At 37.7% G+C, this 63,598-nt stretch overlaps 2 protein-coding genes and 1 long non-coding RNA gene across 3 annotated transcripts; 2 read left to right on the forward strand and 1 right to left on the reverse strand.

Moving 5' to 3' along the window:
- Positions 1-6,131: 6,131 nt before the first annotated feature.
- LOC311295299 (SLAM family member 5-like) lies at positions 6,132-12,063 on the forward strand. The gene is made up of 7 exons (XM_084416610.1): positions 6,132-6,238; positions 8,761-9,081; positions 9,214-9,240; positions 9,334-9,501; positions 9,572-9,682; positions 9,797-9,858; positions 11,777-12,063. Exons 1-7 carry the CDS (start codon positions 6,181-6,183, stop codon positions 11,819-11,821), a joined length of 792 nt encoding a protein of 263 aa, XP_084272736.1. The 5' UTR covers positions 6,132-6,180; the 3' UTR covers positions 11,822-12,063.
- Positions 12,064-33,571: 21,508 nt separating this feature from the next.
- Positions 33,572-36,539, reverse strand: LOC311295827. The gene is made up of 6 exons (XR_014628397.1): positions 36,474-36,539; positions 35,626-35,678; positions 35,128-35,206; positions 34,837-34,992; positions 34,186-34,278; positions 33,572-34,070 (listed from the first exon to the last, which is right to left on the reverse strand). It is a non-coding gene; the product is annotated as an uncharacterized lncRNA (long non-coding RNA).
- Positions 36,540-50,185: 13,646 nt separating this feature from the next.
- On the forward strand, positions 50,186-58,485 carry LOC311295298 (SLAM family member 9-like). The gene is made up of 6 exons (XM_084416609.1): positions 50,186-50,256; positions 52,014-52,331; positions 52,532-52,816; positions 52,894-53,004; positions 53,522-53,619; positions 57,424-58,485. Exons 1-6 carry the CDS (start codon positions 50,208-50,210, stop codon positions 57,475-57,477), a joined length of 915 nt encoding a protein of 304 aa, XP_084272735.1. The 5' UTR covers positions 50,186-50,207; the 3' UTR covers positions 57,478-58,485.
- The last annotated feature ends 5,113 nt before the right edge of the window (positions 58,486-63,598 follow it).

The raw sequence follows: 63,598 nt of genomic DNA on the forward strand, positions 1-63,598 counted from the left end.
ATCTAGTGTTCAAAATAAGACTTTACATCTGGAACAATAATACTAGGGTTCTTTCTGCGTTTGTTTATCAGTCAAACGAGCCGACCTCGAGTCTCTGGGATCTTCTGTCTCTATATAGCTCAGGTCCCTCCTTTAATGCAAGTCTGGGGGATTTTTTTCCCCACCTATGATCCAGTAAGTGAAAATGGTGAGAAGTACACACAATGGATGATAAATAATATATAGCAAGCATACTACAAGCCATATGCATACAGCATGATTTAGATAGCAGAACCAGGAATCAGCTCCACCAAAAAAAAAAAAAAAAAAAAAAAAAAGAAAGAAGCTTTTAAAGTGACAGTTATAATACAAGCTGCTGCTCTCAGACTGGCAACTGTCAGAAAGTGGACATCGACTGAGGCCATACAGCAACCAAAATCTGTTGGGGGTATTTTGTAGGACAGGTGCAGCAGGGAAAAGGGTTTTTTGGACTCAGGACAAGCCGACCCATATGGTACAAGGCAACATCAGCCCAGAGAAGAAAGCTGGTAGTAGCCGAGGTCCGGCAGCAAGAGGAGGCAGAGATGCACAAAGGCATTCTCACAGCCCAAACAGGGACAGAGGACTAACTGGGAAAACCTGGAGAAACATAAGCTCACCTGGAAGGATCTTTGGTAGATGGAAGGGAACAGACTGAGCTTCATCATCACAGCCACGATGTTCTTCCCACACCCAAGAACATAAACCAGTGGACTGAAGAAGATCCATTATCCTCTCTGTTAAACCCCTGCAACGCTAAGGCAGATCCTCGTCAGCTGAGACGAGCTGAGACAGATCTTTCCCAAGGCCGGCCCGTTACACCTGGAGGCACAATCAGGTCCTGGGACAACTGGCGATTATCCTGGAAGGAAGGAGAACCACCACCAATGCCCTTCCTCCTCCAAAGCATGGATTCTCAAAATCCACTGCCTTCATAAGAGCAGGACAACTTCCAGTGAAGCCAACAAGCGTGTCGCGCAAGTCCTAAAAAGTGAAGCCAAAGTGTCTCGAACGCCCCCAGGTGGCTGGCACAAGTATAACTCATAAACCCTGCCCTCCCCATGAAGTCTAATGGACGCGATGGAAACTAAACAATCAAATTACACTTCAAATAAATGTTTATTCAATAAAATAAAATGGTTTCTGTCATTTTAGGTAGTTTTAATCATGCTGATTTAAGTTTAAGTGATAGTTTTTTTAAATAAGTTTGGTCTTATTTATTTTTTTGATGCTATAAAAACGGGAATGTGACGTCATGATTGACAGGTTCTCTAAATGAAGTAGTCCAACAAACTTTTTGGGGGATTTTTTAGGAGATTGGAGCTTCTACTTTAATTTCTACATCTCCATAACTGTTTATTTCACACTGACACAACGAGTTGCTCTGCAATAAACTTTGTACTAACAGTTTCTGCGGGAGTGAGGGTTGGACCTTGATATCACGGCAAAACTTCACGCTCACTACTGAGCAGAATCAGGTCCCAAATCAGTGCAAGATGTCAGCGCTATATTAGGACTTTGGCAGCTTCACTTTTCACCAATGGAAGAGAGTGAAGGAGTGTCATCCATATTTTTTTTACAGTCTATGGAAGCCAACTGCAAAAAATGTAATCAACCCTGCTGGAAGCTGCCCGGGACTGGAAAATGCAAGTTGATCTAGACCGGAAGCTCAGTTTTCCGCCTGAGATAACCACAACTAACTTGAGGCCGGACCTGATCCTGTGGTCAACAAAAGTCCATGTTCATTGTGGAATAAACTGTGCCATGGGAGGCTACAATTGATGAGAAACCATGAACATGTCGGGAAACAGTAACCCAACAGTTTAATCCAGATGAGTGAACATTAGTCAGGTGAGCTGCTTTACTTCCTCATTAACTTCAAGGTTCAAGGTATTTGAGAACGAAATATGTACTCAGGACCAGCAGCGTAATAAAAAAGATAAATAATATACAATATAACACATAGTAAGACATAGTTTAATAGACTAAATTTAGAAAAACTTTTCAAAAGCAGGAAGTTTTTAAAAGCAGTGTGTCAAATTCACATATAAACCAGAGCATACTTATGACACACTGAATAAGAGGTATAAATGATAAGGAGAGATCAACCCCTAAGGCAGGGAATTCATGAGTCTCACAGCCTCTGGAAAGAAGCTGCATTTGAGTCTTTTAGTTCTGGCTTTAACGCTTCCTGAGGGGAGGGAATCGAAGAGTTCATTTGCCGGGTGAGTGGGATCCTTCATAATACACCCTCTGCAATTTCTTCTTGTCAGCAGCAGAACAGTTTCCATACCAGAAAATAAAGGCGTTGTTGGGCCTTTTTTATAATGCTGGCTGTGTTGATGACCCATGGTAAATCATTGGAAATGTGTATTCCAAGATACTTGAAGCTCAATACCATTTCCACAGCCGCTCCTCCGATGAAGAGGGGAGAGGAGGTGTAACCTCTCCTCCTAAAGTCCATGACCATTTCCTTGGTCTTCCCACATTAATGCAGAGGTTGTTTGCTCTGCACCAGTCCACAAGTTCTTCCACCTCCTGTCTGTAAAAGGACTCGTCATCGTGGGATATCAATCCCACCACAGCCGTGTCATCAGCAAACTTCACAATATGACTGCCCGGATATTTAGCCGAGCAGGACACATCCCTGGGGGGAGCCGGTGTTAAGGATGATAGACAAAGATGAAATGCCATGGACTTTGACAGTCTGTGGCCTGTTCATTAAAAAGTCATGGACCCAGTTACAAAGTGATGGTTTAAATCCAAGTAGCAGCAGTTTATTAACTATAGTCTGTGGAATAATTGTATTAAAGGCCGAACTGAAGTCCAGGAAGAGCAGCCTAACATAGGTGTCCCTGCTTTCCAGATGAGTGAGAGAAGAGTGGATGACCGATGAAACTGCATCCGATGCAGACCGGTTCTCCCTGTAAGCAAACTGATGGGGGTCCACATTAATGTTGATGGTATCCTTCATGTGGGCCATAACCAGCCTTTCAAAGCATTTCATAATTATCGGAGTGAAAGCCACTGGATGTTAGTTATTCATGCACGTCACGGCCGAGCTTTTGGGTACGGGATGATAGTAGATGTCTTGAGACACACTGGCGCCACAGCCTGGGAGAGAGAGGTGTTAAAGATGCCAGTCAGCACCCCATCCAGTTCATGAGCACAGTCTTTCAGAGCCCTGCCTGGGATATTATCCGGACCTGCTGCTTTGCGTGTGTTAATTCTCAGCAATGTCCTCCTCACATCCTCAGCGGACACACTGAAAGGCAGTTCACCTGGATGGAGTGTGAGTCCAGAGAAGATAGAGGGATTGGATGTCTCAAAGCAGGCCTAAAATGTATTCAGGGCATTGAGAAGTGATGGATCCTGAGGGCAAACAGCATCTCTTTTGCTGTACTCACGGATGCTCTTGATGCCCTTCCACATGCTCTGGGGGTCATTGGTGGAAAAGTGACCCTGTATTTTGTGTGCATTAGCCTTTGCCCTCTTGATCCCGACCTCTAATTCCCTCCTCGCCGTTCTCAGTGTAAGTGTGTCTCCTGTCCTAAAGGCTAAGTCCCGTGCCTTCAGAAGACACTGCACCTCTCCATTGAGCCAGGGTTTCTGATTTGGACAGATGGTGATCTTCCTGGTAGTAGTGACATCATCAATACATTTACTGATGTAGCCACAAACAGATGATGCATATTCCTCCAGGTCCACCTCACCAACGCTGGTTGCGGCTTCTCTGAAGATCTGACAGTTGGTGCGCTCAAAGCAGTCCTGGAGCATGAAGTCAGCTCCACTTGGCAACACCGTGATGGCTTGGTGTCTTTCAGCAAAGGACGATGAGCAGGATTCAGCAGGATGGAAATGTGGTCAGAGAAGCCCAGGTGGGGGCGGGGCACCGCTCTGTATGCTTCCCGTCTTTTAGTATACACACGGTCCAGCATGTTGTTTCCCTGGGTTGCTATGGAGTTGTGATGGAAGAACCAGGGCAGAATATCCATCAAATTAACATGGTTAAAATCACCTGCTACCACAAAGAAAGCCTCTGGATGTTTGTTCTGTAACGCATAGATATGGTCATGAAGTTCCCCGAGAGCCATGCTAGCGTTAGCACTCGGGGAGATGTAAACAGCCACAATAAACAACTGTGAACTCCCGAGGCAAGTAGTATGGTCGGCATTTCAATGTCAAGTATTCCACCGCTTCAGAACAGTGGCTGCCTACCGGAGGGCAGTCTGTACACCAGTCTTTGCTTCCTCCTTCCCTTTAGCCGGTGTGTATAACTCCTCCACCTCGCTGTGCTCAGAAGCCTTAACCTTCCCAACATTGCTTCAATCTCTGGTTTAATCACTATATTGCGATTATTAAGTGTAAGAAGTCCAGATAAACTGTACTTTAACTGTACTTGTTGCCACAGCAACAACCGGGGTACTGAAGGGGTTGGGGGTCAGAGGACAGCTTTCCGACAAGCTGTTGGGTCACTGTCAGAGACTGATGAGCAAAGCAGAAACTGGCAGTGGCTAAATCGGAAGAATCCCAAATGGGCCACAAAATGACCAAGAGGGGTAAAAGTAGAGGGGAGCGCATGGGACACCAGTTGTTGCTTTTGAGCCCTTTGAAGGAGTCGTGGGACTATAAACGAAAAGAAAACGTGAAAATTGACGTCAACTTGACGGTACATGCAAGTCGATGAGATGAATCAATGTAACTCCACAACAACTACATAAATGTATCCACTAACCTTTCAGAAATGTCCAGGTGTGTCTAAAAGTTAAACCTCTTCCTGAGTCTTTCTGTAAGGCTGCACTCGCTACTGGTTATCTCTGAGATATTGGATAAGTGAGATTATTTGTGTGTTTTGTCATTGCTGGAGTATCCGAAGCTTGTGTAAAGGATCAACACTCTTCTGAATGGAGGCGAGGAGCAGCAGCTCATTTACATTTAAAGGGACACACGCGAAAATGGCGCGTTTTGCTCACACCCAAAAAAGGGAAAATTTAATCAGCTGCAATACCTGATCTGTGGGGTATTTTGAACTGAAATGTCAAAGACACATTCTGGGAACACAGTAGATTTATATTAAATCTTGTGAAAAGGGGCAAAAAATGTCACCTTTAAAGAAAATGCAGTGAAAGACTAAATTACACTTACTAATGACAGAAACACTGAAGCTCTTTATAATTCTGATGATCTGTAGTTTATAGAGTCTGTGTTTCTGGTGTTTGTGATGGTCAGAGATCCAGTCTGATGATCCAGCTTCAGTCTGTAAATGTAACATATGCAAACAAACAGCAGAAGATCATCATTGATTCATACTTTCACTCTCAGACAAACATGTCTCATGATCTTGAACAACTTAATGCACATTCAACTCACATCCTGATTTCTAAGCATCACAGTACAGTCGCTAGAATGTGAATGTTTTATTCTTTACCAAATTGAAATAAAATTATATTTTTTTAAAACAAAAGAATAAATAACTTTTACAGACTAAACTTGTGAATGGCAGTGTTAAATATCATTGCGTTTCAATTGTTTTCCTGTCTCTGTGTGAAACAGTCTTTCATCAAGTTTCTGTAGATTAAAGTTTAAAGCTGTTCGTATAAGCAGGACAGGAAGAAACTCTTCACCTACAAACTACCCCACACACACACACACACACACACACACACACACACACACACACACACACACACACACACACTGAATGCCCAGTCTCACATATAAGATGTCCGTCCAACCAAATGATCAAACCACAAAAGAAGACAGAAATAACCCACAGCAGGTTTCAGTTTGAGTCAGAAGCTGAACGTCAGTAAAACTATGAGATCAGATACGCTTTTAACTTTGTACTTTATTTTTATTCATACACTAAATTTAAGATCTGAAAAAATATATACACAACCATTTTAAATCAGTTATGTTCTTAGCCATTTAACACAGTTACAACTACTTTTCAAAAAGTATGTTAAATGATAAACATAAAGAATATCTCACCCATTAAGAACAGTTTAATTCTTGATAAGGCCAGATAAACTATAACATTATGTCATGTGCAAATGCAGCGAGTGAAACTAGGAGGGTCAAACTGTGTCGTGGGAGGATTCACACATATAGACTGAGTGTTTCCAGTGGATAGTTTCATCAGACACTGAACTACTGAATAAAATGTTTCACACGTTTTTCACATGCGTTTTGTTCTGTCTGTGCTGGTGCCGTTTGATTGGTAAGTTATAAAAACATTTTTATGTTTTGATGGTGATACAGTGGCTGCTACACACTCAGAAAAAAAGGTACAAAAGCTGTCACTGAGGTGACACACTTTCAAAAGTAATATAATAATTTAAGTACTAAACCCTTAAGATACTAATAGGCATCCTTTAGGGATTAATAAGTGAAAGGGTCTCGCTCCAGTCACAGCTTTTGTAGCTTTTTTCCTGACAGTATCTGTTCAAATGAGATTATTTTCATCTACTGTTATGTGTGAAATTAATCATGAATATTGTGAAATGTACTAACTTTGTATTCAGTCTCTGTTCAGAATTTTAAACTGAAATTTTCTGCCATAAAGTTGGACATTTTAACATGGGGGGTTTGTGGGTTGGCTCTCTTTTGGAGCCTGTCCCTAGTGGCCAGACAAATGAATTGCAGTTCAAGTCACTTCTGTGTTGGATTCAGGAGAGAGACAGGAAGGTCGCCAAGATCACTTGGTGCAAACACACAGGCTTGCATCCGAAATTTGAAAAATTACAGACAGGATAGGGAGGTAGGAAGGTAACAAGGCACGAATCCAATGATCGATCCACATCCATCAGGAGACCTTCATCTGATTGATTTTTGAAGGCAGCATAGATGTATCCTTCACTGCCTTTGATATCCCACAATCCTGTGCATTCCATTCTGTGACAGTTAAATAAAGAAGGCGTTTGGAATTTGAGGTTGGAGGTCAGTTTGTGTGTAAAGTGTATATTTTGACCAACATTTCCCTCTTTTGATGACATTTCTTGTGAGAAGTTAGTATTGTAGTAATCAAATATTCAATTTGTTGTCACCAAAGCTCTCTCTATTTTGTCATCAATCATTAAATCGTTACGCTGCCTCAGAAGCCTGTCTGAAATCAGTTGGTGAGGTTTCTTTATATGTAAACGCTGTCTGCTAAGTCATAGTCTGACAGGGCAGGGACTGTCTAGGTTTTCAGATGCAGCCACAGTTTGTTGCCTATATATTTACAACACTAACTAACTCTATGAACATGGAAAACAGTGATAAATCGACCTCTCAACCTTATAACTAAGGAGGAAATCCAACGCAACGTTGAGGGGACCAAACGAAACATGATCAGTTAGCGACACTGTATATCAACCACACAGCAAATGCTAAGACTTTTTCATATACTGTCTACTTTCTTTGTATAACAGTTCTATCTAATAATAACGTATTAGTCATGGCTGTTAAACAGATTGTAAACTAAAGACGGAGAATAAGAGTGCTGTGTTATCAGGCTCTGGTGTTCTCAGCGCTGTCAAAATAAAAGTCACAACAACAAGCGCAGGGAACCACCCTTTTGGATTGGGTGCCAATTGCCCTATAGCTTTGGGAACATTTAGTTCTCGGGGAACTAGTTTCTAGAACTACCTGGTGTGAGAGCGCCTAATACGTACTAATATGCACCCCCTAAATAAGGTACCATTTGAAAGCTTTTGTACCTTACAAAAAGCAAGTTAAATGACAAAAATAAGGAATATATTGACTATTAAGAACAGTTCAAGTTGAGATGAACTATAATAGTACATCATGAAAATGCGGGGTTGTGAAACTAGGAGGGTCAAACTGTGTCGTGGGAGGATTCACACCACATCAACACTTCTGCTGTGTTTAGCAGGTATTTTTATAAGATCAGACTGAACAACGTCTAATCTGTAGGTTATAAAAACATTTTACTACTGTTCAAATGAAATTATTTTCATCCGCTGTTATGTACCAGACGAATCACGAATATTGGGAAATGTCTCTGCATCTCTACAGTGAATGTACATATATTTCTGTAAATCTCTGTTTTCTTAATCTTCAAATACATTTTTAATGGATTCACATCCACATCATGTATCCACAAATAAACTTGCACATTCAATCTGCAATAATTATCAGGTAACTTTATACATTGATCCTGAATTGCGTTCCTTCACATTAAAGAACAGGGTCAAAGTTAATCTTAAAAGTAAACTCCTTTATGAAGGCGTATATGATATGTTGTTTTTGGAAACCTGTCCGCTTTGAGTTCATATCTGTAATTAATGCATTTATGTTTTTTTACTATATTAAATAGCCTGTAATATTTAGAATGACAATCCAATGTATTACGGCTTGTTGGATCATTTGCTTGTTTAATATTTATGGTACATCTGTACAAGTATGAATACAAGTATGTACAAGTATGAATAATAATGATAATAATAATAATAATAATAATAATAATAAGTCTTGCATAAGAATAGTAGCATTAAGCCATTATCTCTAGACTGGCTCCGCTCTCCTATGTACTTCCACTAAATTAATTTTATGAGTATGAGAGTCTGATAAAATCAGGCTAATTATCTCTCCTTTTTTTCCATAAATGATGCTGCTGTATTAGTACATTAATTGATACTGTCAATATTTTTATTTTTTAACATATTTATATTAATTTATAAGCAATTCATAAGCACTACTGCAATGACATTAATCTGTGTAAATCTGTTTGTTCTCCAGGTGTGTTTGGTGATTCAGTGTCAGTGATGGAGGGAGATTCTGTTACTCTAAACACTGATCTTACTGAAATACGTGAAGATGATGATATAATGTGGACATTTGGAGCTGAAAACTACATTTTAGCTAAAATAAAAAAAAAGAAGCAAATCTTCTCCACATTTGATGGTCCTGATGGGAGATTCAGAGACAGACTGAAGCTGGACAATCAAACTGGATCTCTGACCATCACAAACACCAGAACTGAACATGCTGGAGTTTATAAACTAGAGATAATCAGAGTGGAAAAATCATCAAAAACAATCATCAACGTTTCTGTCTATGGTGAGCAGAGATAATTTGTCCAAACGTTCACATGTTAATTTTATAGTGTGAAATAAAAGACACATTCAGTGACCGTTAACACACTAAACACCAACTCGACACAAAATTCACAATAACTATCATGTTTTCCAGCTCGTCTGCCTGTTCCTGTCATCATCAGTAACTCTTCACAATGTTCTTCATCATCAAATTGTTCATTGGTGTGTTCATCAGTGTTGAATGTGTGTGATGCGACTCTCTCCTGGTACGCAGGAATCAGTGTATTGTCCAGCATCAGTGTGTGTGATCTCAGCATCAGTCTCTCTCTACCTCTGGAGGTGGAATATCAGGATAAAAACACCTACAGCTGTGTGCTGAACAATCCCATCAGCAACCAGACCACACATCTGGACATCAACACACTCTGTCACACATGTGCAGGTACCACAGCACTGATGATATATGTGATTATATACAGATTCACTCACACTAATGACTCTCTCTCCTTCAGTTCCTCCAGTCTCAGTGTCTCTGATAGTGTTGATCTCTGCTGCTGCTGCTGGATCTCTGATGATTGTTGCTGCAGTCATTGGGATCTTCTGTATCTGCAGGAAAAAATTAGGTAACGAGATCAAACAATTAATGCATATGTTGAAATATTGATTTTTTATAAGTCCAATTTCAATAGATTGAATGTTGTTTTTAACTTGTATGCATTATGTTATTGTTTATGCAGTTCAGACCCAGAAGAAAGACATGAATGATTCTGCATGGTATAAACCAAAAAGACGAAAAAAGGTAAGACTATTCATAACTTTGTTGCAAGAACGTGTTGTCTGTTTGAATTTTTGTAATCAATATGCATCAGACGGTCAGTAAACAGATGTATTGTATTTTTCCACAATAACAATAACATATGATTAGATTCAATGATTAGTTCATCCAACAAAACAGTCTTAAAGGTGCCATTGCATTGATTATTCTAAACCTGTATATATATATATATATATATATATATATATATAGTGCAATGCATAAGTGAATACACCCATGCTAAAGTTGACTAAAAAGAGGAATAAAAAATCATATTTTGGAAATTGAACTTAATGCCTTAATTTAAAAAATTAGGAAAAATCCAACCTTTAAGGACACCAATTTTCTTTGTGAATGAATAATGTATCGTAAATAAATAAATGTTCTTCCTTAAAACACATGGTGCATAAGTGAGTACACCCCTATGTTAAATTCCCATAGAGGCAGGCAGATTTTTATTTTTAAGTATTTAAAAAAAAAAAATTTAGGATACTATGCATCCTGATAAAGTTCCCTTGGCCTTTGGAATTAAAATAGCCCCACATCATCACATAGCCTTCACCATACCTAGAGATTGGCATGATTTTATTTCAGTTAGCCTAAAAGCTAGTTTGATTTGTATTGAGAGATGATCTTATGGAAAGTACCCCATGCCAATCTCTAGGTATGGTGAAGGCTATGTGATGATGTGGGGCTATTTTAATTCCAAAGGCCAAGGGAACTTTATCAGGATGCATAGTATCCTAAATTTTTTTTTTTTAAATACTTAAAAATAAAAATCTGCCTGCCTCTATGGGAATTTAACATAGGGGTGTACTCACTTATGCACCATGTGTTTTAAGGAAGAACATTTATTTATTTACGATACATTATTCATTCACAAAGAAAATTGGTGTCCTTGAAGGTTGGATTTTTCCAAATTTTTTAAATTAAGGCATTAAGTTCAATTTCCAAAATAGGATTTTTTATTCCTCTTTTTAGTCAACTTTAGCATGGGTGTATTCACTTATGCATTGCACTGTATATATATATATATATATATATATATATATATATATATATATATATATATATATATATATATATATATATATATATATATTATAATTATTATTATTTATTATTATAAAAAAGAACTCTCATGCTATAATGGTATTCTATAATGGGGTCCATCAACTGTCTGGTTACCAACATATTTTAAAATATCTTCTTTTGTATTCAACAGAAGACAGTAGCTCATACAGGTTTAGAACAATTTGAAGGTGTTCAGTTAAATGACATAATTTTCATTTGTGGGGTGATCTAACTCTTTAAAGCTAGTGTGCTCCAAAACAATGACAAGATTCACATTTAGATGATATAAGTACAAAACTTACCATCTCTCACTTCTGCCAATATTAATCGATGATTTTTGAAGACATCATTCTGCACTTCAGCTTCACATCAGATTTACTGTCCTATCAAATGCTCTCTAGAATCTGAAGTCCCGCCCCCAACATTAGTAACTGAAATCAGTCACTTATTCACACAAGTATTATTATCTACATGGTGAATGGCACACGGTGCAATTGGGTCAAATTAAGTCTGGTTTCACTTTTTTATTTATTTAGCACAAAATCGCAAAGTATCCTTTCACCACACATAAGTGTTTCAGATTTATTAGTAAATAAGATTCTCATACGCAAAGCTCTGAATAAGCCCACTAGTTACAAGTGTGTGATTATCAGTGACAAAGCGATCGGACATCATTCATTTGGATAGGGTGATGACTTCTGCCGATACGGGACAGTGACCGTGATCAACAAGAGATCAAACTTATGCAAATGATGGGCGATACTCAGGTTAGGTCACGCAATCAATTACAATGACTATATTGATTGACTGCATTTTTTTTTTCTTGCAGAAATCAAAGGAGGTCGTGTATGGAAATATCATATACCTACAGTGATCAAATACAGCATCTCTGCCAGGATGTTTTTCTTCTGACTCATCAAAATTTCTTTTTTTTTTTCTTTTTTTTTACACATGCAATATCATTAGCACTATTGTTAGGTCTGCAATTTTGTTGCTGTGTATTAGTTTAATTTAATGTTGCACAAATAACACAGCATCCAGAAGCTTAACTAAATGTTTTATATTTAGCTTGACATTAACACATGGAAACTTTATAAAAGTTTGATATCACCCTTCACTATTCTCGATCACTTGGTCTTCACCTGTTTTATAATTCTCTCTAATAATAGTGCTACTTTTACCCGAGACAATGCGCTATAAATACAGCTGCTGGTCTCACAGAGGATGAGCTGAAGAACAAATATGAAATAATGATGGGCACTTTCGAAAAAAATTTTAATAATTTGTTTCGAAACAATCAGAAAGCCAAAGTCACATGATTTCAGTAGAAGAGGATCCGTTATGTCATAACTGTTCGAAAATGTCGATGGTTTGCCGCTAGGGGGCGATGATATCTGTGAACCCATGAACCAGTGGTTGTCAATATGATTTTTACCATCTTGGATCAATTTTATAAATTTCTAGACATTTAATGACACATTTGTAAAATAAAAATGAAGAGTAGTTAAAAGTCACTTATTGGTCTGATTAACCAAAAGTCCTACAATTTAATAAAATAAAACATATTAAATACACTTTTTAATTTAATGCTATTACATAAAAAATAAAACATATTAAAGACAATTTTTATTTAATGCTATTATATAATTTGTTAATTGCCTTTAATAGATTACACATTCAATAAAAACGTTTACAATGGGTTTGTAAAAGGTGTTTTAAAAGTTTTTGCTGCATTTCCACAGTTCTGACCAGCAGGGGTCGCCAGCGTGTGGAGATTCGAGCGATTCAAAATAGTGAATCATTTTTTCGAAGCAATTGGTTCAATTGATTCAAAGTTTCGAAAAGCTTCGTTTCTCCGGGAGAAAATTAACCACTCTGGCCCAGCCCACAAATACACTCCTTCCAAAACAGTCTTAAAGAATGCAAAGTCTGCAACAAATTTGTACAACAACTCACTAAAAGAGTAAAGAAAAGCAATATGAAATGAAAAGAATGTGTGTAATGAAAATAAAATGTAAATGTAAAGACAACTAAACGAACAGAAAATATGCAAATAAGCCTTTAAATAAATGCTCTTCATATATACCCTTTTGTGTTTTCATTAAGAATATAGTGAATGTTCACAGCATGTCAATGTCAACAAAGGTAGGCCTATCATTGGCTTTATGCACATCTGCACTACTTCCTGAACTTCAGCCAGCTCCTTTGTTTCCTGTCTGCCATTACTGGATCAAACTGATTAATCCAGGTGTGCCTGACCTCAGTAGTCACAACAACATTAATCAAACACACTGGATTAATTAGTTTGTCCAATAATGGCAATAAAGCCAATTGTAGTTTATAAGTGGTTGACAAGTGGTGATTTTAGCTTTCTTGTACACCTGTCTTAAAATGTAAGAGATACTGGAGCTTGGTTGGGGTGGTGGGACTGCTCGCGGTGGGCGCCGGAAAATTTCCCTTATTTTCAAATCCAAAACTTGACAGGTCTACTAATAAACGAAATAAATAATACACGTAACTGATCACTGCGCTGCCTCATGATGCCTGTTCACAATAATAATAATAATAATAATAATAATAACAATAACAAACTCAAATTACTTTGGTCTATTAGAATAAAAATACATATTTTCACACAGAGTTACTACTTTTATAAATCACACCAGCAGTCAGCAAAACAACAACATATATTCCTGCTATAGGAACTGAAAAGAGACCTGAAGCTGTAATGATAAATGGATACAACTTGTTGACTGTATTTACTGTCACGTCATCTATTGTCATCAAATTTATTCTCGATTTTGAGTGGCGCCATCTGGTGGGTTTTGAATTACAGCAGCTAAAACAGTATTACAGCACAATGCAACAGGTTATTTTAAGACTGAGAGTCATGTGACATAATGTGAAAACTGTGTCACTTGACGTGCATGTGAAGGTGATAGAGATCATGTCAGTTATGTTTTAATAAAACTGATTAAAGCTTAAATGAAAAATTAAAGCTTAAAGATTGAAGATTAAAGCTAATTAAAGCTGATGTTTTCATTTATTGGGTCGATTTAACTAAATATTCAACTGTATTTTAACATCCTCAAAGAAAAATGTTGTGAATTACTAAATTATACTTAATGACAGAAACATTGAAGCACTTAAAACTGTGAAATTTCTACATAAATATTGTGGGTAAGGGGTAAGAAAAATGACTGGAATCATAATGTATCAACTTTCTCCTTCCAACCAACCAATTTGAAAAAAAGAAAAGAAAGAAACACATTCTAAACTTTTGAACAGTTAAATATGTTCTAAAACCAGTTGGGGATATTTTTGGGGATATTTAATTTGATTTTATCAATCAATAAATTCCACTAGAAACAAACCTTGTTGTATAATTTTAATTTAATACTGTGAAGCTGCTTTGATACAATCTGTATTGTGAAAAGCGCTATACAAATATACTTTACTTGACTTGACTTAAATATGATAATTGTGTTACCGTTTCTCTCCCTCTGTGTCAAACAGTTGCTCATCTTGTTTGTTTTGATTAAAGAGTTTTAACAAATCTGACAGTATCAGGACAGGAAGAAGCTCTTCACCTACAAGCTAAACACTCATGCACTGAAAACACACTCTCACCTGCAAGATGTTTGTCCACCAACAGACAAAACCACATTTCTGTAGAAAACCGACCGCAGGAGTTTCAGTCTGACTCTGAAGATGAACTTCAGTAAAACTAGCACTGTGAAGTAGCAGACGATTTTATCTATGTACTTTGGGTTTTTCCATTCACTAAAATTTAGACAAAATACACATCATTTTAGGCTTTCTAGCTATCTTCTATGAGACAGCCACTCAACAGTCTGTGGTCATCATTGTCTGATTCTCCTTTTCATGATAGGCCATATATTCAAATTCAAGTTCAAGTTCAAAATGTATTTAGCCATTTCAACATTACAGTTGATAGGAATTTGTCTTGGTATGCTCACATATACAACTTAATTAACAACAATACACTGACACAACAACACATTCCACACATATACCTCACATATACCCCCCAATAACATCAAATACACAGACATGAACACATATTGCACATTAAGTGTGTCAGCGGGTTATGAACCAGTCCATAACTGCTTGGTGCAAAAGGCACAAGGCAAATACTCAAAGCATAAGAAGTTAAGACTGGGGTAAGTAAGGGTGAGTGGCGGGGTGGAAAACATCTAACTAGTTCATGAACTTAATTTAATATAAGCCTTCAATGTTCTAGCTTCAGACAATGTTTAAATAACGCATGGCTTGGGGATAGGTACTATCTCTGAAGCGTGATGTTCTGCTGATGATGCTTCTGTACCTCTTCCCTGAGGGCAGTAGAGTGAACAAGTAATGTGCTGGGTGATAGGGGTCAGTGGTGATGTTTCTCGATGATTCTTAAAGGGATACTTCACCTCTGGGAAGATGAATGTGTATTTAAAATAGGTCATTTAAGTAGAAGAAATGTGAAGAAATTTTTTAATTTGGAGCTTTCTAGACTGAGAAAAGCCAGAAAATGTATTTTTGGCTTATGTGGATGAAAGACAACAACTCCCAGAATGCACTTGCTTCGCTGTCTTAGGAGGCCACGCCTACCGGTAAGAGTGCGTAGATGAAAACAACAAAGCTAGCCTACGTGATGAGTTTGCGAGGGATTTAGAGATAGCCCAAAATGTCCGGGATTCGGCTTTTGCGTTCTACAGTCGCCATTCATTCATCATGTTTTACTGTGGCGAGCAGGACGAGGCTGACGGCCGCGGGAGAACAGCGCGAGGCCGGTGGCATGATTACTGAGACGCGCCGGTCTCGCATCTCTCACGGAGGAGCGGGAATTTTTCTTAGCAATGGTAAAACGCACATCAACCGATCACTTGTTTAGCGTTCATGTTAACACTACATTCAAATTCACCAATCGGAATGAATTCAGTTAGATTGAAACAAAAGGTGTGCATGTAAACAATGAATGGCGACCGCAGAGAGCAAAAGCTGAATCCCGGACATTTTGAACGATCTCGCCCGCCGGACAAGTCCGGGAAAAGGAGGATGGTTACTTACTCAGCTTTCTCCTACTATTCAGCTTTCTCCACATAACAAGAGCCTGCTAGCTTAGCTTCCAAAGAAAGATGGCTGACACTGTGTACATTCTGAGTGAGATCCCACCCTCTATGGGCGGGCTGAAAACATGCGGAACAACGCCATCTACTGGCTGTAGTCTTTAGCCTCTGTCCAGAAAATCCTCCGATGACGCAAAATGACGATTTTTGCGTCATCTGAGGATTTTTTCCAGACCAAAAATACATAAATCTCTTGTCTCAGGGGGATATGAGGGTGGAAAGCACGGTAATTCTAAAATACTACAGGTTTTCTACTAATACAAAGCTTAATGCTAAATCCTGAAGTAACCCTTTAATAATTCTGGAGTCATAGTGTGAGGCTATGGTAGGCAGACTACAGCCAATGATCTTGGAGGCTCTGCTCACTACTTTCTCTAGCTGTTGCTTACCCTGACTGGTCGCATTACAGTACCAGGACAGGATAGAGAAGGTCAGCACGCCTTCTATGACGGCTCGGTAGAAATGAGTCATGCCTTTCTGGCTAACCCCAAATTTCCTCAACTGACGGAGACCAACCAGACCCAGATGGGGGTAACTGAGAGAGTCTATCTGAGCTTCACTGGACTCAAATCAGCATTAGACAGATTATATTATCAGATTATATTATCAGCAACAGACAGATCTGGACTGCAGGTGTAGAGTGTCTAAGAAACCACTCTGTTGTAACACGTGCAGAATGATTGTCTGACCATAGACTTCCCAGGAACAATGTCATCTTGATGGCTGTATGTGTCTCTGTGCAATACCAACACCTCTCCTCCACGTCACCTTCACGAATATGCTGTTTGCACTGATGCACCACCGTACCATTACAGATGTTTGCTTTTGCATCTGTCTCTGATGAAAGTCTGGATGGTCCTTTTCGTCGTTTTGGGACTGAGAACTCAATGTCGTTTTTTTTCCGAAACATCTTTGCAATTTAGCCATGACAGTAATCTTTTCACTTTTATTTTGCCTCTGTCCCAACTTTTTTGGAATGTGTTACAGGCATCAAAATCAAAATGTGTTTATATTTACAAAATACAGTTAAGTTGGTCAGTCGAAACATAGGAAATCCTTTCTTTTTGGCAGTTAAATAGAATTAATAAAATCACATATTTTGTTTTTACTGCATTTTACAAAATGTCCCATCTTTTCTGGAAATGGGGTCACTGAGGTGGTACCTTTTCAAAAGGTACTAATAGGGGCTTTTGCACCAGAGAAACCTTTTCATAGCTCCTAGAACTATTGGCGGAAGAACCCAGTTTTTGGTGTGTTCACACCCCAAGAACTGGTAAAGACTTTAGTTCTAGGAACCCCTTTTGGAGGAACTAATTTAGCTCCTACTTCAGATTAGGGTCTAAATCAGCGCTACAGAGTGGTGAAGGTATGATGTCCTTGTAGGCCAACCGGCAGTTAGCATCACACTGGTTCCCTCGACAAATCCCACAATCCTGTGCGTTCCAATCCCAAATGCAAATGCTAAGACTTTTTCATATACTGTCTACTTTCTTTGTATAACAGTTCTATCTAATAACGTATTAGTCATGGCTGTTAAACAGATAGTAAACTAAAGACGGAGAATAAGAGTGCTGTGTTATCAGGCTCTGGTGTTCTCAGCGCTGTCAAAATAAAAGTCACAACAACAAGCGCGGCTTACGTCACTTCAGAGTTCCTAATGGCACTGCAACCAGGAAAATGGCCCTAGCTTTGGAAACATTTAGTTCTCGGGGAACCACCGTGGTGACTAGTTTCTAGATTTACCCGGTGCGAAAGCCCCTAATATGTGCCATTTCGGCAGTAACATACACTTTATGTACGTACATTTACGATACTAATATGCCCCCCCTAAATAAGGTACCATTTAAAAGCTTTTGTACCTTACAAAAAGCAAGTTACATAACAAAACTAATTAATATGTTGCACATTAAGAACAGTTGAAGTTGAGATCAACTAGTACATCATGCAAATGCGGTGTTGTGAAACTAAGAGGGTCAAACTGTGTCGTGGGAGGATTCACACACCACATCAACACTTCTGTGTGTTTAGCAAGTATTTTTAATAGATCAGACACTGAACAACTGAAGGAAATGTTTTACATGTTTGTTTTGTTCTGTTTGTGCTGCTTGAGTCTAATCGGTAAGTTATAAAAACTCTGCTCTACTGTTTAAATGAAGTTATTTTCATCTGCTGTTATGTACCAGACGAATCACGAATATTGGGAAATCTACTAACTTTGAATTCAGACTCTTTTCAGAATTTTAAACTAAAATATAATGTTGAAAGGCATGGAAATTAATGGAAATCTCTACAGAAAATATAAATTTCTGATATTTTTCTGTAACTCTGTTTTCTTAATCTTCTAATACATTTTTTTAATGGATTCACAACAGAAGTGTATATATGCACAACTAACTTGTATGTTCAATCTGTAATAATTATCATGTATTTGTTTTTAATAAATATGTAACTTTATACATTGATTTTCCTCAATAGCAGATCATTTTAAAACAATTTAAAGTTTGAGGATTGAACTTTGAAATTTATTTGAAGGATAACCCCTTGAGATGTACCATCTCGTTTTCAAAGGGGGTCCTTAGAACAAGCCCGAATACAGACAACAGGTTACATTGTATAACACATAATACTTCACATTCATACCAACCTTTAGCTCTTCATAACTATCTCCTCACATACCCGTCCTCTAAGTACATTGATACAATAAGTATACAGTTATCACACATAACATGCAGGTTCGGTGCCGTTCAGTATAATGAAGTTCACGTGATAATTCAAAGTGCGTATAATCAAAAGCACTTATATAAAAATAATTGATCGGTGTGCCTTAAATTATATGAAGAGCGAAATGGAATTAAATATTGTTTTAGATACAGAGGATAATTAAAGTGATAACATTTAAAAAATAAACTGGAGCCAGTGAAAATGCCTCCTTGATTTTAATGATAGCCAATTTAATAATTCATATATTTGGCAGTGATGCGTTTTGTATGGACACCTCAGTACAAATCTGCAAAGATTATCATAAACAACATTGAGAGGACGAAGATTTGTATCAGAGGTGTTCTGGTAGATTATATCAGCATAGTCAAGGATTGGAAGTATTAACTGAGTAATAATTATTTTTCTAACCTGAAGGGTAAAACAATTAATAGAGGAATAAAGTATTCTAAGTCGATATGATATTTTCTTAATAACTAAGTCAATATGTAATCTAAATGACAATTGGGAATCAAGCAGAAGACCTAAATATTTAAACTCATAAACTTTTAACACTGGAGTTCCATCTATAAAATTAATTGAGTAGTCAGTTGGTAGTGAGATTTGTTTTTGTATTAAACAACATAAGACTTCTTTTTGTTTAGCAAAAGTTTTTTATAAGTAAACCAGTTTTGAACTACGTCAAAGTCAGACTGTAGTGATCGCTGAATATAAGAAATATCAGAGCTAGAAAAATAAATAACAGTATCATCCGCATATAACTGAATTTGACAATTAGAACAAACCTGTGGAAGATTATTTATAAAAATAGAAAACAATAACGGTCCAAGAGATGAGCCCTGAGGTACTCCTCTATCAATAGTTTTAAAATCCGAGCAACTTCCCTGATATAAAACACATTGTTGTCTATGGTGTAAGTATGAATTAAACCAAAGTAAAGAAGATCTTGAAAGGCCAATATCATACAGTTTATCTAAAAGAAGATAATGGTCAACTAAATCAAAAGCTTTGGTTAAATCAATAAATATGGCACCAGGTAATTTATTAGAATCAAAAGAAGATGTAATATCATTGGTAATTTTTATAAGAGCACTTGTTGTAGAAAAATTTGGTCGGAAGCCGGACTGAAAAGGAAATATAATATTGGAATCATTCAAATATTTTGATAATTGATTGAAAATGATTTTTTCAAATATTTTCACCACGCTATTAATTATTGAGATTGGTCTATAATTATTAATGCCATGTTGATCACCGTTTTTATACAATGGAGTAACTAGTACGTTTCCAAGATAATGGGGTAGTGCATGTTGTCAATGATAAATTAAATAAATCATACAAAGGGTAAGCCAGGACATATGAGGCCATTTTCAGGAACTTGATTTCCAACCCATCTGGGCCTGCACTGCTATCTGAATCTAAACTGTCGATAACTTGCCGAACTTCTATAGGACTGATGAGTCTAAAGGAGAAGGAGTTTTCACAAATATGATTAGGAGTATTAAAATTAAAATTGAGATCAGAAAAATCATAGGGTATAGGACTACCTTTGGTAAAGTATTGATTAAATGCATCGGCAATTTCAAAGGAATCATTAACAATTTCATTATTTATTCGTATGAAAATAGATGAAAAATTTGTTAAATTATTAATTCTGTCCCAGAATACTTTGGGATTGTTATAATCTGTTGCTAGGCAGTCCTTAAAATAATTTGCTTTTGCATTTCGAGTTTTTGTTGTACATCCTCAACTTCTTATAAGTATCCCATTCTGTAGAATCCCTTGTTGATCGGTATTTTCTCCAAGCTCTCTCTATCTTTGAAAAGATTGATTAAATCACCATTTATCCAAGGCAAGTGTCTTCCCTTAACTTTGATTATTTTCCAAGGTGCATGTTTATCAATAATTTTGGTAACTTCTAAATAAAAATAGTTCCATGCATCTTCAACAAATGGGATTAACTGAAATCTATCCCAGTTAATATTAGTTATGTCTTGGATAAAGTGTTCAGAATTCATATTTTTTGATTGTCTGACCCTAATTCATTTTGGAGGTAGTCGAGGTATGTTTATTTTCCAGACACAGTAGATCATAGAATGATCACTAAATGAGTCTGACAAAACTCCAGATGAAATAATCCTATCTGGATGTGTGACTAGGATCCAGTCTAGCAAGGATGATGATTTGGAATCCGTTCTGGTGGATGTGGATGTGTTGCACCATACGGTTTCATCTTAAATCAAGGTTTAACTAATACATCTGTTGTGCCAAACTTTAAACTGTGAAATAATCAGATTTACATTTAAACCATCATTTTGATCCTGAAGTGCACTTCTTTACATTAAATTAACAGGGTCAAAGCTAATCTTATAAACTCCTTAAGGAAGTCGTGGGCTATATGATTTAAAATGTTTTTTTTTATTTGTTTTTTTTTAGTTCATATCTGGAATTAATGCTTTTACGTTTTTTTATTATATTAAATAGCCTGTAATATTTAGTATGAAAATCCAATGTATTACTGCTCGTTGGAACATTTGCTTGTTAAAAATGTACATTTTAAAAAGTATTATTATAGCCCCACTAGGTAGGAATTCCGTTTTGGTCAAACAACGACCCCTAGAGTCGCTGTGGACTACTGGTATTTAACGTTACTGTCGTAAATACCACTCACGCAGAGCAGTCTCTTCACTCACGGCCTGATCCCCTCCCCCCTGTATACCAGTCCCTGTTCAGTGGGATCAGAGAATGTCTAATATGGCGAGAAGTTTCACTCTCAGTACACTTCCGGCTTCTGAACTGGTTGCAGTTCCTCTCTGATTCCATATGAGGGCGCTCACAGGACGAGTGCAGAATGAATGGAGGTCTATGGCGCAATACCAATAAAAATCCACTTTTCTCAGGATATAATTTTTTGTCTAGTAATTTGAATGTTGTACTCGAAAGGAGATGCAAATAAATTACACATTGCTGGGTGTTAGATTTTTTTGAGTCACTTATTTGCTTTAAAAAGTCTTTTAAAGTGTCAATGACGTCATACACATGTACGACCAGAGATACTGCTTAACGGCAATCCTTCACTCACTCTGGTGCTTTCGCGCTCTGCACTTTCTTTTCTCTCGAGGCATCGACAACACAGCTGACACAGGTAAACACACGTGCTAGAAGAGATTTTGTTTTGTTTGTTTCTGGTCCCGCTGCGGATGACACAATGCCATCAAGCGGTATCTGTGGTCGTAATCAGTCCTTCACTGACCAATCAGCGTTCATTAGCAGAATGCTAGCGTGTTATGGGCAACAACAACTCAACCTGTAAGAAATCGAAAGGACATAAGTACTCGTTCATTCAACTTTAGACCTATAACCCATGTTGAACTTGCAAAATCTACAATCAGATCTGAGATTTCTCAATGGCAGTCGGGTGAAAGAGACAAATTTAGCTGTCTAGCCCCATTGACTCCAATTCATTTTGCACTCATGGCGATCGCCCCCAGTGGAACTCTGGTGGTACTACAACCAAAATTCGGTACAATAGAGCTTAAAGGCAGGGTAGGTAGGATTTTTCTAAAAAAAAAAAACTTTCCAAATTTGTTTAAACTGTCTTTATATACCAATACATAATTAAAATGTAAGTACTCTGAAAAAGAGAATATAAAAATCGAGTGACTGTAGACATTTTAATCTGCAATAAACACAGCTCATTATTTCCATTCACTCCCACCCCCTCCCTTCTGAGCTCCTTCCAAAGCCACGCCCCCAAAACACATGAGCGCGCGACGCCAAACGCTCAGGCTCAGCTGGAACAAGACGCATTTATTACCTGAGACGAGTGGAGAGGAAGGAGCGCAGTACATACAGTGACATCATGTCAGAATCACATGTAATAAAATACCTAACTTTATCACTATGAATATAAACAAATAAGATTTCTTTTAGTACTCACTATCAAGCAAGCATATCGATACTGGTAAAGTTTGATTCGGTAACGAGCTATATTTATAGGTAACGAGCTATATTTATAAGGCAAAACTAAAAACAGGTTGCATTGATACACGTTTTTCCATTACCATCAGTTACACTGTGATGGTGAATTTCGTGTAAGATTCATAACATATACAGTGTTTTGCATGTAAGAGTTTCCATGATGAAAACATTGTTCACTCTAATGAAGACTAACGTACACTCCGAGTCCGGAGACAAGTACCGCATCGTCGGTTCGAGGACAGGTCCGGGGTTGAGGGCGAAGCAGAGGAGGTCGTTCAAGAGTGCGGGCAGGGTCCGAGGAAGTAGTTTTTGCCTTGTTTGCCTTCGCTGACTGAATATGCAGGTGCTTTGAGCTGAATATTTCTGGGAATGGTGACATGTGATGAGTGCACACAGTGGGGCGCGGGCACGAGACATGAAGGCATCTGATTGGTTCTACTCGGACCGAGTGGCAGTGATTGGTCAGAGTTTTTACTGTCCTGCAGCTGCTACAGAGGTCTGATTGTTTTCATTCCTTTTTCTGAACACATAATGTATTGACTACTCTCAGGATGGAAGGACCATTTCACCCAGTATAAAAAAAGTGTTTCTGAACAGGATTACCTCTACCCTAGCTTTAATAGGGAGTGGGCAGGCTCTCCGTAGACGGGCGCTGGTGGGATGGAAGCTGTAACGAGTGGAAATAAGGTGTAGCCCCTTTAAGAGCTGCGCGCGCCCTGTTTAACCCCCAATTTCCACCGGCTGCGTTACGGCTCCGGCACGGCGGCGGAGTCAATAGGTTTCCATTAAAGTCAATGAGTGTATTTCCACTGAATGCGGTACAGCTGCGTTCCGACTCCGGCGATCCGCAGCCCTCCGGAGCAGATACGCAGAGCTTCTATTTTTGCCGGATGCCGGAGAGCTCCGCAGCAATCAGCACTTATATCGCGCGATCATACGTGAATTTGCGAGATCTCGTGGGTCCTTGTGACTTCAGCTGTCAGTCATGACCGCAGCCGTTCCGCAACAAATACGGACCTGGTGGGACCTGGTGGGTATTGACGGACGACGGAACACGGAGCTGTCACGCAGCGGAAACTTTTTTTTAGTAGCATTACAGTGCTCCTGTCTAGATAAAACAAATTTTACACATGAATTGAGTAATCTGGTGAATTTTACTCATGTTTTTGGGTTTGCTAAATATGCTGTTGAATATGTTTGTTTAATATATGTTACAAATTATGTGTTTTGAATTGGAGGAGAATCACTGGTGAAACATCTGCTATAATACTATAAACAAATAGTTTTAAATGTAGAAATAGGCCTTTTCCTATACATAATGGTGTAGTTAAATCTAACAGCCTCTGTATAGAGCGCCATCTAGTGTTCAAAATAAGACTTCACATCTGGAACAATAATACTAGGGCTCTTTTGGTGTTTGTTTTTCGGTCAAACAGGCCGACCTCGAGTCTCTGGGATCTTCTGTCTCTATATAGCTCAGGTTCCCTCCTTTAATGCAAGTCTGTGGGGTTTTTTTTCCCACCTGTTTATCGTCCAGTATGAGAAAATGGTGAGAAGTACACACAATGGATGATAAAGAATAAATAATATATAATGCTAATAATATGCACTATCTAATATAAGTATGTTAAAAAGCTTTTAAAGTGACAGTTATAATACAAGCTGCTGCTCTCAGACTGGCAACTGGGAGAAAGTGGACATCGACTGAGGCCATACAGCAAGCAAAATCTGTTGGGGGTATTTTTGAGGACAGGTGCAGCAGGGAAAAGGGTTTTTTGGACTCGGGACAAGCCGACCCATATGGTACAAGACAACATCAGCCCAGAGAAGAAAGCTGGTAGTAGCCGAGGTCCGGCAGCAAGAGGAGGAAGAGATGCACAAAGGCAGTCTCACAGTCCAAAAAGGGACAGAGGACTAACTGGGAAAACCTGGAGAAACGTAAGCTCATCTGGAAGGATCTTTGGGAGATGGAAAGGAACAGACTGAGCTTCATCATCAGAGCCACCTACGATGTTCTTCCCACACCCAAGAACATAAACCAGTGGACTGAAGAAGATCCATTATATCCTCTCTGTTAAACCCCAGCAACGCTAAGGCAGATCCTCATCAGCTGAGACGAGCTGAGACAGATCTTTTCCAGCCTTACACCTGGAGGCACAATCAGGTCTTGGGACAACTGGCGATTATCCTGGAAGGAAGGAGAACCACCACCAATGCCCTTCCTCCTCCAAAGCATGGATTCTCAAAATCCACTGCCTTCATCGTCCCCAGGTGGCTGGTCAAATTACACTTCAAATAAATGTTTATTTAATAAAATAAACATTTTAGGTTTACACTGTCATTTTAGGTCGTTTTTATCATGCAGATTTAAGTTTAAGTGATTGTTTTTTTAAATAAGTTTTGTCTTATTTAGTTATTTGATGCTATAAAAACTGGAATGTGACGTCATGATTGACAGCTTCTCTAAAGGAATTAGTCCAACAAACTTTTTGAGGGATTTTCAGGAGGAGATTGGAGCTTCAACATCTCCTTCTTTCTACATCTCCATAACTGCACTGTAAAAAAAAAGTGTAATTTTACAGGTAATTGTCTGTATTTTTTTACAGAATTTTACCGTTTTGCCATTATACAGCAAATATCTGTAAAATAAAAGGCATTTGCTGTAATTTAAAGGTCCATTGTTAAATTTACAGGTAATTGCTTGTATTTTAGTTTTACAGCAATTTTACGTTTTTTTAAAAGGAACTTGTCTGTATTTTTACAGAGTTATGTGTAATTTTACAGAAATTAAGTAATATTTTACAGATTTTTTCTGTGAAATTAGAAAACAAAGAAAAGAAGGTAAAACTGCGGAAATCAGCATCTATTCAATATGTTTTCCTTACAGACAGATTATTAAGCATGTGGGGGTTAAAGTGAGGGTTTTTTTAAGGTTAAATAAAAGTATTTGTACCATAGACTGTGATTTGTACAAACAGTACCCTACATAGACTACAGTAGGCCTGAATTATTTTTTATTTCACATTTTATTTTATACTCATTTTGATCATTATTATTCTCAGTATAATAATCTAGTATAGTAAAGTATAATAATAAACAGTCTTATTCTCCCATAATTTCATGTATATTTTATAAATATTTTTCCAAATCTATGTTGCTTCACATTCAGGGCTTTGTGTGTGTGTGTGTGTGTGTGTGTGTGTGTGTGTGTTTGAGTGCGCGCGCGCGATGACGCAGATTCAAATTCATTTCCGCTGTTTACTCCCGCCCACAACGGTTAACGTTAGCTGATCAGTCGAGTTTGGGCAAGCGGGAGATTTGAATTCAGTCTACTCTCGTGAAGTGGATTGTGAGATCAACAGTGGTTCAAAGCAATCAAATTCGTCAAGAGCAGTTGTGAGCAGGAGCTGTTTTCAGTCAGTCCGTTTGGATTCTTCGGAAATAACGCCCTTTTCAGTGAGCCTTGTTCGTCACAGCGAGCGGACATCATGCCAACCGATCACCGGCTGAGGTAAGAGTCTCATTATACTAAGTTACATGTGAACGATATTTTATATTACATTTGTGTTAAGTTTACAGTTTTCAAGCTAACGTTAGCATTTTTAAATGATGTTCAGTTAACTGGCGAGAGCTGGAGGCCAAAACACTGAAAATGTAGCATCATGCGTCTTTACATTTTCCATCTGTTTTAAGAAAGATCAGTTGAACCCACACCTCAAAAGACCTAAAACGAGCTTTCGTAGACATGTTATACATATCAAAGTCCGTTTAATTGTCTATAAAATCTTCGTTAATACGCGATAGTAGGCCTATCTGTCAGTAAATCAATCTCTTAAATGGCGGGACATTTTGAAACACTGTCTGGAAGCTGAAAACTCTTCTCTTAAAAATATCCTTGGTTTTAATTATAGTAAAATTATAGTAACCACGTTTTTGGTGGATTTTTATTACCATTTTTAATAACCACAGTTATACTACAAATAGGCCTACCATGTTTGTTTGTTTTTTAGTTTTTTCTTTGTGGTTAAACCATAGTTAATTTTCGTAAGGGTTAACGTGGCTATCAAGACTGTTAAGAAAACGAATTCAGTAGCCTAAATACTGTGCTTGTTACAGGAAAGCACATGAGACTAGAATATGAACCCAACATGATAAATTGCATATTCTGGCTCGGCTGCATCTGCTTGCCAACACGTAACGTTAGCTATAGAATGCTTAGGCTTATAAAATAAAAGTTGATAGAATGTTTGTGTTCTGATGAAGAAATGAACTTATCTACATTTTGGATAACCTGGGGTCATCATAGTAGCCTTTTTCATAGGATACTTTTGATCATTGGTTATGAAAATTGCATTGATCCAGATGAACAGAAAGTTACACCCCTAGGTGTCTCAGCTCAAAACATCACTGTTAGCCTTTCCTGCTCAGCTTCCAGATCATAGTCAGTTGAGGTTTTGCATTGTCCCAGTGGAACATATTCTGACATGTGTAAATGTAATTCTGAGTTGTAAAAAATTGTTTTTGTTTTTTTGTGATTTCAGGTCAAGTGGAAAGCAGAATGATCATGGCAAACAAGGTATGGGAAGTCTACAATGGCCGAGTCTTCTGATTCCATATGATTGCACTAAAAGTGGCAGAACATTTAATTTGTTTTATACTGTATTTTCCCATGTGAATATTCATTTGATCCTTGTGAGGCCACTGGAGCTGCACAAGGTTTGGTTTTACTACAGTAAGACCACGATTGTGTTAGATTCCACCCATCTATTTATTTATTATAAATTTTTTATTTATTTTTTGTAGTGTAACTAGGCTCTGTCATTTAGAAACATGACTTTTCCTATCACTTAATGACACATATCTCTACCTTTCATTCCAGCCAGAGGATCTGACGGTTGCTGCTCGCATCTCAGCCTACCTGATGGAAAATTCTTCCTTCACCTTCAACTCAACCTTGCCAAGGCAGAACTGCTTATGGTTTCAGCCAAACCATGCGACCCTGCTGATTTGCCTTATACAACATCAGAAAGATCTGGCCCTTCCTATCGGAGCCACACAACTCCTTGTCTAAGCTCTTGTTCTATCCAGACTGGACTATTGTAATGCTCTCCTGGCAGCTCTTCCAGCATCAGTCAAACCTCTGCAACTGATCCAGATGCTGCAGCAAGACCTAAACTCACTGCTTCAGATCTATGTGTCTCCAGAAGCTTGTGTTCTGCAAGTGAACGGCGCCTTGTGGTGCCATCATCCCAGAGACACAAAATCATTTTCACTGACCTTTCCCTGGACTGTTCCCTGCTGGTGGGATGACCTGCCCAACTCAACACATTTTCAAGAAACTGCTAAAGATCCATCTTTTCATAAACACTTGACCCAATAATACTAAATCTTTGTTTTAATAATAAATAAATGAACTTGTGTACTGTGCTACACTAACTGGGACTTGTCGCTGCACTTGTTGCTTCTATTGTTCTCTTAATTTTAAGTCACTTTGGATAAAATGTAATTGTAAATATTTGAAATAAGTTTTATTAGAGTATAAAGGCATACAGCAATTGTCTTTTAATGTGGATATTTTTACATGTTCTAAATGATATACTAAGCCTGTATTTCCTATCATTCACGTATCTTGATGTTCAGTGTTTGTTTAATGAGTAATACTGTAAATGTGCAGGTATTCCGTACTTGTACGTTTAGTTAATTTAACAGACATTGACTGTACATTTGCTATTATTAAGTACTTAATTAGAGATTGGTCAAAGTTGTGAAACTGGATCTGCAAAAAAATAAAACTGTAAATATACAAACTTTGTACTTGAATTTATGTACTTATTACATTTTTATACATAACTTCATAGTTATTTTACACAGAAAAACTATATATTAAAAGATAATTACTGTAGATAGACAGCATTATTATAAAATACATTTATAAACCCCTAAATTTACAGTTTAACCTTAAAGTTAAATGTTCTTTTTATGTAATTTGACATAATTTATCTGTTTTTCCACGGTTTAATAAGCCATTATTAACAGTAATGTACTGTAATTTAATTAATTTTGACCGTAAAGTCAATTCTGTATTTTTACGGTTTTTGCCTGTAATTTTGTGAAATGGTTATTTGCTGTAATTTAACGGAACCCGTCTGGAAACTTTGCTGCCAGAGATTTACCGTTTTTTTACGGGATTTTTTTTTACAGTGTGTAATTTCACACTGACACAACGAGTTGCTCTGCAATAAACTTTGTACTAACCGTTTTTGTGGGAGTGAGAGTGGGCTAAACTTCACGCTCACTACTGAGCAGAATCAGGTCCCAAATCAGTGCAAGATGTCAGCGCTATATTAGGACTTTGGCAGCTTCACTTTTCACCAATGGAAAAGAGTGAAGGGGCGTCATACATATTTTTTTTTACAGTCTATGGAAGCCAACTACAAAAATGTAATCGACCCTGCTGGAAGCTGCCCGGGACTGGAAAATGCAAGTTGATCTAGACTGGAAGCTCAGTTTTCCGCCTGAGATCACCACAACTAACTTCAGGATCCTGTGGTCGACCTTGTAAAAGTCCATGTTCATTGTGAAATAAACTGTGCCATGGGCTACAACTGATGAGAAACCATGAACATGTCGGGAAACAGTAACCCAACAGTTTAATCCAGATGAGTGAACATTAGTCAGGTGAGCTGCTTTACTTCCTCATTAACTTCAAGGTTCAAGGTATTTTATTGTCATTCTGTACGTTGACACATGAGAACGAAATATGTACTCAGGGACCAGCAGCGTAATAAAAAAGATAAATAATATACAATATACATTCAATAAGTAAAACATAGTTTAATAGCCCACGTCACGACGCTTCCATCTCCATGAACGCGTGCCGACCGCCACCGGAAGCCAGTTATTTTCGTTTATAAAGTTTTAAATATGTATATTTTTACGACAAAACCGCACGGATTACCCTCAGAAGGCCTTCGTTTATCCCCCTGGAGCCGGATGGATTACTTTTGTGAAGGATGCATGCACATTTTCGGTCTTGAAGCAGCTGGACCCCATTGCTTCACATTATAACCACTGAAAGATCTAAGACATTTTCTAAAATAACTGAAAATATGTTCGTCTGAAAAAAGATTGACATATGCATCTCGAACGGCTTGAGGGTGAGTAAATCATGGATTAAATATCATTTTTGGGCGAACTATCCCTTTAAGAGGTATAAATTATAAGGAGAGATCAACCCCTTAGGCAGGGAATTCATGAGTCTCAGAGCCTCTGGATATAAGCTGCATTTGAGTCTTTTAGTTCTGGCTTTAACGCTTCCTGAGGGGAGGGGATCGAAGAGTTCGTTTGCCGGGTGAGTGGGATCCTTCATAATACAGGATGCTCTGCTTCTGCACCTGCTGGTGTAAATGTCCTCAACAGAGGGAAGGCTGTTGAGGCCTAAAATGTATTCAGGGCATCGAGAAGAGATGGATCCTGAGGGCAAACAGCATCTCTTTTGCTGTACTCACAGATGCTCTTGATGCCCTTCCACATGCTCCGGGGGTCATTGGTGCAAAAGTGACCCTGTATTTTGTGTGCAAACTTAACCTTTGCCCTCTTGATCCTGACCTCTAATTCCCTCCTCGCCGTTCTCAGTGAAAGTGCGTCTCCTGTCCTAAAGTCTAAGTCCCGTGCCTTCAGAAGACACTGCACCTCTCCATTCAGCCAGGGTTTCTGATTTGGACAGATGGTGATCTTCCTGGTAGTAGTTACATTATCAATACATTTACTGATGTAGCCACAAACAGATGATGCATATTCCTCCAGGTCCACCCCACCAACGCTGGTTGCCGTTTCTCTGAAGATCTGACAGTTGGTGCGCTCAAAGCAGTCCTGGAGCATGAAGTCAGCTCCACTTGGCAACACCGTGATGGCTTGGTGTCTTTCAGCAAAGGACGATGAGCAGGATTCAGCAGGATGGAAATGTGGTCAGAGAAGCCCAGGTGGGGGCAGGGCACCGCTCTGTATGCTTCCCGTCTGTTAGTATACACACGGTCCAGCATGTTGTTTCCCCGGGTTGCTATGGAGACATGCTGGTGGAACCGGGGCAGAATATCCGTCTGTTGGCCACTCTGAGCCATATTCCCGAGCTCCTCACGAGACTCAGAACAACACCTCGGTGTTGAACCGTCTGCTCTAGTAGTCAATGGACGGGAATGAGGATGCCCTGAAGACTCCATGGAGCTAGGACAGTGACCATGCATTCCGAGGAGGTGCGGGGATACAATACGCCGAATGGAAGAATCCAGAACTGATGTGCTTTTCCCCCAAAAGCGGATCTCGGAAACTTCCTGTGATGGGGTTAGAAGGGCATGAGGAGTTAAGGAGCTTGTGGATCTATCACGACAGACCAGTCCTCGGAGCTGGTCTGACTGACAGTCGGTATCTTGAATCTGAACCCCCTCGGAGGTTGATCCAGTACCATGAGATCCGAAACAAGGCTTAACTCCCCTCCCCTCACAGGAACTATGAAGTACCGGCTGTAGAACCCGGGCTCCCGTAACCAAGGAAGAGCCCACTTTGAGGTTTCCTGTGTTAAGAGGGACTAGACTTCCTGTTCCAAGAACCGACCCTGCTCGGGGCTGGCCGACATGTGAACCACCCTTAGTAGAGAATATTTGTATATTAGCTCCACTGTAAGCAGGACCCCCTAGGCTATATTTTGAAGACCCCTCGGGGTGTCTAAATATGCCATTATGGGGACCAGTCCCTCGAGACTGGCCTCGGCTATAAATTTCCGAATGGCTTCGGTGACCTGAAGCAGCTAACTGGCAGGAACTAACCGAAATATGCTCTCTACAGACCTCCTGAGAGGCGGCGAACTCGACAGGGCCGCAACGTTTTCGGGCAGATACTGCGATTTGTGTTCGCTGGAACCCGATGTGTCCCGAAGAGCCATCGGCGGCGGGTAGCAAACATCGATTTCCTAAGGGCTGCATAAGGGGTCGAGACTCCTGTACTCGCTCTCCTGGGGGAACGCCCATAAGGGTCCGTGTGTTACGACAAGACCTCTTAGTTGAAGCCATCTTAGCCCGAGAGACAGTCCTCAGACCTGTCTTCGGTATAGAGGGCTTCATGCGAAAATGTTTATTCTGGCCCCAAGCCTTATACGGGGGGGCACGAGAGGAAACCTTCTCAAAATATAAGGAGCTGGCGGCTGTCCCATGAGGCTGCCCCCTGGCAGCAACCCCATGAGACCTGGACTGACAACTGGGGATAGCTGATTGTCGCTCTGCCTCCTGAAGCCTCTCGACAACGGTTCTTGCCGCGTCGCCAAAGAGGCCAGAAGGCGAAAGGGGGGCATCAAGAAGGAAAGCCCTGTGTTTCTCCCCGATCCCCAAGCGATTAATCCATAAATGTCTCTCTGAGTTGACTAGTGCTGCCATAGAACGGCCAATAGCATGGGCCGTCTCTTTAATAATACGGAGAGATAAGTCAGCTACTCTATGAAATCAGTAATACCGTTGAGTGAGACCTCCCAGTTATCATCCACCTCTTTGAGGAGGTCAGCCTGGTATGCCTGTAATAACCCCATCGTGTGTAGGCATGCACCGGCTCGACCCACCGCTATACACTGTAAAAAGTGAACAGTTGGATCAACTTAAAAAAATTACTTCAATTGGTAACACCTAAAGAAATTAAGTTTTCTCAACTTAAATTATCACGTTTTATCAACTTCATTTCACTAGGTTAATCACACTTATATTATTTGAGTTCATTCAATCCTATTATTTACATTAGTCTAACTTAATTTCTAATACAGTTGGATCAACTTAAAAAAATTACTTCAATTGGTAACACCTAAAAAAATTATGTTTCCTCAACTTAAATAATTATATTTTCTCAACTTAATTTCACTAGGTCAATCACACAAGACTCAAATTGCTTTAGAGATATTTATTACCATTAATTCATTTATACGCTAACAGTGTTTTCCATATTACAAATTTTGGCACAACAAATATGAACAGTTTGTAATGATTTCTCAATGAAATTTCATTTACTGACACTTTACATCCATAACAGTCTTTTTGCAAAGTTGTCTTTGCAATGCATATATTTATAAAAAGATATATAATATAAAATAAAAATATAAAAAGTGGTTATGCCCTTTATAATAGGATTAGTTCACCCCAAAATGAAAATTTCCTAATAATTTACTCACCCCAATGCCATCCAAGATATCCATGTCTTTCTTTCCTCAGTGGGAGAGAAATTATGTTTTTTGAGGAAAACATTTCTGGATTTTTCTTCTAACAACGGACTTCATTGGTTACCATCGTATTTAAGTCCAAATCAATGCAGTTTCAAAAGTCTTTGAAGTGTTTAAACGGGCTGTACGCGATCACAGCTGAAGAAGAGGTTGTTATCTAGGAAATTTTCATTTTGGGGTGAACCAATCCTTTAAATGAGCCACCTAAAAACAATTAAAGGGATAGTTCACTCAAAAATGGTTCAAGTTGTTCCAAACCTGTATGAGTGTCTTTCTTCTGCTGAACACAAAAGAAGATGTGTTGAAAAATGTTGGTAACCAGACAGTTGACCATACCCATTGACTTCCAGCAGGAAAAAAAACAGACTGAAAGTCAATGGGTACGGTCAACTGTCTGGTTACCAACATTTTTCAACACATCTTTTGTGTTCAGCAGAAGAAAGAAACTCATACAGGTTTGGAACAACTTGAACCATTAAGTGTATTTAGAAGTGCTTTAGAACAGCTTACAGGTAATGCACAAAACTGAGCCATGTTTTTATACCCTTTCACCAATGTAAAGGGAACCAATCACCTACAGATTCGAACAACTACACATTCATACTAGACATATGACTGAACAAATGGATAGTCTCACAAACATAAGAACACATGAAACAAACTAAAACAGAGACATTCTTTCAAACACATATGCACATTCAAACATTACTGCGAGTTCACTGTAGTCTCCTGAAAAGACTTTGAACTTTGGGTGACATCTTGTGCTGATCGAGCTGCAAGAGAACTTTCTGGAATACCTCGAATGTAAAGCGAAGTGGTTTTGGATAAGCCAGATTGATGATGTATATCATCCCGAGAAGCAAGGCACAAGCTGATGTGAACGAAGGCAGTTCATTCAAAACTTTAACACCCTCGATGACGACACCTATGTCAGCCGGTGGTTAGTGATGTTCTCCACCCTCCTTCCGAATAACATACACCGCCATGGTGAGCTGCTCCATCTCACCCTCGCAATCATCTTGCTGGTTCTCCTAAAGTAGTGTACATATTTTTTTTTTTTTACATTTTTCGTTCATAACTACAAAACACAAATTTGTACTTTCTGAAAAATTAAATAAAAATAGAATATGCGGACTTTCAACTCACAAGGCACTCCTTGATAAGATCTTGCGGATTTTCCCCCAGGAAAACGATTAGGGCCTTCAGGACACACTCTCTTTTCACGTGAATGTTTTCAGTCTGTGAAAAAGCAATTGATAAAAAAATTATTTTTCTTATTTTAAAAATTCAGAGTAATCTGTAATAGAGAATAGAGAAAAGTCCTCTGTGATTCATATTATGCAAGTCAATGGCTACAGTCACTTTGAGAGTCAAAAATAATAATTCTTGCATAGACCGATCGTTTCGCTTCATAAAACCTCAATGAATTGTCAGGACCCACAGGTATTAATTTTGTTTTGCCTCTGTTTTACTTTTTTTTTTTTTTACTCTTTTTGACTTGCATTAAATGAATCACAATGGACCACAGTTTCAGGTAAAAAAAAAAAAAAAAAAAAACTTCTTTACGGTTCTACTGAAGAAAAAAAAGTCACCTACATCTTGGATAGTAAATTAACAGCATTTGTTTATTTTATGAGTGAACTATCACTTTTAAATTGTCCATTTTGATTGGGTGGTGATGACAATTTCAAATTTCTATGCTATAAAACAAGTATTTAACAATTAAATGTTACTGTTAAACATACTGTGACTAAAATAAGATTGTGTAGTTGATATTAATTTAAAACACAGACGTACCTGATCCAAAATGTGAAAAATTGCAGCAGTCTTCTCACGGGTTGCTCCTCCTTTGGAACGTATTACTCCGATTAGTTGACTCATGTATACATCTAACTGTGCAAAGAACGTGTCTTCCAGTGGAACCGCCGTAAGTCTATGGAACTCTGCACTGATCTGAAATCAGAAAAAAACAACAACAAAAAAACACTGTCAACAACAGTCAAACTGCACATGCAAAATTGTATTATATCAACTCAAATAATGTATTTAGCCAGTAAAACTAGAACTTTAACTTATTTTTTCAATTACCTCGTAATGTCTGAAAAGCGCAGGCCACCTCGCCCTGAAATCCCTGACACTGAGCTCCTGGTTCACTACCTCCTGCCATCTGTAAGCAAACGTAAATATTTTATAACACAAACTCCTTTCAATGCAAGTCTGACACAAGAAAAACTGACACAAACACGGTTTAAATTTGGTATTTTTCATATTAAATCAGCTAGTACTTGTGCACCTTTTACATGCACAATACTGTATGTCACGTCATGTACCGTAATCATTTTGAGCTTCAAAATTGGTTTACACTGTATGTACTAACAAAAGAGATATTTTTCTGAAAACCAAATAAGGCACATGCATTCAGAATGTCATAAGGGTGAGTTAATGCAAATTTTAGTTGGAAAATTCTTAATGAGGATAAAATGCAAGTCAATAACATTAGATGTAATTTACTCAAACATATCCAACATTAGTAATTAATATTATCTATTATAGAATAAATTACTTAAAATAATAGAAATTACTTACCATGTAACGTTATAGCAAAGTGTCCTCCTTAAATATTAAAAAAGCTTTCGGTTCTAAGGGGAGTAAAATTTTGTAAGTTAGTATTTAAGTGGTAGAAAATGGTTTGCTACAAGTCAAGTAACTTAATTAATTAATTAATTGTGAAAATACTAACGTTACTATTTCTACAAATAGAAATCATAATTTTCTACTAAAGAAAACCCTGACATTTTTTCCTGGATGAAGCTAGCACAGAAGCACAATGAGTGCGTCTCAATCCGCTCCCTAGTTCAGTAACTTAGTCAGGGCACTGATCAGGGAATCAGGCAATGGGCTGACTCCCTGATCAGTGCCCTGATTGCTTAACTAGGGAGCTGATTGAGACGCACCCAATGACTTTAATCATCATCATATTTCTGGGCGAAAAAATTTATCGATGAATAAATCAGAGCTAGCAAACGTTTTCAAAGACAAATAAAAGAACAGACAAACATTACTTTAAAAGCATACTCAATATTTTACTGCAGGAAATCAAATTCAAGCATTTTATCCCACTCCCCGAGCACTTCCCGCCCAAAGCATTTCCAATATCTCGCGTTTCCAATATTTAAAAAAAGAATTTTATACACACACTACCAAGATCCAAACTGAACACATTTTTATAAAACAAACGAGTAAATGCAACATATTGTATACATAGAACATGTTCAGTAACGCTATATCGCAAACGTACGTTCAAAAATTCGGTTAATTACGATTTCGTTAGTATTCATGTTCACAAACAACATTAATTAACTCATAAACAACTAAAACACACGTCCAAAAGTTGCATTTTCGAGTATATTAATTAAAATAAACTTCCAACCTACCTTTTTCATCCGAGTCCGGAGAGAAAGAAAATGGCGGTTGTCAGTTGAGGAACAGAAGTTGAAATCAGGCTCGTGCGTCATGACGTCAGAAAAAAACCTCTGACGCGGAGATCCCTTTAAAGGGAAATTATACTTTGGGTGAAAGTGAGATATTTGAGTGTCTGTGAATTTCTCTGTGCTCAAGTTGAATGAATGTACAATAATCAATTACGATTAGGAAAGCAGAAATACTAAATAAATAGACTCAAATAGTTCTAGTAATCCAACTTAGACCCATGTTCACTTTTTACAGTGTATATGCTTTCCCTAACAAATTCGATGTACAAGATTTGGAGGGAAGTGTCTGAGCTATGTCGCATATGACGCAATGTCGGGGAGAAAATATTTAGCTAAATATTCCTCAACCCGAGGCATCACCTCATAACCATTCTCATTAGATTCCCTAATGGATGAGTAAATATATACATTGTCCAATAATTGAGATGAACATGGATTTTTCCACGATCTTGATACCTCAGTATGGAGATCAGTGAAAAAGGGAAGGCTCTGACACGAAGATTGTGACTGGGTCTGCAGGAAGCGCTCATCCATTTTATTTTTCTTAGTCGCTTCCTGCTTATTATATGGCCATTCAACATTTTATTTAACCACTGCCCTGGTTAAAACCTCCAGCAACTCCTCAATAACGGGAATATGGAGTGGCGAATCCCCATATCCACGTGATTCAGTGTTGATAATATCTAACTCCTCGGAGCCAGATAAATCAAACGTTGTGTCTTTAACACAGTCGGAAGAAGCCGCAACGCGGGCTTCCGAACCATGCGCGAGACCAGTGGAGCTGGTTAATAAACACTGAGAAAGGGTCGCAGCCGTCTCAGTATTATATGCCAGGGTCATTTTATAGCTTCCGGATCACCGTCACATGCAACGTCACGAGTGACGAAAGACACAGCACCAATCAAGATTGGAATAGTTCCATTACAGACTTCAGACGCGTCATGCCGAGGGCATTCCCCAAAGCATCGAGTATCGATGCAGCGGGAGTTCCCTTACGAAAGAGAACACTAAAGAAGAAGGGTGCCAACCTGATGACCCAAATGAAGTGATTACCCCCCACTCAAGATGTTAAGAAAGTGCTGATTATTTTAAGGGATTGCACTAAAGTATCAAGTCCTATACGCTCAACACACAGTTGAATGGCTAGTTAATTTGAGTAAAGGTCAAAAGTTGAGGTCCTTTGATATGTTTGATACTTGATATTTTTATGCATTAATCATTAGTTGTATGATATTTATATGATATTGAACTGATTAATGGCTCCAACTGGTGTGTTTTTGAAGAACAGCATCATCACTGTGAACTCAACAGGAAACACTATTATAGTGATGATATGTGTGACCCATCAGGATGTGCGTCCAACACTGTATTGTTGGATTTTAACATTCCTTAAAGGGTAAATATCATTTAAGTGCTATAATCTGGTCCCCGGGGGCATCTACCAACCCAGAAAACGTGAAAATTGACTTGTGTAAAAGTAAAAAATGACGGTACATGCAAGTCGATGAGATTAATCAATGTAACTCCACAACAACTACATAAATGTATCCACTAACCATTCAGAAATGTCCAGGTGTGTCTAAAAGTTAAACCTCTTCCTGAGTCTTTCTGTAAGGCTGCACTCGCTACTGGTTATCTCTGAGATTTTGGATAAGTGAGATTATTTGCGTGTTTTGTCATTGCTGGAGAATCCGAAGCTTGTGTAAAGGATCGACACTCTTCTGAACGGAGGCGAGGAGCAGCAGCTCATTTACATTTAAAGGGACACACGCGAAAATGGCACGTTTTTGCTCACACCCAAAAAAGGGCAAATTTAATCAGCTGCAATACCTGATCTGTGGGGTATTTTGAGCTGAAATGTCAAAGACACATTCTGGGAACACAGAGTATAGTGTTACGTTTGTGACGTAATGCAGCTATGTTTTGTCTGTTGTGGTTTCTGCTGTCTTCTCCTCCCTTCTCCTCCTTTAGGATTGGTCCTGGACATAATGAGAAGCTACTGCTGGTTGGACCAGAGAAGAGGCCTGGACTATAAATTCCCAAGAATTCCTCTGAATGGAGCTCTCTTCCTCTTTGACTGCACTTGTTGTTGTACTGTGTGTTAGCTGGTGAACATGTAGCATAATAGATTGTGATTGCTGTGCTCCTTTGTATGTTAACAGAGTGCTGTTAGCCACTTGTAATCTGTTCCTAAAAACATCAAGGCCTTAACGATCCCACCTGTAAAAGTGTACTTGTTGTGTGAAGCAGTAGGGGGTGAGTGCCTTGTTTTTCTTTGTAGGCCAAAAGGCTGTTACTTTTTCTCCCGTTTTGGTTAAATAAGGAGATAGGGTACGTTATTGTGTGTTTTGTTTCTTTCATTTTATGATTCATAGGGAAGTTAGTTTTTTTGTGGGAGAGTAAATTTCTGTTTGTTTATTGTTTTGGCATTAGCTCACCCCTGAAGATTTTTGCTTCAAATCTTTTCTTTGTTTGTTTGTTTGATTCTTTCTTTTCAAGAGATTGTTTTGTAAAAATTTGAAGTACACCGCTCTGAAGACAAACAAGAGAGCAAGAAAAGACAATAAAAAAAGTCTAACTAAAAGTATTGTTTTGTTGTTTGTTACATCCCTGACCTAGACCAGGGATCGTAACATAAATAACGAAACAATACTTTTAGTTAGACTTTTTTTTTTTTTTTTTTTGTCTTTTCTTGCTTTCTTGTTAGTCTGTGTTTCTGGTGTTTGTGATGGTCAGAGATCCAGTCTGATGATCCAGCTTCAGTCTGTAAATGTAACATATGCATACAAACAGCAGAAGATCATCATTGATTCATACTTTCACTCTCAGACAAACATGTCTCATGATCTTGAACAACTTAATGCACAGTCAACTCACATCCTGATTTCTAAGCATCACAGTACAATCTCTAGAATGTAAATGTTTTATTCTTTACCAAATTGAAATAAAATAGTTTTTTTTGTTTTTTTAACAAAAGAATAAATAACTTTTACAGATTAAACTTGTGAATGGCAGTGTTAAATATCATTGTGTTTTCCTGTCTCTGTGTGAAACAGTTTCTCATCGTGTTTCTGTAGATTAAAGTTTAAAGCTGTTCGTATAGGCAGGACAGGAAGAAACTCTTCACCTACAAACTAACACAAACACACACAATGTCCGTCCAACCAAATGATCAAACCACAAAAGAAGACAGAAATAACCCACAACAGGTTTCAGTTTGAGTCAGAAGCTGAATGTCAGTATAACTATGAGATCAGACACGCTTTTAACTTTGTACTTTATTTTTATTCATACACTAAATTTAAGAACTGAATAAATATATACGCAACCATTTTAAAATAAGTTATGCTCTTAGTCATTTAACACAGTTACAACTACTTTTCAAAAAGTATGTTAAATGATAAACATAAAGAATATCTCACCCATTAAGAACAGTTTAATTCTTGATAAGGCCAGATAAACTATAACATTATGTCGTGCAAATGCAGCGAGTGAAACTAGGAGGGTCAAACTGTGTCGTGGGAGGATTCACACATATAGACTGAGTGTTTCCAGTGGATAGTTTCATCAGACACTGAACTACTGAATAAAATGTTTCACACGTTTTTCAAATGCGTTTTGTTCTGTCTGTGCTGGTGCCGTTTGATTGGTAAGTTATAAAAACATTTTTATGTTTTGATGGTGATACAGTGGCTGCTACACACTCAGAAAAAAAGGTACAAAAGCTGTCACTGAGGTGACACACTTTCAAAAGTAATATAATAACTTAAGTACTAATATGTACCCTTAAGATACTAATAGGCATCCTTTAGGGATTAATAACTGAAAGGGTCTCGCTCCAGTCACAGCTTTTGTAGCTTTTTTCCTGACAGTATCTGTTCAAATGAGATTATTTTCATCTACTGTTATGTGTGAAATTAATCATGAATATTGTGAAATCTACTAACTTTGTATTCAGTCTCTGTTCAGAATTTTAAACTGAAATTTTCTGCCATAAAGTTGGACATTTTAACATGGGGGGTTTGTGGGTTGGCTCTCTTTTGGAGCCTGTCCCTAGTGGCCAGACAATGAATTGCTGTTTTAGTCACTTCTGTGTCGGATTCAGGAGAGAGACAGGAAGGTCGCCAAGATCACTTGGTGCAAACACACAGGCTTGCATCCGAAATTTGAAAAATTACAGACAGGATAGGGAGGTAGGAAGGTAACAAGGCACGAATCCAATGATCGATCCACATCCATCAGGAGACCTTCATCCGATTGATTTTTGAAGGCAGCATAGATGTATCCTTCACTGCCTTTGATATCCCACAATCCTGTGCATTCCATTCTGTGACAGTTAAATAAGATTGCGTTTGAAATTTGAGGTCGGAGGTCAGTTTGTGTGTAAAGTGTACATTTTGACCAACTTTTCCCTCTTTTGATGATATTTCTAGAGAGAAGTTAATATTGTAGTAATCAAAATATTCAATTTGTTGTCACCAAAGCTCTCATTTTGTCATCAATCATTAAATCGTTATGCTGCCTCTGAAATCAGTTTGGTGAGGTATCTTTATGTGTAAACGCTGTCTGCTAGTTCATTGTCTGACAGGGCAGGGAGGCAACAAGTCACTGTCTAGGTTTTCAGATGCAGCCACAATTTGTAGCCTATATATTTACAACACTAACTAACTCTATGAACACGGAACACAGTGATAAATCGACCTCTCAACCTTATAACTAAGGAGGAAATCCAACGCAACGTTGAGGGGACCAAACGAAACATGATCAGTTAGCGACACTGGATATCAACCACACAGCAAATGCTAAGACTTTTTCATATACTGTCTACTTTCTTTGTATAACAGTTCTATCTAATAACGTATTAGTCATGGCTTTTAAACAGATTGTAAACTAAAGACGGAGAATAAGAGTGCTGTGTTAACAGACTCTGGTGTTCTCAGCGCTGTCAAAATAAAAGTCACAACAACAAGCGCAGGGAACCACCCTTTTGGATTGGGTGCCAATTGCCCTATAGCTTTGGGAACATTTAGTTCTCGGGGAACTAGTTTCTAGAACTAACTGGTGTGAGAGCGCCTAATACGTACTAATATGCACCCCCTAAATAAGGTACCATTTGAAAGCTTTTGTACCTTACAAAAAGCAAGTTAAATGACAAAAATAAGGAATATATTGACTATTAAGAACAGTTCAAGTTGAGATGAACTATAATAGTACATCATGCAAATGCGGGGTTGTGAAACTACGAGGGTCAAACTGTGTTGTGGGAGGATTCACACACCACATCAACACTTCTGCTGTGTTTAGCAGGTATTTTTATAAGATCAGACTGAACAACGTCTAATCTGTAGGTTATAAAAACATTTTACTACAGTTCAAATGAAATTATTTTCATCCGCTGTTATGTACCAGACGAATCACGAATATTGGGAAATGTCTCTGCATCTCTACAGTGAATGTACATATATTTCTGTAAATCTCTGTTTTCTTAATCTTCAAATACATGTTTAATGGATTCACATCAGAAGTGTATCCACAAATAAACTTGCACATTCAATCTGCAATAATTATCAGGTATTTGTTTTTAATAAATATGTAACTTTATACATTGATTCTGAATTGCGTTCCTTCACATTAAAGAACAGGGTCAAAGTTAATCTTAAAAGTAAACTCCTTTATGAAGGCGTATATGATATGTTGTTTTTGGAAACCTGTCCGCTTTGAGTTCATATCAGGAATTAAGCATTTATGTTTTTTACTATATTAAATAGCCTGTAATATTTAGAATGACAATCCAATGTATTACAGCTTGTTGGATCACTTGCTTGTTTAATATTTATGGTACATCTGTACAAGTATGAATACAAGTATGTACAAGTATTAATAATGATAATAATGATAATAATAATAATAATAAGTCTTGCATAAGAATAGTAGCATTAAGCCATTATCTCTAGACTGGCTCCGCTCTCCTATGTACTTCCGCTAAATTTTCATTTTCCTTCAGTATGATTTATGTACTCAATGTACAAGAGTCTGGTTGACCAGGCTAATTATCTCTCATTTTTTTCCATAAATGATGCTGCTGTATTAGTCCATTAATTGATACTGTAAATATTTTTATTTTTTAACATGTTTATATTAATTTATAAGCAATTCAAAAGCACTACTGCAATGTTTTCTCTCACTGCTCGATTCAGACAATCTCTCTTTAACGGTAGCGGTTAGAGGTTTACAGTAGCACATATAAAACGGTTGATATTTCAGGCTTTGTAAACCATCAGAAACATTAATCTGTGTAAATTTGTCTGTTCTCCAGGTGTTTTTGGTGATTCAGTGTCAGTGATGGAGGGAGATTCTGTTACTCTAAACACTGATCTTACTGAAATACGTGAAGATGATGATATAATGTGGACATTTGGAGCTGAAAATTATATTTTAGCTAAAATTAAAAAAAAGAAGCAAATTTCCTCAACATATGATGAGGTTCTTGATGGGAGATTCAGAGACAGACTGAAGCTGGACAATCAAACTGGATCTCTGACCATCACAAACACCAGAACTGAACATACTGGAGTTTATCAACTAGATATAATTAGAGTGGAAAAATCATCAAAAGCAATCATCAACGTTTCTGTCTATGGTGAGCAGAGATAATTTGTCCAAACGTTCACATGTTAATTTTATAGTGAGAAATAAAAGACACATTCAGTGACCGTTAACACACTAAACACCAACTCAACACAAAATTCACAATAACTAAAATAGACTTGATTGTTAATATTTCTTTCTATTCTCTCATGTTTTCCAGCTCGTCTGCCTGTTCCTGTCATCATCAGTAACTCTTCACACTGTTCTTCATCATCAAATTGTTCATTGGTGTGTTCATCAGTGTTGAATGTGTGTGATGCGACTCTCTCCTGGTACGCAGGAATCAGTGTATTGTCCAGCATCAGTGTGTGTGATCTCAGCATCAGTCTCTCTCTACCTCTGGAGGTGGAATATCAGGATAAAAACACCTACAGCTGTGTGCTGAACAATCCCATCAGCAACCAGACCACACATCTGGACATCAACACACTCTGTCACACATGTGCAGGTACCACAGCACTGATGATATATGTGATTATGTACAAATTCACTCACACTATAATGACTCTCTCCTTCAGTTCCTCCAGTCTCAGTGTTTCTGATAGTGTTGATCTCTGCTGCTGCTGCTGGATCTCTGATGATTGTTGCTGCAGTCATTGGGATCTTCTGTATCTGCAGGAAAAAATTAGGTAACAAGATCAAACAATTAATGTATATGTTGAAATATTTATCTTTTATAAGGCCAATTTCAATAGATTGAATGTTGTTTTTAACTTGTATGCATTATGTTATTGTTTATGCAGTTCAGACCCAGGAGAAAGACACTAATGATTCTGCATGGTATAAACCAAAAAGACGAAAAAGGGTAAGACCATTCATGACTTTGTTGCAAGAACGTGTTGTCTGTTTGAATTTTTGTAATCAATATGCATCAGACATTCAGTAAACAGATGTATTGTATTTTTCCACAATAACAATAAAATATGATTAGATTCAATGATTAGTTCATCCAACAAAAAAGTCTTACAGGTGCCATTGCATGGATTATTCTAAACCTGTATATATATTGTTATTATTATTATTTATTATTATAAAAAAAATTCTAATGGTAGTCTATAATGGGGTCCATCAACTGTCTGGTTACCAACATATTTTAAAATATCTTCTTTTGTATTCAACAGAAGACAGTAGCTCATACAGGTTTAGAACAATTTGAAGGTGTTCAGTTAAACGACAGAATTGTCATTTGTGGGGTGAACTAACTCTTTAAAGCTAGTGTGCTCCAAAACAATGACAAGATTCACATTTAGATGATATAAGTTCAAAACTTACCCATCTTTCACTTCTGCCAATATTAATCAATGATTTTTGAAGACATCGCTGCACTTCAGCTTCACATCAGATTTACTGTCCTATCAAATGCTCTCTAGAATCTGAAGTCCCGCCCCCAACATTAGTAACTGGGCTGAAATCAGTCACTTATTCACACAAGTATTATTTTCTACATGGTGAATGGCACATAGTGCAATTGGGTCAAATTAAGTCTGGATTTACTTTTTAATTTTTTTAGCACAAAATCGCAAAGTATCCTTTCACCACACATAAGTGTTGCAGATTTATTAGTAAATAAGATTCTCATAGACGCAAAGCTCTGAATAAGCCTACTAGTTACAAGTGTGTGATTATCAGTGACAAAGTGATCGAACATCATTCACTTGGATAGGCTGATGACTTCTGCCGATACGGGACAGTGACCGTGATCAACAAGAGATCAAACTTATGCAAATGATGGGCGATACCCAGATTAGGTCATAAGCTACAATCAATTAAAATGACTGTATATTGATTGATTGTATATTTTTTTCTTGCAGAAATCAGAGGAGGGCGTGTATGAAAATTGATCAAAACAGTGATCAAATACAGCATCTCTGCCAGGATATTTTTCTTCTGACTCATCTAATCTTTCTTTCTTTCTTTCTTTCTTTCTTTCTTTTTTTTTCTTTTACACATGCAATATAATAAGTACTATTGTTTAGTCTGCAGTTGTGTTGCTGTGTATTAGTTTAATTTAATGGTGCACAAATAACACAGCATCCAGAAGCTTAACTAAATGTTTTATATTTTGCTTAACATTAACACATGGAAACTTTATAAAAGTAATAAATAAAGTAAAAAGTAATTTATAAAATCACTGTTCTCGATCACTTGGTCTACACCTGTTTAAATAAATAGAAAATTCTCTAAAGCAGAAAATCACATCTCTCTACTTTTACCCGATACAGTGCGCTATAAATACAGCTGCTGGTCTCACAGAGGATGAGCTTAAGAACAAATATGAAATAATGATGGGCACTTTCGATTTTTTTTTAAATAATTTGTTTCGAAACAATCAGAAAGCCAAAGTCACATATTTCAGTAAAAGAGGATCCGTTACGTCATAACTGTTCGGGAATGTCGATGGTTTGCCGCTAGGGGGCGATGATATCTGTGAACCCATGAACCAGTGGTTGTCCACATGATTTTTACCTGATCTCGGATCAATTTCATAAATTTCTAGACACATTTTATGACACATTTGTACAATACAAAGGAAGAGCTGTAGTTAAAAGTCACTTATTGGTCTGATTAACCAAAAGTCCTACAATTTAACAAAATAAAACATATTAAAGACACTTTTTATTTAATGTTATTATATAATTTGTTAATTGCCTTTAATAGATTACGCATTCAATAAAAACGTTTACATTGGGTTTGTAAAAGGTGTTTTTATGGATGGTTGGTCTGAGTTTTCGCTGCATTTCCACAGTTCTGACCAGCAGGGGTCGCCAGCGTGTGGAGATTCGAGCGATTCGAAACAGTGAATCATTTTTTCGAAGCAATTGGTTCAATTGATTCAGGTTTCGAAAAGCTTCGTTTCTCCCAACACTAATAAACTAAATAAATAATACATGTAACTGATCACTGCGCTGCCTCATGATGCCTGTTTATAATAATAATAATAATAACAACAACATACTCAAATTAATTTGGTCTATTAGAATAAAAATACGTATTTTCACATAGAGTTAGCCTACTACTTTTATAGTAAATCACATCAGCAGTCAGCAGAACAACAACATAATTCCTGCTAAAGGAACTGAAGACAGACCTGAAGCTGTAATGATAAATGGATACAATTATTGACTGTATTTACTGTCACGTCATCTCAACTTCATTCTCCATATCGAGTGGCGCCATCTGGTGGGTTTTGAATAACAGCAGCTAAAACAGCATTAGCCTACAGCACAATGCAACAGGTTACTTTAAGATCAAGAGTCATGTGACATAATGTGAAAACTGTCACTTGATGTGCATGTGAAGGTGATAGAGATGATCTCAGTTATGTTTTAATACCGAGTCAGAGCTCACGTTTTCATTTATTGGGTCGATTTAACTAAATATTAAACTGTATTTTAACATACTCAAAGGAAAATGTTGTGAATTACTAAATTATATTTACTAATGACAGAAACACTGAAGCATTTAAAACTGTGGAATTGTTTTTTTTTTTTTTTTTACATAAAGATTGTGGGTAAGAAAAATGACTGGAATCATAATGTATCAACTTTCTCCTCCCAACCAACCAATTTGAAAAAAAAGAAAAGAAAAGAAAAAGAAACACATTCTAAACTTTTGAACAGTTAAATATGATAATTGTGTTACCGTTTCTCTTCCACTGTGTCAAACAGTTGCTCATCTTGTTTGTTTTGATTAAAGAGTTTTAACAAATCTGACAGTATCAGGACAGGAAGAAGCTCTTCACCTACAAGCTAAACACTCATGCACTGAAAACACACTCTCACCTGCAAGATGTTTGTCCACCAACAGACAAAACCACATTTCTGTAGAAAACCGACCGCAGGAGTTTCAGTCTGACTCAGAAAATGAACTTCAGTAAAACTAGCACTGTGAAGTGGCAGACAATTTTATCTATGTACTTTGGGTTTTTCCATTCACTAAAATTTAGACACAATACACATCATTTTAAAATCACTAGAGTCAGGCTGTCTAGCAATTTTCGTTAGGCCCGAATTCAAGGCAGGAAGCACTTACTGAAAGCGCTTGCAAATCACCTACTGAAGTGGCTCAAATGAGGCTCCTTTCATGGCCTCCAGGACCATGGAGAGGTCCCAGACAGGCACGGAGGGGGGTCGAGGTGGGTTTAGCCTTCAGGCCCCTTTGAGGAAGCGCACGACCAGGTCCCTTCTTCCCAGTGATTGCCCAGCCACATGAGCGTGAAATGCTGCTATTGCCGCTATACGCTACTTTGAGCGTGGACGGGGAACGCCCCGCGTTTAAAGAGCTCTTGTAAAAAGGAGAGAATTGTCTGTACTCCACATAATAAGGGGGGCAAGTTCCGAGCTGTGTACCAAGCAACAAAGTGAGATGCAGCTGTTCATCTGACTTGCAATGGTCGAACTTCAGGGCTGCGTTCAGCCCCGACAAAACGTTGCACAACGTTTTTTAAACAGAAACGGTGATGCGTTGAACACACTGTTCTGATGACGCAAGAGTTGCAACTATGGCAGCGGAGAAGGCCATTATTTGTGTTCTTTGTGAAGAATTTTCGGAGCCAGATGAAGTTGGTATAAATATGTGTTTAATATGCCCGATGTTACAGTTACTGCACTTGCTGCCCAGAACAAAAGAGAACATCCCAATCGAGTGAAGGGATTTGTGGAAACTGAAATGGAAGCACACATCTTACCTAATTCAGACTAAAACACATCTATTTAGCCTCACATACTGACTTTATTTGTAGTTCATACTGTTTTAATACCCTGTATTTTCTTTCTCATTTTTAGGAAAAGCACTTAATTACCATTGTTTATTTCAAATGTCATACACTTGGAATGAAGCTAAAAATATAAACAACTACATCATTATGTTGATATCCTATATTTTTTACAATAAAACTTTCGACAAACATGTCTTCTAATATCCTCAGTTGTTGCGTATACCGAGCTGCATCGAACACATTTGTAAATTACTTTCCTTGTACCCATTGTGCGAGTTCACTTTAATACCGCGTGCTTTATATACATGTTGCTGTTGATTGGACTGCAGTTCTGACACACCCACCAAACAAGAGAAAACGTATCTCACACTGGTGCACGCCGTTTCCAGTAAACATGACGTTCTACCCGGAAACCATAGCAAAACGTTGCGCAACGTTTTGTACTTGAAAGTGCCCCAGGTTTCTGACTGAGACACAGCAATAGGCTACAGACTGATTGGTTTGCGTACATGAGCCGCCTTGCCATAGGTTCGTGCAGTTGCCGCAGCACAGCCAATGACTGCTCTAGGTGCTCAGCTAGGTGTCTGCTGTGCAGCTGCACTGCGTTTTAAAAACTTCTTGAAAGGGAAATTTAGGTGTGACAGGGTTGAGACTAGGGTAACAGGGTTGAAGAGACAAATACAGCTCAACATATAAATAGTTGTTTTTTTTAACTCCAATTCACTGTAAGATTTTCTATAAGCACTGTATTTCATTATGTAACCAAGAAAGACAACGGATATAAATTGCAATTGCAACTGAGTTTTATTGAGCCGACTGCAGGAAAAACAGCAATAACATAGTATACATTAGAACATTATAAAATGACTGAATCGGACCTCAAAATAAAACATAAAGTGTGCTTTTTATGTGTATATGTGTGTTTTTTTTTTTTTTTTTTTTTTTTATGTACGCACGCTTCGTGGCATAGAAGTAATGGGGTTGAGTGTGACAGGTGTCGTGGAAATTCTTTCTCAACTTTAAATAATAATTGTAAGACAGTAGGACATCTCAAAGGTTAATAAAGATCTTTATTTCTTGCAAGAAATTGACATTCACATACAGAACGCATCTGGTATGAGAAGGCCCCGACTTCTGCTTTTTGCCCAGCTTATATACACAAAACACATCCTGGTTTTCTCAAAAGATCGCCTTCGTTACCTTAAAAGGATACATCTCAAAATCTTTGTCTGGCATAAATTATATCTTAGACAGAACAATATCGTGCCTAGATACAAGTTCCTGTTTTTAGCTGCTGCTCAAAATTCACACCTTTTGTCTATCTTTATTTTGATCTGAAGCTGCGCACATATTTTCACACTTGAAGTCTAACAATAGGTCACTTGAGTACTCTTAGTCTCTTTGCTACTAAGTCTCCTATAACTCAAAACATTTTGTCCCTGCAAGCTTGTCTTAACTTATGCTTTTCTAAACACTTGATTACACATCTTTAATAACGTGCTTTAGCTTATATGAACATATTTCTTTAAATGCTCATGAGTAAAAATAAAGTGAAAGATGTTAATACAAGCTGTACACTTCTAAAAGTAAAAACACATCTAAAAGTAAAAGAACACATCTAAATGTAAAATTTCTATCACACGGGGTTGTGATTTTTTGCTCAAAATGGCCACTGCTCTACATGAAGTGAATAACAGGAGAGCACATGGCATGCATGGTATTAAGAAATCATGTATATTGTTGAGATAAAGATAATTTTCACAAATAATAGATTTATATCTTTATTTGATGTAACAGGGTTGAGTCGTTGAGCTTGACAACCACAATATCACAATTCTAAATAAGTTATAGTTACAAAAGAAGGTGGTAACTTGCCTGTCTGCACACAATGTTGTTCAGAAGACTTAAATTATGTTAATTCCTGTTATTGATGTCACACAAGGATACGTTCATTATTTTTATGGGGGAAGAATGATTTGTGTAACGGGGTTGAGGGGTTACTGAGGAACAGAACTAAATAATGTGATTTTAATTAATTATGTACACTTTATGTACATACATTTACAATACTAATATGCACCCCCTAAATAAGGTACCATTTGAAAGCTTTTGTACCTTACAAAAAGCAAGTTAAATGACAAAAATAAGGAATATATTGACTATTAAGAACAGTTAAAGTTGAGATCATGCAAATGCAGGGTTGTGAAACTAGGAGGGCCAAACTGTGTTGTGGGAGGATTCACACAGCATCAACACTTCTGCTGTGTTTAGCAGGAAGTTTTATTAGATCACACACTGAACAACTGAAGGAAATGTTTCACATGTTTGTTTTGTTCTGTTTGTGCTGCTTGAGTCCAATCGGTAAGTTATAAAAACATTTTCTTTTCTCATATTAGAGTAATAAAGCTGCTCTACTGTTCAAATTAAATTATTTTCATCTGCTGTTATGTACCAGACGAATCACGAATATTAAGAATAATAATCTACTAACTTTGAATTCAAGCTCTGTTCAGAATTTTAAACTGAAATACAATGTTGAAAGGCATGGAAATGAATGGAAATCTCTAGAGAAAATGTACATTTCTGATATTTTCTGTAAATCTGTTTTCTTAATCTTCGAATACATTTTTAATGGTTTCACATCAGAAGTGTATATGTGACCCTGGACCACAAAACCAGTCACATGGGTCACTTTTTTAAAATTGAGATTCATACATCAACTGAAAGCTGAATAAATAATCTTTGCATTGATGTATGGTTTGTTAGGATAGGACAATATTTGGCAGTGATACAACTATTTGAACATCTTTAATGTGAGGGTGCAAAAAAAATCGTATAACATTGAGATATTGCCTTTAAAGTTGTCCATTTATGTTTGCGATTGTGCTGCATTCACTCACACAAATATTTTTTTATATATTTACAGAAGGAAATTTACTAAATATCTTCATGGAACATGATCTTTACTTAATATCCTAATGATTTTTGGCATAAAAAAATAAAAAAATAATTTTGATCCACACAACCTACTGTTGGCCATTGCCACAAATATACCCATGCGACTTATGACTGGTTTAGTGGTGCAGGGTCATATATATGCACAATTAACTTGCATGTTCAATCTGCAATAATTATCATGTATTTGTTTTTAATAAATATGTAACTTTATACATTGATATTCCTCAACAGCAGATCATTTTATAACAATTTAAAGTTTGAGGATGCGTTGCACCATATTAAATTAAGGTTTAACTAATAAATCTCTTGTGCCAAACTTTAAACTGTGAAATAATCAGATTTACATTTAAACCATAATTTTGAGCCTGAATTGCGTTCATTTACGTTAAAGAACAGGGTCAAAGTTAATCTTAAAAGTAAACTCCTATATGATGGGAAAAGTTGTTGTTGTTGTTTTTGTAAACCTGTCCGCTTTGAGTTCATATCTGGAATTAATGCATTTTTTTTTTTTTTACTATATTAAATAGCCTGTAATATTTAGTACGACAATCTAAAGCATTACGGCTTGTTGAATAATTTGCTTGTTAAAAATGTACATTTTTAAAAGTATTAATAAAAAAATAAAAAAAATAATAATTCTTGCATAAGATTAGTAGCATTAAGCTATTATCTCTCCTTTTTTCACAAATGATGCTGCCGTATTAGTCCATTAATTGATACTGTAAATATATTTCCTAGCAACCTGTAAGCGCTGCTGCGATGTTTCACTGCTTGATTCAGACAATCTCTCTTTAACGGTAGCGGTTAGAAGTTTACAGTAGCACATATAAAATGGTTGATATTTCAGGCTTTGTAAACCATCAGAAACCTTAATCTGTACATTTGTTTGGTTCCACTTTATTTTGATAGTCCACTTCAGAAATTCTACTAACTATAAGTAACTTTGCAACTACATGTCAACTAACTCTCAGTAGACTGTTAGGTTATGGTTAGTTGCCAAATTACTTATAGTCAGTAGAATATCTGTTGATATTCTGTCAAAAAGTGTTAGCAGATATGGAGTAGACAGTCTACTAATACTCTAATGACAGTTAGTTCACTTCTAGATCACTTCTAAGTGGATTATTGAAATAAAGTGTTGCCATTTGTTTGTTCATCAGGTCTGTTTAGTGATTCAGTGTCAGTGATGGAGGGAGATTCTGTTACTCTAAACACTGATCTTACTGAAATACGTGAAGATGAAGATATATGGTGGACATTTGGAGATGAAAACTATATTTTAGCTAAAATAAAAAAAAAGAAGCAAAGTGTCTCAACATATAACAGTACTGATGGGAGATTCAGAGACAGACTGAAGCTGGACGATCAAACTGGATCTCTGACCATCACAAACACCACAACTGAACATGCTGGAGTTTATAAACTTCTGATAATTAGAGCTGGAAATGCATCAAAAACATTCAATGTTTCTGTCTATGGTGAGTTAAGATTATTTGTCCAAACGTTCATATATTCTATTTACATATTCAAACATTTAATCATTTTATAGTTTGAGATTACAGACACATTTTAGTGACCATGAACACACTAAACACTCACTCAACACAAAATGTATTACTATTCACTTAATTGTTGATTGTTGTGTTCATATTTCTGCTCATTCTCTGATGTTTTCCAGCTCGTCTGCCTGTTCCTGTCATCAGTAACTCTTCACACTGTTCTTCATCATCAAATTGTTCATTGGTGTGTTCATCAGTGTTGAATGTGTGTGATGCGACTCTCTCCTGGTACGCAGGAATCAGTGTATTGTCCAGCATCAGTGTGTGTGATCTCAGCATCAGTCTCTCTCTACCTCTGGAGGTGGAATATCAGGATAAAAACACCTACAGCTGTGTGCTGAACAATCCCATCAGCAACCAGACCACACATCTGGACATCAACACACTCTGTCACACATGTGCAGGTACCACAGCACTGATGATATATGTGTGTGAAGATCAGACTCACTTACAATAATGACTCTCTTTTCCTCTCCTTCAGTTCCTCCAGTCTCAGTGTCTCTGATAGTGTTGATCTCTGCTGGATCTCTGATGATTGTTGCTGGATTCGGGATCTTCTGGATCTGCAGGAAATGTAGAAAAATTGACAAAGGCAAGTGTTACCTACAGCTTTTAAACAAGTATTATAAAAAAATAATACTTTGAAAATATGCTTTAAACAAGTCAACTGATAGCCCTATTTTATCATTTAATGAAAATGATTCTAATTTTTGTAGATAACCTTTATATGAAACCAAACTAATATGTGTAGTTTTTTTCTGTAGAATACAGTGATTTTGGAATTTGTGTCTTTATAATGGTCCCCAACATCACTCTTTACTCGTCTCACTCACACACAGCATACACATTGAAAATTCATAAACAGAAAAAAAAAAAAAAAATACAGCTGGTGCTCAAATTAAAATCTAAATGAATGATGACTTTTGTTAATACAAATAAACAACCCAATTGGTTTGATTTATGTGTAAATGTCTCTCTAAATATGACAAACACATTATTTGTTTAAGAACTTTGTGTGTGGTGAAAGTTAAGTTTATTTCTTTACGTTTGAAAGCCCTAATAATAACAAATATTGTAAAGAACCATCTTTGTAAGATTGAATTTTGCAGGTTTTAATGGATCTATTATTGTTCAAACAACTGAGACTTGTTCCGAAGAGATCATTTATGCTGAGACAACATTCAACAAAAGAAACGCACAGGAATCGGTGAGACAATACATTGTTATTGAGTATTTTTATAATTTCAGATGTAGATAAGTGTGTGTTTGTTTCTTCTGTATAATATGGAAGCCCATTTCCACCACACAAGAAAAAAAATAATGGTCTGTTAATTTATAAAAAAAAAAAAATATATGACAGTCAAAATGCTGATAATAAAAAGTCAATTAAATATCAACTTTTGTTATGAATATCAACAAAGTTTTGAAATTGTGACTTTTTGTCGAAATTACATTATGACAGACTAATAGACTTAGTATGCCATAATTTTGTTACGACCCTCCTTTGGCTCTTATCAATCTAGGGGTTGAGAAGGGGAACATTAAACCAGTTCGGACCCCTGTCACCAATAATCACTGTGAATGGGGTGAGAATAACGAGAGACACAAGACAAAAATTCGAATGAACTTAATTTAATAAACGTAAAGGGATAACTATTTTACATATGAATAAATAAAATCTATATTTACACAAAGATAAATAAACCAACCACAAAAAGAAAACTAAACACACCGGCAAATTTGTGCCAAATAAAAGACAATCAAAAAGGAACTTACTAAACCATTTCAATCTAACCATAAACTAAAAAGAAAATATCAAAGAAAAAGTCTTAAAACGACCACGACGTCGTAATTTTACTCTAACCAAACAAAAATAAAGAGAGTAGCACAAATCCCTAACCTAGTGTGTATAGACAAAATTCAAGCTAAATGTTCGCCATGCATGTCACATGACATGCTTACCTAACCCCTCTCCTCCATCCAGCTTAACCCAGCTTTGAAGAGCTGTTTAGAGGTGCTCTAAGTGATGTTGGGTGACGTCACTTCTTGTTGACGTTCAAAGTATTGTCAAACAAAATGGAGGCTTGCTCGACCCTCCATCCTCCTCATCCCGTCCCCTCCCCCTCCCTTCTGTGCTTCCTGAAACAGTCATGAACCATTTAGAAAAACCAAACTGGATTTACCCACCTGTCCAGAAAAACAGAGCCACCTGAATGCCGGATTGGAAGCCCTTCTGCCGGCGGCGCCACCTTTTGAACGCTTTTCCGATGTAAATTTGGGACTTCTCCTTTTCCCTATTCTTTGTTATTTGTTCATCAGAACGTCGTCTCTTTGGTCGTGTGTCGGCCATATCAAAATTCTCAAGAATATACATTTTTAATGTTAGTCGTTGTCCAGGACATCTCTCCTCTAGCTAACTTCCCTCTTCATGCTTCTCTCTCCTCCACTCCCCACACCCCCCTTCATGTGCACGCGCACTAACCCCCCCACCCCCAAATCATTCTTGTCGGTTATTGGCTGGTTATGTTTCGTGGTCCAGGCTGGGCCAGTTTGTTTTTCTTGCCGTTTGTGGAGCCTGGGCTGTCTACAGAGACCACATTTTTTTACAGTGTGTTCAGGGGACAGGCAGCTAGCGAATAGTGAGGAGATGTTTGCTGGATGTGACAAAAAAATGTTTTGGCTTAAAAACGCGTGACATCGCTTAGAGCACACAAATGATTAGTTTTTAGGGCAGTCAAAATAGGAAAGATTAACATGATGGTCAAAGCACTTAACAAAACTAAATCAAACCAAGAGAAACAAAACACATCACAAATCAAATTCAATACAAAATGTCTCTCTTGTTCTGGCAGTAGCATGTTCCTTAAAGGGATACTTCACCTCTGGAAAGATGAATGTGTATTTAAAATAGGTCATTTATGTAGAAGAAATGTGAAATTATTTTTAAATTTGGAGCTTTCTAGACTGAGAAAAGCCAGAAAATGTATTTTTGGCTTATGTGGATGAAAGACAACAACTCCCAGAATGCACTTGCTTCGCTGCCCTAGGAGGCCACTCCCAAGCCACGCCTACCGGTTAGAGAGCGCAGTTGAAAACAACAAGGCTAGGCTACTAGTGAGTCTCCGTGCCGAGTTTGCCCGGGATTTCGAGATCACCCAAAATATCCGGGATTCGGCTTTTGCGTTCTACAGTCGCCATTCATTATGTTTACTGTGGCGAGCAGGACGAGACTGGAGGGCCACGGGAGAACGGCGCGAGGCCGGTGGCGTGATTACTGAGTAGGGCTGTCGCGGTGAAGGATTTTCCCTTGCGGTAATTTTGAGTGGCTCGATAGCGCGATATGCGGTTTTACCGCATTTATTAATTTATTTTGATTTATTTGTTGCTATATAAGTAAGTGTCACGATGTGGTCACCATGCACAAAAACGAGTACATTTTCATTAACCAATAAACCGAAACTAAACAGCGTCTCTGCGCATTGAAAGCCTGTCACTCAGCGCACAGTTGTTACGGCAACGGACTGTCTTTGAGTGAGTCATTAAACCATTCATTCAACAACACATTCAAAAACGCTGATTGATTCATTAAAAGATAGTAATGAAACAAGGTTAATTATTTTTAACTTTGAGCTCCACTTTTCAAGGCTCAGCTGACCAGCAATGCGTCGCATGGGTAACGCTGAAGCTTCACTTAATACAGACAAATCGCATTGATTCAATGCGTGACTCACTTTGTTTCCCGCGACCGCAAGTTCCTCGCGCTGTGATGCTGACCAGCGCTGTCGCTGATGCCATTCATGGTAACTAAATACCCTTTATTTTAAACGTTAAAAGGATGACAGGACAAATATTTAACTTTCCTTGGACACGGCAACCTTTTCACGAATATGACTTGACCTCAAAGACAGACGCAGTAATCGCACGCGCTCAGTCGATCTCTCTCGTTCACTGTCTGTTTAGGCTTAAGTGCAAATCTACGAAGCCTCTGTACAAATCACCATGATAAAACCATGATCACCACGTCTTATTATCATTATTAACTTATTGAACATTCAATACACATGCACAAAGTTCAAAACAAGAAGGGTATAGCCTTATGAAAAAAGAAAACACGCGAATATCGCGGTTGCTGCGGTTACTTGGAATCCTCTGCGGTTGGCTTGTCAGTAGCGCGGTACTACAATATTGCGGTTATCGCGACAGCCCTATTACTGAGACACACCGGTCTTGTATCTCTCACGGAGGAGCGGGAATTTCCTTAGCAATGTTAAAATGCACATCAACCGATCACTTGTTTAGCGTTCATGTTAACACTACATTCAGATTCACCAATCGGAATGAATTCAGTTAGATTGAAACAAAAGGTGTGCATGTTCAGGAATGGCGAATCCCGAACATTTTGGACGATCTACTACTCAGCGCTACCACTACTCAGCTTTCTCCACAGAACAAGAGCCTGTTAGCTTAGCTTCCAAAGAAAGACGGCTGATACTATGTGTACATTCTGTGAGTGAGATCCCACCTCCTATGAGCGGGTTGAAACCATGCGGGACAGCCCCTACTACTGGCTGTAGTCTTTAGCCTCTGGCCAAAATATCCTCCGATGACGCAAAATTGGATTATCCCACCCTCACAGGGCACAGCCACTCCACTCGTCACGGATGATTGACAGGAAAAATAGCCAATCAGCACGTTGCCTGTTAAAGTGAAATTATAGAGAGACACAATGAACCGAAAAGGGAAACGAACACGAAACACACCCAAAAACACTCTAAACGTCCCTAAGGACGAAACACTTTCTATGTCACCATTTTGACTTATGTCTTAACAATGATCTACCAGAGCATTTTTTTTCTTATGTGGTGGAAATGGGCTTCCATATTATAATGATCTATCACATAAATCACGAAACACAACAGCGCCATCAGATGTTTAAAAGTCTTGTTACTTAGAAAAAATATATATCGCATTTAATATTATATACGGTATTGTCCTATGCATTTTTTTACAGAAAGTTGAAGAGGAGGAATGTGTAGATTATGCACCAATCGCAATGAGAAGATGATCAAACTTCAGTCTTTTTCTGAGTACAAGACCCAGATTGTGATCATTTCACCTCCAACGTCCTCAGACTCCGAGTCAATGGTTGAGTTTTGGGATTGTGAGAATCACCACGTTTCATCAGGAAATCACAGCAGTGTAACGACTGAGACAAATCAGACACAATTATTTGTTGTATTTAACAAATAATCTTTAAAACTCACTCTGGGGTCTATGGACCCATCTGCCAAAGTACCAACTAGGGTAAGAAGAGCCTCAGTTACCATGACTACCAACTGATAAGACAGTTTATTGCTCTAATAATGTGGTCATGTGGAAAAGCAGAGGCCATAGAAAAGACCCACAGCCCTTAAAACAGACTTTCCTGCATTCATTTATGGATGAACTGATCTGTAAATGAGCATGCACCCCAGGACATTGTACAAATGATAATTACTGTCTTGTGTAATGTCTTTTGATACTATTATTTTTTGATACTATGTATTTTATGATTTAACCTCACCTACACCATGTTTGGTCTCTATAAATTGGTACTTTGAAGATCGAAATGGTTGTGTATATGATATGTCGATGGCTGTGCAACATATTAGTATTACAAAAATCTTTAATAGTTTCTTCCTCATCAACCAATCATTGGCCATTGGTCAAGCAAACCCAGAGAGGTGGGACTTTTCTCAGGCTTTATTAGAGCCAAATTCAGAGTGACCCCCTCTCTTCTGGCTTCTACTGCGGCTTCTTCGGGCTGATGTCTGTGGGGAACCTCACCGGGGCCCATGGGCAACGGCAGGCCTTGAGCACAGCCTGCTATATCTTCACTCACCCAACAGAGTCAGTCTGTAATTTCTTCAGAGCTTCATTCCCTGTTTACGGTTTCATTCTGTCACTTTGCATTTTACCCGTGTATGTGTGATTGTGTGATTGTGTGTATGTGTTTATGTTTAGATTAGTTGTGTTCGTGATTTAGTTAATAAACTTGTGCACAATACATATTTGGTTCTGAATCTCTGTTTGCAACAAAGTTTCAGTGTCAGTTTGTGATCGTCTCTCTCCGAGGTGTGAAGTGCGTGTCTGTGAATAACATGCGGTTGAAGGTGTTTTTTTTCCATTCCTGCTTACATGAAACCATTTGACTTCTGCTCAACAGAGAAACCACTTTACAACACACCGGTGATACTGAACCCATCAATGCTGATGTTTGACAAAAAGTCTCAAATAACAGTTTCAGTAGTTTTTTCCAGCTGTGACACTTCCTTCTAAGAAGAACTATTCTTGATATCTTTGTTTCGTTCTATCAGTCGTTTTGAATTTTACACATGAATTGAGTGATCTGATGAATTTTACTCATGTTTTTGGGTTTGTTAAATATGTTATTGAATGTGTTTGTTTAATATATGTTACAAATGATGTGTTTTTAATTGCAGGTGAATCACTGATGAAACATCTGCTATAATACTATAAATAAATCGTTTTAAATGTAGAAATAGGTATTTTCCTATACATAATGGCGTAGTTAAAGGAAAACTCTGACTTTTTGGGACTTTAGCTTATTCACAGTATCCCCCAGAGTTAGATAAGTCCATACATACCTTTTTCATTTCTGTGCGTTCTGTAAGTGTTATTTGACGCACACACCGCTAGCCTAGCTTAGCACAAAGACTGGATGTAAATGGATAATGGTAGCATACTAATCCCAATAAGTGACAAAATAATGCAAACATTTTCCTATTTGCATGTTGTGATCTGTATAGTCACAGCGTGTGTACAAATAACAAGGCTATATGAGACACAGACCATTTTTAATCGTATAAATACTGGGAACTATATTCTCACTAGGCATAGGAGCACAGCTAACGTTACTTGGGCGGAGTGAACCACCACCAATGCCCTTCCTCCTCCAAAGCATGGATTCTCAAAATCCACTGCCTTCATAAGAGCGGGACAACTTCCAGTGAAGCCAACAAGCGTGTCGCGCAAGTCCTAAAAAGTGAAGCCAAAGTGTCTCGAACGCCCCCAGGTGGCTGGTCCCAGTATAGGTCATAAACCCTGCCCTCCCCATGAAGTCTAATGGACGCGATGGAAACTAAACAATCAAATTACACTTCAAATAATTTTTTTCCAAATATAATTTCTGCCATTTTTAATTAGTATTTATCATGCTGATGTAAGTTTAAGTTTTTTTTTTTTTAAATAAGTTTGGTCTTAGTTATTTGATGCTATAAAAACGGGAATGTGACGTCATGATTGACAGCTGTGATTGACAGCTTCTCTAAACGAAGTAGACCGGAAGCTCAGTTAATCACAACTAACCTCAGGCCGGACCTGATCCTGTGGTCAACCTCACTGTTCATTGTGGAATTAACTGTGCCATGGGAGGCTACAGTTAGTGAAGTGAATGAACGAGGCTGAAGTACTCAGACCTAGTAGCCGAAGCAGGACAACGGGGCTGCAAAACCCAGTTGCTCCCAGTTGAGGTTGGTTGCAGAGGTTTTGTAGCCACAGGGTACTGAAGGGGTTCAGTCAGAGGACAGGCCTTCCACCAAGCTGTTGGGTCACTCTCAGAGGCTGATGAGCAAAGCAGAAACCGGCTGTGGATAAATCAGAAGGATCATGTGGATCATACAAAATGACCAAGAGAGATAAAAGTAGAGGAAAGCGCACCTGGGACGCCAGTGTTTGAGCCCTTTGGAGGTGTCGTGGGCCTATCAGCGAAAACATCAAGGAATTAGGGTTCCGACCTGATGACCCTAATGAAGTGATTACCCCTAATGAAGTGATTACCCCTACCCCCCCCCCCCCACTCAAGGTGTTAAGAAAGTGCCGATTTTTCAAAGGGATTCTACTATCAAGTTCTATATTGATCATCAGTTGTATGATATCGCTTAAACTGATTAATGGCTCCATCTGGTGTGTTTTTGAAGAACAGCATCATCACTGTGAGCTCACCAGGAAACACTATTATACTGATGATATGTGTGACCAATCAGGATGTGTGTCCAACAATATATTTACATGAGTTAGGGCTTGAGCTTTACACTTTGAAGTACGATTTTGAGTACATTTTTACAAGGAAATACTAATTATGTCATTTCTAATTTATATTTATCAAAGTTATATGCTGATTATTAGTTACTATTTGTGGCATTTACTAGCAATTTCTGAGTGAAATTAGTTTCAAAGACACATTAATCAACATGAATCTGATTATCAAAATACTGAAGTGTATTTTAACATTTCTAAAAGAAAAATGCAGTGAATGACTAAATTACACTTACTAATGACAGAAACACTGAAGCTCTTTATGATTCTGCTGTTGATCTGTAGTTTATAGAGTCCAGAGTCTGTGTTTCTGGTGTTGATGATGGTCAGAGATCCAGTCTGAGAATGTAAAAATGTGTTTTTATGCAGTTTTTTTTTTTTTTACTAATGTGACATAAAAGTATACATTTTTTTAAAACAAAAAAAATAATAACTTTAACAAGCTAAACTATTGAATGCCAGTATAATATGATCATTGTGTATTTATTGCTTTTCTCCCTCAGTTTATCAACATGCTCAACATGTGTTTATGTACAAATTCACTCACACTAATGACTCTCTTCTTCTCCTCCTCCAGTCTCAGTGTCTCTGATAGTGTTGATCTCTGCTGGATCTCTGATGATTGTTGCTGGATTCAGGATCTTCTGGATCTGTTAGGAACACAGAAAAACTGACCCAAAATGCAAGTGTTTCCTACTTCTTTTAACAAGCATTATAACAAATAACAATAATAACAATTATGATTAAAGTAGACTCTTACAGCCCTAAAAGCACATTGTAAAAAAAATCATTTGAGTTTTGTATTTTTATTCTCTTCCTGTTGTTCAAACAGTTCAGATTTGTGAAGATGAGAAAACTTCTGTTGTTATGTTACTTCATCCATCATTCTATGAAAGAAACACACACACATCGGTAAGATCATTTTTACATTTTAAAGCAACTGAGAAACACTAAAAGATTGGAGGATATTTTAATATTATAATAAATAAATAAAATGTTCTAAAAGTGTTAATAAAAAATAAATAAAATACAACTGTTTAATTTTGCAAAAGAAAGAACAATAAAAAAAACACATTAACTTTTAAAGGGAGGAAGAAACTCAAACTCTTCTGTATTCAGACACAAATTCATTCATGAAACTCATGTCACACTTGTGTTTGGTATTTTGGCATTTACAAAATTGTCAATTTTCTCATTCATCTTGTGTAATGGTTATGATGTAACACAGTTAGGCCTTGTAGGGAACTTTTTCCTTCTTCAAAGCAGAGACCAGGAGATGTTGGGATCGCGTTCAAACAGAAGTTATTCTTTATTGAGAACTTCGCGTTGCGTTGCTGCAGTTCTTCCAACAGTCTGACTCAGGGAACGTTCTCTTACAATTTATATACATTTAGGGGCAGGAACCAAAACTTTGTGATGAGACAGGTTTAGGAGTCTGTTCTAGACTGAGAGTGCTGCCCATCCTAATCCACTCAGCATATCTATTCAAATGCTGAGACTTGAGTACAGGACTGGCAGGACTCTCTTGATAAAACACAAGCTCCAAGAGCCATTAAGAGTTTCAGTAAAACAGGACTGGCCGGAGTCTTTTGCTAGAAACTCTGATAATCATCACATTAACATGCTAAATTCAATGTAAACCTAAATTAAACATTTAATACATTTGTTATACAACAGCCTGGGCTGCGTTTCCCAAAAGCATATTAAGAGTAAGTTTATCATAGAGACCATTGGTGGCAATTGTTCTATGGTCAAAAGCTTACGATGCTTTTGGGAAACACAGACCTGTGCAGTTCATGCTAATATTATTACATTTTCAATATTTATTTATTTTTTAAACATTGACATAGCCTGATTATTTATTTATTTTTCATTTAAATTATTTTATTATATCTTGTGTGATGTCTTTTACAGAGAGCTGAAGAGGAGAGTATTGTGGAGTATGTGTCTGTCAGCATGAGAAGATGATTCATTTTCAGCAGGATTGAGTCTTTCCCTCTAGTTTTCCTTTGAGAATAATCAGAAAATCCCAGCGGACAAACAGCCGGATCATTCTGACGGGTTTGAAGTGAGATATTCAGAGATTGATTGATGAAATGATCTCCTCAAACTTCAACAGACTTTGCATTGTAACACAACTTATGTAAATTGTATGGCCCACTGGAGCATTTTCATGTTTGACTCAAAATACTCAAAAGAAGTGAAAGAGAGCCCTGGAAACCTTAAAAGGTGATCTGAAATCAAACTATGATATTGCTGTGAAATATGAAATTATTAGGCCTATTGATATTCAAGGGGATCCACATATTCATGACCTTATACTCATGCTTTGATATGCTTGTGTTACTGTAGTTTCAATAGTTATTTCCAGCAAGAGGAGCCAAAGCTTCATATATAGCACACTATTTTTATAAAGATTATATCCTATTTTTGTCTGTCAGTCTCATTTTAAGAATAAATCCAATGTCTGACTCGCTGTTGTATTATTTATGGCATAATGCAGATGATCAGTATTATAACAGCGCTGTAATCCAAGGCAAAACACATTAACTACACATTTTATCATTTAATTTAGTTATTTAAGGCTATTATGTGACAGATGGGTTTGGTTCACATAATAAATCCACCAAAATTCAATAAAAACATTATTTTCAACAACTTGAGCCATTTTTTTCACTTGCAGTTCTTAGCCTAGCGTTTAGTCTTTGGCGTGTGTAGCGTGACTCCAGCAGTGAATGTCATGTGACTGATCATGCTTTATTAAACCTCCGCATAAGACAAGGCCTACACTAGAGCATAACCAATTAACCTTTTCAAAAATCAGCTCCACCACAACTTAAGTAGGCTATATTAAATAAAAAGTGTAGCTCTTGTGGGGTGTTCCCGGTCTGCAGTGGTCAGTATCTATCAGAAGTCACAACTTACAGGACTTAAAGGATCTGCTATTAACATCTTGGTGCCAGATCCCACATCACACCTTCAGGAGTCTAGAGGAGTCCATGCCTCCACGGGTCAGAGCTGTTTCAGCAGCAAAACGAGGAGCAACACAATATTAGGATGGTGGTCATAATGTTATGCCTGATCGGTGT

This window comes from Rutilus rutilus, assembly GCF_951802725.1.
Source record: "Rutilus rutilus genome assembly, chromosome: 8".
NCBI classification, from domain to species: domain Eukaryota; kingdom Metazoa; phylum Chordata; class Actinopteri; order Cypriniformes; family Leuciscidae; genus Rutilus; species Rutilus rutilus.

What these genes read in the sequence shown, in the direction of transcription:
- LOC311295298 (XM_084416609.1), top strand. Translation starts at nt 50,208, where the DNA reads ATGTTTCACATGTTTGTTTTGTTCTGTTTGTGCTGCTTGAGTCCAATC. An exon ending in GTGCTGCTTGAGTCCAATCG is followed by an intron (nt 50,257 to 52,013) that starts GTAAGTTATAAA and finishes TTTGTTCATCAG; the next exon opens with GTCTGTTTAGTGATTCAGTG. An exon ending in ATGTAGAAAAATTGACAAAG is followed by an intron (nt 53,005 to 53,521) that starts GCAAGTGTTACC and finishes TGAATTTTGCAG; the next exon opens with GTTTTAATGGATCTATTATT.
- LOC311295299 (XM_084416610.1), top strand. Translation starts at nt 6,181, where the DNA reads ATGTTTCACACGTTTTTCACATGCGTTTTGTTCTGTCTGTGCTGGTGC. An exon ending in GCCTGTTCCTGTCATCATCA is followed by an intron (nt 9,241 to 9,333) that starts GTAACTCTTCAC and finishes CCTGGTACGCAG; the next exon opens with GAATCAGTGTATTGTCCAGC. An exon ending in TATCTGCAGGAAAAAATTAG is followed by an intron (nt 9,683 to 9,796) that starts GTAACGAGATCA and finishes TTGTTTATGCAG; the next exon opens with TTCAGACCCAGAAGAAAGAC.